The sequence below is a fragment of the Vitis vinifera genome, chromosome 4, assembly GCF_030704535.1.
Source record: "Vitis vinifera cultivar Pinot Noir 40024 chromosome 4, ASM3070453v1".
Classification (NCBI taxonomy): Eukaryota; Viridiplantae; Streptophyta; class Magnoliopsida; order Vitales; family Vitaceae; genus Vitis; species Vitis vinifera.
Window position 1 is genome coordinate 19,666,264 of NC_081808.1, and position 72,089 is coordinate 19,738,352.

A 72,089-nucleotide genomic window follows, 5' to 3' on the forward strand; every position below is an offset into this window, starting at 1 on the left:
AGAACCAAGGAGACCCCCATTGGGACTCTAGTGAAATGCAAATTCACTCAGGCTAGCGAACGAACACAAAGGCTCTGATCCTAAAAGAAGAAAGATGTCTCAAAATGCCTCTAAAGCCACACTAAGGATCCAGGCTCCCTCTAAGATGTCTCCAAAAGTGATTCAAAGATCGATATCAAAGATGAGTAACAGTCGAACCACCCTGGAGTACAAGAAAGAATGTGCCCGAAGGAGACTGCCCTATGTGAACTATACGAGAATGCCAAGTGTAAGGTGCCCAACAACATGATCGAAATATGCGTCACGGACTCAAAGAACTATGTCATGCGCAGTGGAAGGGGAAGTCTAGAAGAGCAATGATGAATAGGCGATAAGCACCAAGTAACCAGGTGAGGAGAACGACTCTGAACTCCTAAAATGAAAGGAAACAAGGTGACTCAAAAAAATGTCTGGATGAGTATGCACAATGGCTCTAAATGCCAAATCTGGAAAATGTGACTCTGAATGTCATACTGAAACAAAGGCCCGGACGTCAAACTGACCTGATAGGAAGAATGAATGACCGATCTATATGGGTGCGGTCTTGACTCAAACTAAACACAAACTGATAGGGAAATGGCCGATCGATATGGGTGCGGCCCCGACTCAAACTGACAAGACAATGACCGATCGATATAGGTGCAGTCCCGACTCGAACTGAACTGATAGGAAGATGGCCGATCGATATAGGTGCGGCCCCGACTCAAACTGACACGATAATGACCGATCGTATAGGTGCGGTCCCGACTCAAACTGATAAGATGATGACCGATCGTATAGGTGCGGTCCCAGAAACTGAACTGACATGACAGGAAGATGACCGATCGTATAGGTGCGGCCCCGACTCAAACTGATAAGATAATGACCGATCGTATAGGTGCGGTCCCGACTCAAACTGATAAGATGATGATCGATCGTATAGGTGCGGTCCCAGAAACTGAACTGACATGACAGGAAGATGACCGATCGTATAGGTGCGGCCCTGACTCAAACTGACACGATAATGACCGATCGTATAGGTGCGGTCTCGACTCAAACTGATAAGATGATGACCGATCGTATAGGTGCGGTCCCGACTCAAACTGACACGATAATGACCGATCGTATAGGTGCGGTCCCGACTCAAACTGATAAGATGATGACCGATCGTATAGGTGCGGTCCCAGAAACTGAACTGACATGACAGGAAGATGGCCGATCGTATAGGTGCGGCCCTGACTCAAACTGACACGATAATGACTGATCGTATAGGTGCGGTCCCAGAAACTGAACTGACAGGAAGATGGCCGATCGGTATAGGTGCGGTCCCGACTCAAACTGACACGATAATGACCGATCGTATAGGTGCGGTCCCAGAAACTGAACTGACTTGACAAAGAGATGACCGATCGTATAGGTGCGGTCCCGACTCAAACTGACACGATAATGACCGATCGTATAGGTGCGGCCCCGACTCAAACTGACACGATAATGACCGATCATATAGGTGCGGCCCCGACTCAAACTGATAAGATGATGACCGATCGTATAGGTGCGGTCCTAGAAACTGAACTGACATGACAGGAAGATGGCCGATCGTATAGGTGCGGCCCCGACTCAAACTGACACGATAATGACCGATCGTATAGGTGCGGTCCCAGAAACTGAACTGACATGACGAAGAGATGACCGATCGTATAGGTGCGGTCCCGACTCAAACTGACACGATAATGACCGATCGTATAAGTGCGGTCCCAGAAACTGAACTGACGGGAAGATGGCCGATCGATATAGGTGCGGTCCCAGAAACTGAACTGACATGACAAGCCTGATCAAGTGACCCAAAACCAAAGGATGACCCAGATAATGATGCAAGTAAACTCGGGAGGGGATATGCCCCAGTATGACAACTCATAAGGATCGACAACTAGGTCGAAAGATAATGAAGCCTGTGAAAGGTCCGATGATCTCGGAGAAGGAGGGTATGCCCCAGTATGCAACTCTCGGGGTCGACAACTAGATCAAAAGTGAATGAAACCTGTCGAAGGTCCCATGCTCTCAGAAATGGGGTATGCCCCAGTATGTAATGATGAACAGACAGAGAAGCAAAATGCCTCAAAACTACTGTACTCTGAGATATGCTCATCTATCATGTAATGAAAATGTCCAACCTCAAATAAGTAATGCCAAATAGGACTATGTATCGTGATACCAAGCTGACTAAACAGAAATGACTGACGAATAAAAACAATGATGACCAATGTCCGAAATGCGAAAAACAAGCAAATCAACACTCAACATGCCAACTGTCAAAATGAAAGCATCAACACTAATAAGTCAGCAATCTGTTAGGCCCTGCCATCATGGAAGATGTTGAACCTAAAGTCCAAAAGATATATGAAAGCACAACCAAGGTGATCGAGGACTGATCTACATCTCCTCATAATCGAGAAAGGGGTGAGGTCATGTGCCATGGTAAGATGTGAAGGATAAAAGGAGGTGATGGTCAGGCTCCGGTATGATAGAAGGTATGAAAGTATCCATGGTGAAACGTCTGAGTATGAAATGAAAGGTAGGGAGATATCCGAGATCATCCAAGTATGCCGAGAAGACTAAACCCGAGGTGTCGATAACTCCATAACCCATCGTAAGCAGCAATCACAAACAGGAAGTCAAGCCTCAACGTCAAAACCTCCAACAAGGTGGCTATGCCCCAGTATGCAATGAGGACAACATGAAATAGTCTGATGATCACCATATCACTCGGTAGGTGCTCCAATGTAAAGAAACAATCTGATCTCCCTCCGAAAGATGGATATGCCCCAGTGTAAGGGAATGCGTCCGAGTCAACAAATCAATCAATCTCTACTCTGGTACTAAAGATGGAAACATCTCAACATAATCCATATGAATCAGAATCCCCGAGCTCCATGAATGTGAATGTGGTGGCTATGCCCCAGCATAAACCAACTGAAGTGACTATGCTCCAAGATAAACCAAAGTCCATCACCACATGAGAGGGCTACGCCTCAAAATAAAACGTCATCTCAAAAATCAACCATCAATGAGTAGGGTGTGTCCCAATGCAAAGTATCGAGTAGAGTGACTGTATCTCCAATAAAAAAACGCTCTCTGAAGTGGCTATGCCCTAGTGTAAGGTCATCCCGCAACTCCTAATCCATCATAACCCAAGTGAAGAAGCAAACTGACTATGCCTCAGTGCAAAGCATCATCCCGAAAGAAAACGTCATCGATGAGCGGGGTATGCCCCAGTGTAGATAACGGTGCCTCTAAAAATCCATCACTAATAATAGGGGTATGCCCCAGTGTAAATCATCATCTCAACTCCCCATCCATCATGCTCTGAGAAATAATCTCCGACCAAGCTCAAGTATTGCCCACGTGTGAGCTGTCAAACACAATGTGAAGTAATGGCCTCAGGGTGGTCTTCAGACTCGGGACGTAACGTAGGCCAAGGTAATAGGGTGAGAGAAACGAAAGGAAATTAGGCTCAAATATCCCAATGATATAATCCCCATACCCCTCATGCATGAGATGCAATGCGTAGAAAACGTCATGAGTCCCGGACCTAGGGGTCCCCACACGAAAAGTGATGATAAATGAATGGTCGCATCGAATAAGCAAGAATAAAGTGTGGATGCTGAACCCATGTCAAACATCAAACAGAATGAGAAAAGAATGAGATAAGATGAAGTGGAGTGAAACGGAGGGATAAAATAAAGATGGAAGAAGGCGAAGAGATAGAAAAGTGAGTGATGGTCACCCTGCATCAAAGCATGGAAAGTAGTCACATCCGAAATAGACGGAATGATGGATAGAGCAAGGATCCAGAGATACTAAAAGAAAGGTCGCTCGTCTCTCTCATAAAAACGAATGGACAAATCATACTCCCACCCAAAATATACCAAGATAGAATCTCAGAAAGAAGCTCTCATATGAACTCTCTCTAACACATAAACTCAATAAAGCAAACTAGCACATTCATACATGTGCTCAATGGAAAACGATATAATGAACAATACATTTTTTTTTTTTGTTTTGTTTTTTTGTTTTTTGTTTTTTTTTTTTTTGCTTTTTTGCTTCTTTTTTTTTTCTTTTTTTTTTCTTTTTTTTTTTTGCGCATACTCTAATCAATAATGAATGAACTCCTATGAAAATACATACACAAATGATCAAACCCTCTCCACATACGAATGTAACATGAATCCTCACCAACAAGACAACCTCTCAAAATAACATCTCTGAACCACTGCCCATGGGGTGAATGATAGGAAAGAATGTGACAATCCTCCATGCAGTGACGTATGAAAAACCACCACTCAAGGTGAAACAAGGATAATGTCGAGTAAGTAATGATGTGAGAAAAGACAAAGAACGAATATCGCAAGTGGTGATATGTGATATCGGAAAATAGTGATGAAATGATGACCAAGTGGAAGATATCACAATGAAGAGTGAGGAATGAGACCCGAATATGTGTGCCAAGTCTAGAACTCATGACGTATCCAAACATAGCATGCAAGCACTACAGGGTTCCCAACCCGGTGTAATAGGTAAATGAGGTGATGAAAGAAAAGGCTATGATGCTCGTGCGAGGCTCAAAGGGCTAGCAATGGATAACTCTATATGTGAGGGTGATAAAGTAAATAGGCTCTTGAAATGATGGCCACCCATCCTTTGACCAAAACCTCGAACATCGTGCTTTCAAGATCTCACATGGCCAATACTAAAGACTGGCATCCGTCCAACAAAATCATGTCAACTCCTCCGAAATCGTGTAAAAGCTCCCACTGATGCTCTGTGATAATCATCAATGTCCTCGGATAATCACCTCACTCTATCATCTAATCCACTCACCATCGTCTCATAAAAAAAAACATCATCTCTAATCATCCTGACTCTCTGAAGTCATGTGCAATGGCTCAACAACATCGTCAAGTAGTCAAACCACTCTCTCATCATGATCCATATATCATCGTCTAGAGCTCATCTCAGGTCTAGCCATCTCGGACTCTGCCTGGTCAAATCAAGGAAATGATGGAAATAGGCAAGGGTACTGTAATATACGAAGGCGAATAGGAATGGTAAGGTCGTGTAACGGTACCAAGGGATGGTGTCATGTCAAGCTCAAAATGGGTAAGTCATCAAGTCCACAGAGTCAGGGTATGGATATGGATATGATACTGCTTTAAACGGAAGGTGAAATGGGTCACAATCTTGAACTCTCTAGGTCGATCTCCTAATCCTAGGTCAATAGGCTCAATATCCTCCATGATAGGTCAGGCCAAAGTGATCATGATATATAAGTGAAAAGACGTCTCATATCGAAAGCATAACACACATCAACACAAAACATGTAAAACACACTCACGAGAAAAAAAAAATAACACATACTCAAAATAAAAAGATCATATCACTAAATGAACCAAATGAGTACATCATGTGTGAAGCGATAGAGGACTACAAAAGACTAGACTCTCAACATGAACTACAAACAACGACTCTGAACCAAACGGGACTCGACAAAGCGACTCTGATGATCTAAACACTGGACCCAACAGAACGGGAACGACTCTGATGACGACCATAAATCAAAATGGAAGGCGCTCTGAGCTAAATCGCTGCAAAATAATGTACCCATGTCAACTGAAACAAAGTCCCCAACCCGAGGTGTCCCAAAATACCATGCGACCATCAATACCATCAACATCCAAATCAATATACTGAAGACCAGGAGGAGGAGGAACTGCGTGTGTAGAATGTGCAGGCAGGGGATTGGTGGTCACACTTGGCCTAGCCAAGTCAACCATCCATGAATCGATCAAATCCTGTATCGCATGATGGAGTGCTGAACAATGCTCAGTATCGTGCCCCGAAATCTGATGATACAAGCAGTGCTCATGTGAACGAAAATGAGGAGGAATAGGATGGGGCAAAGGCCTCGGTGCCAAAGGAACAATCACTCCAGTGTCTCTGAGCTTCTCAAAAGCTCTAGTCATAGTCATGCCCAAGGGAGTGAACTGTCTCAGGGGCCTCTGTGTATATGGTTTAGGCGGTGGGTGAGTAGCGGCTCTCGGATGTGGTGGTCGTGGCTGCATGCTAGTCTGAGCAATGTAAGGCTCCTGAGCATAATCCAACTGATACTGACACTGTGGAAGAGAGAAAGGAGCTCTGACTGTAGGAGACCTATAAGCTGAGTGATGCGCGGGCCTCTGGTGCCGATAGCTAATAGCACCAACCTCTCCAGATCTGGTAGATGATCCAATCGGCCTCTTCCCCTTACTGTCAGGGAAAGTAGCAATATCTGTCCATAATCCTCGAGCCATAGCCTCCTCTACACTGAAAGCAGCATGAACCAAACTCCTAAGATCCTGAAATGGGATGCCTACCAGACGTCTAGCGAACCTCGGCTGTAGGTTCCGAAGAACCATATCAATCTGATCCTGCTCCTTAGGCCGGTCTACCATACCAGCCACCTTTGCCCTCCAACGAGTGACAAAGGAAGAAATAGACTCCTCTGGCCTCTGTCTAGTGGCCTCCAACTCTCGTCTGGATACATCAATATCGGCACTGAAAGCGAACTGAGTCAGGAACTCACGAGCCACATCCTCCCAAGTGCGGAGTCTCGAAGGCTCAACTGAAGCAAACCATCTCTGAGCTGCCCCACTAAGTGACATGGGAAAGAGGGCCACCAGCTGTGCATCATTTATCCCGTGCGCCCTCATGACAGTGCTGTATAATCTCAAGTGGATCTTGGGACAACCAATCCCATTGTAGCGCTCAATGTCTGGCATGCGGAACTTAGCGGGCAAGCTAGCTGCCGGTATGCCATCCCTGTCATCCCAGGTCAAACCTCCGTCCTACAATCTGATCTGTCTCATCATGGACTCAAGCCTCTCAACCTTGGCCTCCTGCTCGGCCAATCGAGTATCCTCAATAGTAGGAACCATGGGAGGTGGCACTGTGACAGTAGGTGGTGGAATGGTCTCATAAGGATCTACCAGATGGAATGGAGTACCAAGTGAAACCCCAGGTGGACGAGTCTGTGCTGTCTGAGATGCATGAGGAATCGCCTCGTCAGTGACCATGACAGCCGGATGAGGATCTTGGCGAGAACTCTCTATCTGATCCAAACGTCTATTGACTCCGGCCATGAACTCCTGGATGGAAGCAAGTGTGGAAGCTAGCTCGTCTGACATCTCAACTGAACTGTCTGAACTTGGGTATGAATCTGCTCTGATCAATCAACCTCCTACTCTCCTCCAAGAATGTGACTCCAGACTCAACTGACTCCTAAACTGACTCCCTACAATGCAAACAAAATGGATGAAGGACACGAGATAAAACTCTAAAAGGTGACAATACAATCATGCAAGCACATGGTCCTGAGGTGGCAATCTGAAATCTGGATGTATGACGAAAACTCTAGAGTCATAAAGGTATCCACTGCGAGATGGCTACAAATGTGACCAGAGAATCTCCATCAATAATCTGAGATAAAGAGAGGTGTGAAAAACACGCTATCACGAGATTAGTACTCCATCTATAAACATATATCCTTAAATCAACCTTCAACTCGAGCTCCATAAGAGAAAAATAATAAGGTGACCAAGGCGAATCTCTCGAAGACAGTGTGGATGTGAAAAATGCGCCTTTCACCTTTCCGTAATGAAAATATGAGCATCGAGTCGAAATTTGAACCAAGGATCAAACAAATGATGAGATACTGAGCCCGTGATAAGCATACAGTGTAAAAAGATGATCAATGAACATATCCCAAAGCATCATGTGAGTGATAACCAAGTGAAGGGGTGTGTCAAGCCAAAAAATGAGAACGAAAACCCTAGGGAGAAAACATGCTAAACTCATCAAGTGAAAAACATAATACAAGGCGACAAGACGAAAGGTGATCCAACCGATACTCAGACTCATACTAATCTCCGAGCACTCTCAACTGGAGACTAAAAAGAGGGAGTGTCAAATCCAAACTATGACTACAGAGGCTCTGAAGGCTCTTAGATGCACCCACGTGTGAGGAAGGAGTCCTAATCGAAGGATCTACGGCTCAACCTACGAGGTAAAGGTGGCTCTAAATGAATATGGGTGGATTTTAAAGATCCCTAGCAGAAGCGATCATACCCTCCGACGGTACGCAACCCTCTGCACGCCTCCAAAGAGACGGGGCGCTTCCATGCAAGGTGGTCATCACCTCCACACATGCACTACCTCGACATCCCAGGGGGTTTCCTATGGTGAAACCTCTCAAACTCTCAACGCTCAATAGTCAACTAGAGTGCACAGTGATAGTGTGGGTGCATCCGAAAAACCTAGGAAGCTAAAACGGGAAAGGAAACACACTGACCACACAAATATCCATGAAACCTAGCTCCGGGCTATACAGGTCTTCAATGATCGGACTCCAATTGACATCAAAGTGTCGCTCTCCTCCAGAATGCTCCCGTACATCGATATAGCCCGTCGCTAGACCCTACTCCTAATCTCTGGCTCGGTTAGAGAGCAAGCACACAGAAGGTCTCACACTTGCAATAATGAGAACCGAGATGAAAGGAATGACCGAGACCATGAGATTTGGAAGTAAGGGGATAAAAGTGAGACCCACATAGACAAGCAGCATGCAATCATGCAGAGGGAGAGTAGTCATGCAACACACAATCAAACAAATCTCAGATATATCATCATTGTACACACACAATATAAGCAAGAATACGACAATCAGATGGATAGTGATACAAAGACAACACGCTCAAAGATGATCAAAATAATATACCAACAAGTGGATCAACATGTCGAGTCGAATGATGTACAGTAGTGAGTGTATGCATGTGAAGTGATCAGAACAATCATGACAAAATCAGGGTCACCATGCTAAACAATGCAAGATAATCGATCAATGCAACTAGCATATCAGTGTCCCTAATAGATATAGCAGTGATGCACAAAAAGAATCGCAGCATCGGAAGCCCAAATCAAGGCAATCGATCATCATAATCAACATATCAATGTCCTAAATGAGTACAATATCCAACCATGCATCCAATGATATCGGGAACTCTCAATGTGCAATCAAGAGACAGGTATCCACTGACCGACTCATCAAACGCCACATTTGCTTCATCCTAAGTTCAAGCTTGACACTCTAAAAGTATCCCCAGCGGAGTCGCCATTTTGTGGACCCCGCATTTCGGCTTAATGCGTTTTCCACTCGAATGACGAGCTCAATTTTTATTTGAAAAATTGATTTATATTGATTATGAAAATGACTTGGAGTCGCCACTTATTTTTGTTTTATTTTTAAAGGGTAAACAAAATAAGAAAGAAAAACCCTAAGTGTGACTCCTTATTTTGGAAAAGGTGGTCTGTGAAAAACCGGATCGGGTTCGGGGGTCAGATTACTTATCAGGAAGGTACGGTAAAAACCGTAGCACCCTTCTAAGTCCCTAAAAACGGGTCTCTACTAATAAAATGAAGCAATCATGGCAATTGATGAGGAAATCAATGAATACTCAGAGTGATCATGCACACGTGAGAATTTAAACATGCATATCGAAAATGACCAGAGCGGATGTAGATGCATACCTGGGTAGTGATCCATGAAGCGCTATCAAGAAGTGACGTTAGTGCACAATTAAGAAATAATAGCATGCACGTCGTAGAGCAGGATAAATAAATAGCGTGTGACAAACAAATCAATCAATCATAAAATCACGTATGTGGGGCCCCCACCAAAGCCCGATTTATATTGCATGAATTAATCCCATAAATTCCATTATTCGGAATTACAGAAAATTCGTTCATGCCTATTAAAATCAAGAGGAGCAAAAGATTGTTTGAAAACCAGAGTGGAATTAAAACTATTTGAGAGAAAATTGGATTTTTGAAATTTATTTGAAATTTGGAGCCTTAGGGATTATTTGAAAATTGGAGTTTTGGAAATTAAATTTAATAATTGGAATTTTAGGGATTAAATTCGAATGAAAACATAATTTTGAAAATTATTTGGGAAGTAGAAACTATGAAAGTTAAATTATGAAAATTGAGACTTTAGAAATTAAATTTTGAAAGAAATTAGAATTGGAAATTATTTAAGAATTAGAAATCATGAAAATTAAATTACATAAATTGGAATTTTGGAAATTATTTGAAGGTGAAATTTTTCTAAAGATAAATAACTAAAATGATGATGATAATAATATTAATAACAATAATAATAATAATAATAATAATAATAATAAATAAATAAATAAATAGATAAATAAATAAATAAATAATATTGGAGTTCTGAAAAATTGAATTTAAGATTAAAATTTAAAAATGAAATTTTTGACATATAGTTGAAGAAAACTAAAATAATAATAATGATAATAATAATAAAAGAAATGGCTTAGGATCAAGACGTGTACAGGAAGTCCTTTAAGGAATAAACAAATAAAAAGAAATACACCACAAACCCATTTTTTTAACTATCATAATGATGCCATACTGACGCAAAAGCCCATTCTCCAATGCACCTCTCTGCTATACCCATACCACCAGCATGAACCCAGATAATCACTTAGGGCTTTAAGCTTTGGCGTCGGCGTCAGTGTTGGTGGAGCGCAGCCGCGCGAGCAGGTCCTCCAGCCGGTGAGTCGACGCTGGCGTAGGCATGGTCGTCGGCGGTGTGACATGCGAACTCCACGCGTGTGTCGGAAGACAAAGAGGAATGGGTTCGGTGGGCATAGAAGGGTGGTGGCATGCATGAAGGCATGGGATGGTGTGGGTACTAGTGAGAAAGGTGAGCTATCAGCAATGGGCATGAAGAGAGGGAAGTGGGTATGCATGACGGGATGAATAAAGAAATGTCATGAGGGGAGTATGCACGGGCTGTGTGGATGTGAGAGGGTGGAGAATAAGCAAACGGGAAGTTAATGGTGTAGGATGAGTACATGAGGTGATATGTTTGCATGGGAACTTAGGTTGGTGAGCAATGAAGGGTGTGATGGAATGGGCTAGTAGTGAAACCAAGAGAAACCGCGGGTATGATTATGGTGTAGAGAGAGATTGGTAGGCTGGGTGGGGGTGTGTGAAGGAGAATATATCCCGTGGAAATGAAGACAAAACAAAACCCTCACATGATGCATTAGCAAGCTAAAACAGGGTTGTATTATCCTCAAATCATCCCAAAAAAAATAAACGAGATAGCAACAATGAACCCATAGATCAAACAATAAACTCAAAACTGAACATAAAATCATGCAATCCACAGGAACTACTGGGAAAAATAAAAGAACGAGGCTTTATGCCAATAAAGTGAAACCCAAAAAATCCACAGTAGTCATACCTTTCTCTTCTTCTTCCTCAAGCTCTCTTTCTCGTTCTCCCCTGGATTCCTACCTATTCTCACACCAGCTTCACTCTCTAAGATCACCCCCCCGGAACCCGCAAGCCTCTCCCTCAGCTTTCTTTCTCTCCCAGTTCCAAGCCCCCCTCCCTGAAATGCCTCTTCTCTCCTGCTTTTCTCTCTAAAAATCCAGCTCAAACTGTCCCCCTGGAACCCGCCAGCCACACCTCTCTTTTTTTCTTCTATCTCTTTTTCTCCAGCCGATTCCTACCTTCTCGGGCAAGCCATTACCTGCTTCCCTGTTCATCTCTCAGCAGGTATGGGCTCCTCAAACTCCAACATGGCATCCCTTGCAGCTGGTCCCACGCATGGAGAGGGGTCCTCCACACACTTCTCGGATGCTGCCAGCTCCTCTAATATGTATAAAAAAAACTAAATACCCATTGGCTCTTCAATGGGGGTCTACAGTTGTCTTATAAGAAATATCAAAGAAAATAAAATATAATTAAAACTAATTAAAAACTTATGTATTTTTAAATTATTTAATCTTTATATTGATGAATTAAAATAAATAAAATGAGTTTGAAGTAACAAAAAAAATAATTTATCAACTTTTAATCTATTTTTTTATTTTCCTTCACTTTTTCTTTCATTCTACTTTTCTTTTGTATTTTCTTTCCCTCGCATTTTCCGGGAACCAAACATAGCCTTAGTGGAAAATTTGAAGGAAATTGTAAGGAAAATAAAATAGAAAGGAAAAGTGAAAGGAAAATAAAATATAAATTTAAAATTAATAAATTATTTTTATAGATTTTTTCAAATTCATTTTTGATTAAATATATTTAAAATATATAAAATTTTAACTAATTTTAATTATATTTAATTTTAAAAAATTATAATGAAATTAAACATGATAAAATTATTTTTCTTTGTATTTTTTTTTCTTGATATTTTTCACGAACCAAACATAACTTTAATAAAAGCTTTTAAGTTTTTAAAATAATTTGATTAACTTTATGTGCATTTTTATTTAGGATAATAAATATTTGAATCAGTGAAACATTTTTAATTAGGATAGTAACTATTTGAATCACTTAATAGCTTGTTTAGGACAAATAATTGATTGTTAAAACTTTTGAAATGATTAGTAAAAAAATTAGAAAGAAAATATTTTTTATTTCTTAATTTGATTTCTACTATAATTTCAATTTTTAAAAATATTTTTAATTATGTTTAAAAATAATTTTTAAAATGGATTGGTTATAAAATAAAATTTTAAAATATTTTTAAGTAAGTTTTAAAATTACCTCGATCTTTTAATTGGTATTTAATTTTAAAAAATATCTTTAAAATATTTCCAAATATTCTAAATATGTTTAATTCCAAAAATTATTTTATATTTATCCAAAATTTGTTTTATGTTTGTCCAATTTTTTTTTTTAATTTCTTAATTTGATTTCTACTATATTTTTAATTCAAAAACTGTTTTTATTTATCTCTATTTGTCTTTGATTCTAAAAACAATTTTTGAAATGTTTTTAAGTAAGCTTTTAAACAACCATTATCTTTAAATTAGTATTTGACTTTAAAAAGATCTTTAAAATATTTTACAATTAGAAAACTCTTCATAATTTTTAAAAGGGTTTTATATATATATATTGTTTAATAGTTTGGGATGTGGACTTTTATTAATCTTAAGAGACCATAGTCATTTATCAAAAGTTTGAGAATTTTTAAGATTTTCTTTCAAAATAACTTCTGGCTACAACAATGGTCAGATCTCGTTATGAAATTTCAATAATAAAGGTTTCTAGGTATCATTGAGGAGTTTATAGAGTATGTGCATCCGATCAAGTAAAATTGCATACATTTTTTATGATTTTTTAACCTGCTAGGTTCTTATATTAATGGTATTTTACATCTAGTAGGTTGTTAAGTTATTTAACTAAGTTATATCCTATGTTTTTATATTTGTATTGATATTATTGTTATCAGTAAAGAGTTAATACAAAGAAACAAGCCTAAAATAAGTAATAAAATATTAATTTGGATATCAATTTAAAAACCATATTAAGTCTAAAAAAAAAACTTTATTTCACAAGTTTTTAAGAATGAATTGTCTTGAAATGTTTTAGGCTGATTTCATTAATTAATTAGTTAGCTTGAAATTAGTTTAGAGTTAGCGTTTAATCAATTTAAGATTATTATAAGTTGAGATTGGATGGATGCCCACTCCTTGGGTATCCTTTCCAAAGGACTGTTTTTATAGTTTAATGTCAAAGTAGTGTTTATGAATAAAAAAAATAATGAAAATGGGCCATCTTTAGGAATATTTATTAATCTAGTCTTTCTCATTACATGCCCATTCACGTGAATTGTGAATTTTTTTTATGTTTTGAGTGTACAAAATCACAATTGGTTATAGTTAAACCTACAGTTAGTAATTGTTGTTTTAAATTTTAAACTAATATCATAGTTATTATTTATGGTTTTAAAAGGAAAAAAATAAAAAAATAAAATTGAATTTTATGTTGTATGGACATATTATTTTGATAAATATTTTCAACATGAGATTAGATTGATAATTTTTTTTTTTATTTTAAAAAAAGAGACGGGAAACTCCTATTTTATGCGTGCTGGTGTACTGTGTTCTCTTGTTTTTCTGTTGTCGTGGGGGAAGGCGGGAATGGCGATTTGAAAGCTGTTTTTCCAAACAAGCCCTTAATCTCTCTCACTCATGATTGACATCCATATGATGTGTTATAGGCCCAAAATTAGAGACTACGATTCGAAACCATCTGTGGCCCAACCCGCAGAAGTTGAACTTTTGGAGTTTAAGAATAAAATGGCCCAAAGTCACTTAATTTGATCTTAATTATTACTAATCCACTTGAAGACATTCAGCCGAAAGATCCAGCGACAGGAGCCAATCCTCGAATGGTCAAAAAACCTACGTGGCAGCAGATCCCCTACCACAAAGAGATCCTCAACCACAGAGAGGTTGAATTGTAGCCAGCTTACAACCGTCAATTTTTATTTCGTACGAACCTTCCTGCGAAAAGCGAAGGACGTATTGGCCGTCGATCTGTCCTAGAATCCTAAATCGGAACTGCTTACTGTCCAAGGCACCTGTATTATTAGGGTTCCTTCTTCCATCTTAACTGTGCCCATTTTTGCTTTTGCTAATCTTTGTGGATTTCTGTTAGCAAGAGGTAAACGATCTCTATCCGTATACGATTTTTATTTTTCGCGTTGGATTTCTGCTGCCAAGTTTTAACTGAACCCGAATATTGCAGAATCGCGATGGCTTGCTTTTCTTTTGGAATCATTCGGCGGAACACCGACATATGCTTCAGAGAATCTCAACTATGGCGGATCGAAGCGAGATTTCAATGCAGAGAGAATTTGATGTAGCATGGAGATCTGAATCAAAGGTCTTGTTTTTGTGGTCTGTGTTTCGAATGTTTCTTGGTTATCAGACCTTTGCCATGACAGGTGCCCTTGCTTGGCAGGTCACAAACAGTAATAAAAAAATATCATTTGTTTGAGGGGAGATCGCACGGGGATTTTGCCCGGGTTCTCCCCTCTGGTGTGCCGTGTCCTGCTTTTCTTTCTATTGATATCTTCCTACTCGCTCCTGCGCACTCAAATGGGAATCCGAATTATCAACTCGGTCTCAAAAGGTAGACATTACCAAACACATTTCGTTCAGTTAACGTGAAAATACGCCAACAGTTCATCTCATTCAATATCCAGTAGCTTTTATAATATACACTATCTCTTATATTTAAATTTTTATATAGTTTCATTTAGCTAAAACGATCCAAATATGATGGGCAGTTTGCTATGAGGGATTTTATCTGCATTACTAGTTGATAATCACACTTTGGAAGATGAAAAGACCTTCATTTCATCGAGGTTCGTATTTTTGATCGGATACTGAATTTTGTTTACCACTTTGTCAGGCTATGCACTTCAATTTGGCATTGGGTTATCATTTCTAATTCAAATTCCATTCCGATTGTTACCCTTTCTGAATAATGCACAGCAATGACACACAGCGTTTGGAAATTTCAAAATCACAGCATTTGGAAATTTCAAAATCACAGCATTTGGAAATTTCAAAATCTTTTGTACAGGATGCCATGAATTTAAACAATGTACTAATATCTATTATGTATTACCTATCTCTCCGCCCTTGGATTCATGTTGTGGTTATTCAAAAATACCCCATTTTCATACTGCGCAACATGAAAGGAGAATGAAACTTGAAGCTTCTGCCAAGGCAGGACATGGATCCTTTCTACTCTTGATAGCCAGTTATAATATTTGAATCTATATTCTGTTATGTATGGTCATTGGCATTGGTGTTTAGTCCCTTGACTTCTATAGCAGTCCATGGTGACATGATGAAAAAGGAAATGGAGGCATCAGGCAAGTGCTCTGCTGGGGTCCATGGCTTTGCAGTGAAGCTTAATATGGTAATGCCATTCAGATCAAGATTTTGTTTTCTGGTTTTCTTTCATACTTCATTTTACTGGGGTTATGTGTTCACATCCATTATTGCCAATTTGGAGAAATTTATGAGGTTATGCAATTTGGACTACATTTGAACATATGAATTTCAATATTTTCATCTGGGAAGTTATTTTCCTTAGTCTCCAGTCTCCACTGTAGTTTCCAATAAGATGTTTTCTATTTTGTGATGTATAGATTATTGCACTTGCAATACTGTTTTCTTCTTGGAAGGTATCCACGCTGTAGTAGTTTTGGGTAAATCCATACTTTTCATATAAAAATTATTATATTTCCTGTGAAAGTTGCTACTATTTTTTATTTATTCTTAAAGACAGAAGCTTACATGTTATCCTTGTAACATTGTTACTATTTTTCAGTCTTAATCTCTAGTAGTGTTTTTCTTGCTATTTTGTAGTCTTACTGTTTGATATTTTTTGCTCAAAATCTCTCCAAATTTCTTCTTGGTTGACTGGAAACATGATGAGCCTATGTTTTGCAACGAATTTCCATCTATGGTCACTATTTTCCTCACCTCCCCTGAATCCATTTCGGAAGTCTGTGCATGTCCATGGAAGATTCCACAAAGACCCTTGAAATTAAATGTGAATTTTTTTAATTTAAAAAAAATAAATAAAAGGTACAAAAAAAAGTTCCTTATTGACCAAACAAGAAGAAAATTAGCATAACACACTTAAAAATCATCTTTGTCATCCATATGTAGGAATGTAAGAGAAATTCAAATGTTATAACATCATTATTGGAAGCGATTACATCAGTTAAGAAAAGAAAGGATGGAAGCAGCAGCATTGGGTCAAAGGCTTCAATAAGAAGAAAGCCTGAGCCTATCTGTTAAGCATTGGTCAGATTTGGGTTGGGCCACTTGAAAGCTAATGTTTGAGATAAAAAAACCTGTAGGTATACAGCCGATTGGAAGGGATTCAAGGTTTGTCTTAGTGCAGTGGGGCCTTTCTAATAGAGGGGTAAATGGATATGAAGTAGTTTATCAATTGCAAAGTAAATCCTTGATGTACTTGGTTTGAGAGATACGGTCCTTTGATTGTATGCCTTACTTGAATGCCTAAGAAATAGTCTACTTCACTAAGATCCTTTAAGGCAAAGTTCTTATTGAGAGTTTAAACTTCTTCATTGTTGTATCTGGTAACTAATATGTCATCAACATAGACTAAGACAAATATCTTATGAATAGTAGTAAACTGAATAAAAAGTGATTGATTTGATCTAGCTGAGATGAATCCAAATGTAAGAAGAACATTACGTAGTTTCTCAAACCAAACTCTAGGGGCTTGCTTTAATCCATATAAGGATTTGTGTAATTTGCATACCAAATTAGAGGTTGTTCCATAAACACCTCTTCCTATATGTCTCCATTAAAAAATGCATTGTTAAAATCCAATTTTGCCTAATAGCCCAATTCCTTGCTAGTTAACACCACTTTGATAGTTGTTGGCTTAACTATGGAGTTAAAAGTTCCATTAAAGTTAGAAGTCAACCCCTTGATGAAAGCCTTTAGCTACTAACCTAGTTTTTTGCTTGTTAATTATCCCGTTAGAATTCTCTTTAACCTTGAGCACCCTCGTATAATTAATTGCTTTTTCTCCTATGTGGTAGAGACACTAAGGACCATGTTTTGTTTTTCATTAGTGCTAAGAATTCATCTGTCATAGCTATTTTCCATTGTTCTTGTTGTAAAGCATCAACAACTAAACTAGGCTCTAGTGTTGCAACATAAACCTTTCGGTTGAAAATCCCATCTTTTTTGACATGGTTAGCATCTTATGACAATTTCCATGACAATTTCCAAACGCTAGCATAGAATAGTTTGGAGAAGAGTGAAACAAGACTTCCAAAGGAGTTCTCCAATGTAAAACTAAAGGAGGTAGCCTATCATATAGGAAAACGATAGCTCTAAAGGCCTTATCTCATTGCTTTAAAGGCATAGAAGAATTAGCTAATAGAGTTTTCTACTATATGATGATGCTTTCTCTCTACAATCCCATTTTGTTCATGAGTATGGGGGCAATAATTTCTATGAATTATATTATGAGACACTAAGAGATATATAAAAAAAGCTCTATATTCTCCTTTTCAATCAATTTGAATAGTCTTTAGTTTATAACCATGCTTCAACTCAACTTGTGTTTTGAAATTTGAGAAACTTTGAAGAGCATCTAACTCATGCCTTAGCAAAAAGATCTAAGTGAAATGAGAGAATGCATCTATAAAGCTACTGTAATGTCTATAACCATTGGATTTGAGAGGGTCTTCTTTAGTCGGAGTAAACCAATTGTGAAGGTTTTATGTAGTGTGTAAGATAATAAAAAAACTTATGAATTTTACCAAGACAACAAACTAAATAGAAAGAATGAGAGTTTGAATTAGGAAAATGTATTTTGTAATTTGTGAACATTAGAGAAGTTTCCTCCTGTAAGATCAATTATAGAAGTTGGTACCAAGACAACAAACTAAATAGAAAGAAATGAGAGTTTGAATTAGGAAAAGCTATTTTGCAATTTATGAACATTAGAGAAGCTTCCTCATGTAAGATCAATTCTAGAAGTTGGTACCAAATGGAACTAAAATCATTTTGACCATGTTCGATTCGCCTGATATAATATTAGATAGAATAAGAAAGGGGATCACATATCTTATTAGTGATTGAATAAGTTATCTTATGAATAATCCTATCTTATGTTGAATTAAACATGAGATAAATAAGTGTTGAGATATATTATCTATCTTTCTTTTTATATTTATTTTACATGTGATATCTTAATCTTAAATTATGATATAGGATATAAATATCTTATATATATCATAAATTTATTTTTTATTATGTTTTTAAATTTTTTGTACTATTTTTTTTTAATCAAAATAACAACTTTTGATTTAAAAAATTAAATTTGTAATTAAAAAAGAAAAATTATAAAAGTAAACTACATGTATTATTTAATATTTTTTTTATATATTAAACAACATAATATAAAAATATTATTTATAAATTTAAAATATTTTAATTAATAATAAATATTGTTAAGCTTAAAAGAAATTTCACATTTTTGTAATAACAAATTTTAGAATGCAATATAATTTTTATTTTAAATAAATATTAAATATTGAAAGATAATATATGTTTTATTTTATTTTTGTTCTCGTTTTTTCATACTAAATATAATCATAACATTCAAATCTTATTGTATATATTACCATAGGATACCATATCCATTGAATATAATATTCAAGAATATCATATCTTATTGAAAATGATACTTTATGATATGCATTTTGTCGATATAATTGGTTAAAAGTGATGTAATAATCCTCAAATTTATGAATTTAATCATTCCCATATTTATTTTTACAAGTTAACTCATTTTTTATTTTATTTTTTACTTAAATACTTTTTATCATTTCAAGTATTTATATATATGTTTTAAAATAAATTATTATTTTTATAAGAAAATAAACTAGGGTAATTTTGTTAAAACAAATTTTTTTTTATAATTGGGTTTTTAACAATCCTTTTAATAAAACAACCACATTTTTTATCCTACAATATCCTAAAATAGACATATTATATTCTATTCCAATAAACAAACGACCATACAACCATATATATATATATATATATATATATATTAATATATATGTGTGTGGGTTAATTTCATTTAGACAAACGACCATACAACCATATATATATATATATATTAATATATATGTGTGTGGGTTAATTTCATTTAGAAGTTTGGTATATATATATATATATATATATATGTATATATGTGTGTGTGTGTGTGTGTTAATTTCATTTAGAAGTTTGGTGCAAATGCATTCCATCACTATGGTTATGTTTGGTGCGTGAGACGTACCAAGAAAAGAAAAAAAATGATAAGAAAAATGATTTTATCATGTTTGGTTGTACTATAAATTTTTTTTAAGGAAAATTAAATCAAATTAAAATTAGTTAGAAATTTATACATGTTGAATTAAATCAAATTAAAATTAGTTAGAAATTTATACATGTTGAAATTATTTAATTTTTATATTGATAAATTAAAATAAATAAAATGAATTTGAAATAGCAAATAAAAATAATTTATTAATTTTTATTTTCCTTCATTTTTTTTCTTTTACTTTTTCTCTCTATTTTCTTTTTCACATTTTTCCTCAAATTTTTTGGACCTTATTAATTTCAATTTTTGTCAATTAACATTCTTATAAATTTATTTTATTTATTTTTTTAGTGAGGTTTCATCTAAAAATAATTTAAATAAGAATGTTTAACAATTTTTTAAAAATTAAATTTTATTTTTAAAATATTAAAATTTATATAAATAATATATTTATAGGGATGATAACAAATGAAATTTGTGGTGGTTTAGTGTGTCAACGAAATTAATCCCATATATATATTACATATATATTTTGATACATATGATATGGCCTTTGTTTATCCTTTATTTATAGCCAACCAAAAAATAGAATTAATTTTATTGTTTTTTTATGCTATGAGTTAACCGACTTGTCAGTCGAACCAAAGGACTTATGGGTCAAAATGGCCTTCCGTTAAAACAAAATGCTCAGAATGGCCTGCTTTTCAAACAAATGTTCAAAATAACCCTTTTCAGCCCACGTCAACATACAAGTAATTTTTTATTCTTTTTATTTTTTACTTTCCCAAACACCCGAGCTGCTCTCTTCCCCTGTTCTCTTTTTATTTTTTACTTTCCCAAACATCCGAGCTGCTCTCTTCCCCTGTTCTCTGCGTGTGGTTTTTTTTGTTAAAAACCCTAGGCCCACCAGTGGGCCACTGAGGGAGACATTGGAGCTACAACTCCATCCGATCTGCTCTCTATTCCCAGCTCATGCTCATTTTTCCTTAAAAATCCAAGCCCCACCAGTGGGCCACTGACGTTGGAGGTTGAGGTTAGTGTTAATTTTTTTTAGATCTGAGTTTTTTTTTATCATGTGTTGTTAGCATTTTTATTTTTCCCGTTGGATGCTGAGAAAAGTGGGAAACGAGAATGAAAATAGAAAGAAAAAAATTCTTGATTTTTCCTGTTTCTCAGTTTTGATTTAGGGTTCTTGAAATTTAAATCCAATGGCACAACAGCAAAGAGACCCCTAAAATGGATCCAGAAAACACAAAGAGCAAAAGAAAAGCAATTTTTTTGGTTTTCCTTGGGGGTTTTGCATGGATTTTCTCGGAAATCAAACGAGGATGAATTTTCGCAAAAATCGAATGGGGCATGGATTTTCTCGGAAATCAAACGAGGATGAATTTTCCCGGAAATCGAATGGGGCATGGATTTTATTGGGAATCAAAGGGGGGTTGCAAAAAAAAATAATAATAACATGATTAGATTAGTACCTGCGAGGATTGAGAGTGGCAGAGTGAGAGAAGGGCTTTTTTAGGGATTCTCCGGCTGGAAGGCAACTTCAGAAAAGGGGTTCTTCATGCCCGAGTGAAAGAAGTGGGTAGTATTTTGATTTTTAGATTTAATAGAGTTAAAAAAAAAAAAAACAAATCATGAGAACAATTTTATCTCATCTTAATAGAATATATTATAAGCTTATCACTTTTCCTATGGAATTCACTGAATTTACTAAATTTATATTAATATTACTAAATTTTCCTATTGATATTAAGTAAATGACTAAATTTATAAAATATTTATATATTTGAATATTTAAATGAATAAATGAATATAAGAATTAAAGTTTGAAGGTGTAGTAGAGTCATTTTTATAAATATATCATATTTAAATATTTCACTTTTAAATAAATTTTATAAAATATAGTGTTATTTATTTTTATTTTCATATTTTCAATTGCTAATTTACTTAATATCTTGTTTTTGTTAAAAAATATTATTTAATTTCATAACAAGTCAACATAATACCACAGTTATGCGTGATGTTCATTAATCAATTATCAAATTTCAATTAGAAAAATTTCTCTTTATTTATCAAAAAAAAAATTCAATTAGATAATTGCTGGCTTTTGAATAACACAAGGGGACCCACCCTAGTAATTGTTAATTATTCAAATCAAAAGGGTAGTTGGTTGGTTTGAAATTTGAAACTTTGGAATTGGAATAGTTGTTTTATTGTTTGTTTTTTATATTGATTGGAAAAGTCAAAGTAAATACTTAATAATGGATGATAATAATATAACTATTGAAACCTTGGAACATCTTGATTCACTTGAGGTAAGATTCACTTGAGGTAAGCTAAGTTGCTAACTAGTCATGGTTTCACTTTTTATTTATTTTTCATCCTGCTTAGAACTCTTTGACAGTGTTAAGTTCATCAAGAAACTTATTGTATCATCATGATCATTATGAGTCATTTAAAAGATGAAAATACGTACTTTCATTGACATTAAATTTCATTTGTGATTTGGTTGGTGATCTTTTGAATGATGTGATTACATTTTGTGTGTAATTGATTGCTTGATATTTGACAACACTAGGATGGTTTTCTATAATCAAATAGGCGGACTAGGACTTCAGTCTTTTGAGATTTAAGGAGAAGAAAGATAAAATTATAATAGTAGGGAAAAAATAAAATAAAAAATAGGAAAAAAAAAAAGATAAAGAAGCAATCTTACAAACTTACATAGGCCCTAGGAGTCTCACTTAGAAGTAAAATAATTAAGTCCTACCATGAAAATTGCAAAATTTGCACCCATAAAAAAATAAAAATAAAAATCTTTGGATCATCAATCATCATCCCCTTTTACATCCATTAGCTTTATTTATAAAGTTTTAGAACCCTTAAAACTAAAAAAAATTATGGAAAGCAAACCTAACCTATGTAGCAACTTGTTAGGACTATTGTTCATTTTTGAGAACTCCTAAATCTTTGAAAAATAAAATCAAAAAAAAAAAAAAAACTCCACTTTTAGAATTAACATCCTACTTTATAGAAACACCTTCGGATAAAATTTCTAATAACAAAGACTTCAAAATTCTGAAGACTCAAACTAGAAACTTAAGAGAAAAGAGATTAATTTATAAAATAGAAAGTTTAGAAATATTGACACTTCTTTTAAGAAGAAAGTTTAAATAAAAAAACTTTTCAAATTATGAATACAATTCAAGTACCAATTTTTTACTAATAACATTAAAAAACGCTAAATCTGCAAAATTACCTAAATGCACTTTATAGAGTAATTTAGGATTTCATTTAATTCCTTTCTTTAGCAGGTATTGTCAATTCATCTACGTCACTGTTTCACTTTATTTGTATTATTTCTTATCCACCATTAGTGCAGATTGACATATCTACTCAGCTAGATTTACCGCCAGTCATTCCGAGGGGTAGGCGGGGCTTACGTCGACCTAGATTGCTACCTCCTCCACCACCTCTATTTCCAGCTCTAGCCCCATCACAGACAGATGTTCTTCATGTGTCACATGCAGTACCTGCTACAGTTAGAGAGGGGCGTCCAAAAAGGAAGAGAGTATCAGTTACACATAGGTTTTCTCCTTGTGGAGGCATGTGAGATTATATATGTTTTTTATTTTCCACTATATTAATGTTTAGTGGATATTTTTTGTGACTTTAATTAAACTATTAAAAATTACATTTTGTAGTAGACTTTTTGTAATTAATTTCATTAACTAATTTTGTAAAAAAATCTATATATGACAACTACAGCTTAAGAGTATGTTATTATTTTGTTAAAGATAAATTTGTCATAATATAAATAAATTAATATCTTAAAAATTAACAAATTAAATATCTTAAATTAATAAATTATACAATTTTATATATTATTTATATGTTATATAAATTTATTATTTTAAGATTATTAATTTATTAATAAATCAAATATTCATTTATAATATCTTCTATTTATCAATTTATGTTTGTTGAAATAATACTAGATTTTTAAGTTTAAATATAAATAATTTATTATTTAAGTATATTTTTTAAATTTCAATCATAAATTGTGATTTAATAGTTTTTAATTAAATTGGAAAGTAAAAAAAAAAATTATAATTGAAATCTCAGTTATTAACTACTGTACTATTATTTCGATAAAGATAAATTTATCATAATATAAATAAATTAATATCTTAAAAATTAACAAATTAAATATATTAAATTAATAAATTATACAATTTTATATATTATTTATATATTATATAAGTTTATTATTTTAAGATTATTAATTTATTAATAAATCAAATATTCATTTATAATATCTTTTATTTATCAATTTATGTTTATTGAAATAATACTAGATTTTTAAGTTTAAATATAAATAATTTATTATTTAAGTATATTTTTAAAATTTCAATCATAAATTGTGATTAATAGTTTTTAATTAAATTGGAAAGTAAAAAAAAAATATTATAATTGAAATCTCAGTTATTAACTACTATACTATTATTTCGATAAAGATAAATTTATCATAATATAAATAAATTAATATCTTAAAAATTAACAAATTAAATATCTTAAATTAATAAATTATACAATTTTATATATTATTTATATGTTATATAAGTTTATTATTTTAAGATTATTAATTTATTAATAAATCAAATATTCATTTATAATATCTTCTATTTATCAATTTATGTTTGTTGAAATAATACTAGATTTTAAGTTTAAATATAAATAATTTATTATTTAAATATATTTTTAAAATTTCAATCATAAATTGTGATTTAATAGTTTTTAATTAAATTGGAAAGTAAAAAAAAAATATTATAATTGAAATCTCGGTTATTAACTACTACACTATTATTTCGATAAAGATAAATTTATCATAATATAAATAAATTAATATCTTAAAAATTAACAAATTAAATATATTAAATTAATAAATTATACAATTTTATATATTATTTATATGTTATATAAGTTTATTATTTTAAGATTATTAATTTATTAATAAATCAAATATTCATTTATAATATCTTCTATTTATCCATTTATGTTTGTTGAAATAATACTAGATTTTTAAGTTTAAATATAAATAATTTATTATTTAAGTATATTTTTAAATATAAATAATTTATTATTTTTAAGTATATTAAGTAATTTAATAATTTTTTAATTAAATTTTAAATTTAAATAAAAATTAACTAAAGCCGCATTTGCCAAATGCGGCTTTAGTGCAAAAATGAAGCCGCGTTTCCCAACTGCAGCTTTCACTATAATAACGAAAAAAAATATTTTTTAATGATGTGGCGTCTACGTGGCATCATAGAGGCCATTTTTAACAATAGTTTCAAAATGTGCCCATTTTGAACATTAAGTTTAAAAAATGGGCCATTTTGACCCAAAACTCGAACCAAAGCCTAAACCGTCCAACCAAGGAAGTGGCGTGTATTACAATTTACAAGTCACGATCTTATCATGAAGAGAAGTCCAACCCCTTCTCATCAATGGGATACACGTGTCAGCAGATCCCTGACCACACAAAGAGGCTGAACTGTGGCCAGCTAATGACATCCGTCGATATCTAGCGTTCCAGCAAAAAGCAAGGCACCGACTCTCCTTCCCTTGGTTGCATATTAGCCGTCGATCTTTCCAGGAATCCTAAATCTCAACCGCTTATTGCCTAGGGCTCCTTTATATAATTCTGGTTCCTTCTTATCTGCAACCCAGGACTTCCCGTTATCGCCTCCTCTGTCAAGTCTTTCAATTTTCGTTTTGCAGATCTGTAGTCCTTCGGTTGTCTTTATCAGTTTCTGCTTACATGATCGAATAGATCGCATAACGATCTATGTTTTGATGGGTGATTCTTGGTGTTTCTTTCTTCTTTGATATCGGGTAGTACCGGCGCCAAGATTTGAATCCTCTTGTATTAACCGGCATGTGCTCTTTATCTTTCTGGTTTAAATCGGCAATCTTCTTGTCTTTCTCGTTTAATCTTTTGTTTTATTTATCGTTGATTGAATTAAAACCGATTTTTGCGGGGATTGCGTTCCTTGTGCGGGTGCATGGCTTGTTCTAGGGTTCATATCACTACCACGACCTGCTTTATTTCGGGTTGGTTTCGTTGGACGCCGATGTGTCGGTATGAAAAGGTCAACTGTTGCAGAGGATCTGATCGGAGCTAGATCTCATCGCTGATAAAGGCCTTGATGTAATCTAGAGATGTGAGGTTCTGATCTTTGTTTCTGATGTTCTTGGTCATCAGACCTTTGCCATGACAGGTGCGCTTGCATGGCAGGTCGCTAACAATAATAAAAAATGAACTATTTTTTGTTTGAGGGGGGATCGCACGGGGGTTTGCCCGGGTTCTCCCCTCTGGTGTGCTGCGTGTCCTTCCCTTTCTCTCTCTCTCTCTCTCTCCCCCTCTCTCCCTACTCGTCCGTGCCCATTCGAAAGGAAATTCGAATCATCCATCCCTGAAGATCGTCAAAGGTACACATGTTACATTCAGTTTACTATAGATAAGCCATATCCAACAATATATCTATCTCATTCAACATGCAGTAGATCAAATAATTTACAACACGATGCCTCGATGCTTTTTCTGTGTCCCACCCGTTATGGCTAACGGAAACTGAGGTTTTTAGTTTGGCTAAAATAATTTAGTATTTGGTATGGACAGTTTGCTTCGGGGATTTTATCTGCGTTACGGTTTCCGAATCACCCTTTCCAAGGTAAACATTCTAAGAGGGTTTCAATTCATGTAATAAGCAAATTTTCTTAGTAGTTAAATTTTATTTATCATTTGAATTCATGATATTGCGTCGACACTGAGGTTCTTCGTTTTACGGGATCTTTTTCTATTTGAAACCTGAAACATGGGCATTGTGCCATTTTGCGATTCCATTGTTTTGTTTTTTAATTCATTTCATAAGACCGTAAGTCAGTGCACCAGTATATTTAAATGTTACAGTATTGGCTCACAGGAGGATGCGGTTCTTTCTTTGTACTTGTTAAATCTATGGACATTTCCATTGATTTGATACCTTGTACAGCATTTTGTAAAGCTTTCCTGTATCTCCAACCACTTTGTTTGCAGATTCATGTTATGAGTTGAGGTTTGACATGGATCTGTTTTCATTCCTGAAATTTCTTCTGTTGTAGTACTTTATTCTTTATGTTACTTCCATTATACTGTTTTATATCGAGAAAGTAGTCCCAAGGTAACTTAAACATGGTTTGGTGATGAAGAGAAGGAAAATCCAAGGCGGGTTTCTGATGGAGTTTGATGGTGTTGCAGTCAAAGCTTTAATATGTGGTAACAGTTTCTGCCATAATGTTTAATGTAGTAATGCTCTTTGCTCTTTATTGGTCAAGATTTCAATCTGTGTTTCCTTTTCAAGTTACGAGCTGAAAATAATTATATCAATTGAGGTGAGGTGCATATAAGACGTCATTTGTGCTCAACAACCTCATCTTTAATTGCTTTCTTTCTGGCAGTTTTCTGCCCTGTTTTACAATATTCTCAATTATAGAACCTATGCATTAACGCCGACCCATCTGGAAACGTTTCTTTGACCAATAAATCGACTCTGGATCCATTTATGAAATATATGAAGGGAATTTTGGTTTAAAGCTGCAATTGGTAATGCAATTGGTAACGTTGGTTTAATGCTACTAGTTTTATAGCTTTTGAGTTTGGCTCAATGCTAAAGGATGGATGCTGTTGAAGTTACACTTTGGCTTTTAAGGTAATTTGAAGCTGGTTTAAAATCAGTGGATTAAAATTGCAGCGAATTGTGTTTTCCATTTCTAATTTTGGCAATTGCGAGGAGATTGTTTACAAAACTTTAGTAAGCTTTTTCGCTTGGGGTTTTATCTGTTTTTACTCGATTCTTGTGCTGAAAATGTCTTACAAAAAAATCAGTTATCTAATTTTTTCAGAGGGTGGTTTTAATTTTTCAAGAAATTATCGTTTGTAATTTTAATTCGTTTAAATTAGTCTTTTAGCAAAATTGATAAAACTATCATTAAAGCCAACATTAGTAAATTTGGGCAATTGCTGAATTAAGTTTGTTTAAAAAGTGAAGTCAATTCTTAAAAAAATACCTTAATAGTATAAAAAATACCTTATATTATATGTATAGTATAAAAAATTGTTTGATAAGTTTTATTATATTTTTGTATCTAGATAAAACTATTGTTATTTTCCGTTTTAGAAAAAGTGCAAAATAACCCTTAAAGCATTCAGTTGTTATTTGGAATTTTTCTCAAATGCTGTCCGGTGTGGAATAATTTTTTTGGTTGGAATTGTTTTAATCCTATGATAAATGCAACCTATATTACCATGCCTTACATTTTTTTTTCGTTTTTTATTGCAAAATTGGTTAAATTTCAAGTAAGAAAAGGATGTTTTATATTAGGTATGTTATAAGAAACATGGTCTCTTTAGATATAATTTGAGTTTTGGTGTCTAGTGCTTCTTCAATCTATAGATCTATAAGAAACATGGTCTCTTTAGATATAATTTGAGTTTTGGTGTCTAGTGCTTCTTCAATCTATAGATCTGTAAGCTCAAATTGGCGTGAGCGCTCAATTCCGGATTTGGGGTTGAGAGGATGGTGGTTCAAATCCGCTCAGATCTTATAATGCGTGTACCCTGTCCCTGTGTATAAACTTGCGCTCAATTCTGGCTTTTTTGGGGTTTGAGAGGATGGTGGTTTAAATCTCTGCTTAGATCTTATAACACTTGTACCCTGTACCTGTATATAAATCTGCTCTCAATTCCGGGTTTGGGGTTGAGAGGATGGTGGTTCAAGTCCGCTCGGATCTCATATATAGTATCCCTGTCCCTGTGTATGAACTTGCGCTCAATTCCGGGATTGGGGTTGAGAGGATGGTGGTTCGTTCAAATACGCTTAGATCTTAGTACCCGGTCCCTGTGCATAAACTTGCGCTCAGTTCCGGATTTGGGGTTGAGAGGATGGTGGTTCGAATCCGCTCAAATCTTATGATACCCTGTATAGGTATATAAACTTGTGTTTTAAGCGTAATGTTCTTATTATTTTGGGCTGATTGTTCCTTTTCAGGAATCCTAGAGTTGTGTTTGGCACATGCCGGACGGTTTCTCCCAAAATGCTCTTTGTTTTTTTTACAGCAAAATTAGAATAATATATATTAAATCTACCATCTGTACAAGGTTAGGATGACCTTATCCAGCGCTGTCTATGGTGGAGCATACCAAACCAGCTAATGGAGGTGGTTAACGCCATAAAGGTCTACGTCTGCATTTAGCATTTTAACTTCACCTTCCAATGGATTGGCTGCAGTCGGTTCCTTAAGAAGTTGGATCCAGGGTCTTTTGCCTCGTAATAGTAGCATTATCCTCGGTGGGTAGTGTTGTATTGCTCACACTGTAGGCCGATTCATGTGGGGCTGCTGTGATCCAACATTATGTTTGCATTGATGCGTAAATAACGTGGCGCTCTATCGTTCTCGCTTGAGCCTAGGATACGCACGCATAAGGTTATAACCAAGACTTTTTCCCATACTAGCCCAACAAGGATTTGGATTAACATTTTCTGAAGTTTATGATTAGTGGATTGGTATGGAATTTTGATGAATGTACAGCCTTGTGATTTTTCTACAAGTGGTTGTCGGCATCACAAAATCCTACATGCTTCTTGGAATCCAAATATCTTGGGAGGAATATCTTGCTATATGTGCCCTTTGTGGGATTTCTGGTGGTTGTTGAAATGCTTGTTTTATGGTTGTCATTGTGGGTCACTTCCATGTAGCGGTCTGTGCAGGTGGCCTGATGGTGTCTTACCGTGGCAATGGGTAGCGCCGTCTCAAACTTTTGAATCCTGGCCTGATCTGGTATCTACCTCTCTCAAACGTCCAGGTAAAAATTTCTTTGAAGATAGAGATTTATTTTTAGAATGAGAAGAGGCGTAATAAAGTTTTTTGATGTCTACGAAGCGCTCTTTCAGAAGTAACTTTTCTATGGTAGTTGCTTTGTTTCCACATAGAAAAAGGGCATAGGGTTGAAATGCGTAAAATTAGCTGTTTAATTATCCAGTCGTCTAATTTTTATTTTATTTTTTTTATATACAGTATAAACTTACGCTTGAATTCATTTGAAAGCTATAACTTCAACATTTAGTCAGTAGGGTTCTCATATGTACGAACCGAAATTACCTGTAGTCGTTGACATGCAAGTAGTTGTCATCTTCTGAATTTTTTGGATTCGTTCTGTCTTATATGATAACCAGTTATAAGAAATCCCAATCCACAGTGCACAAGCACCTTAACATAAACCGGAAAGGATAAGAAAAAATATGTATATCTTAGAATATCATCTCATTAGATAAGATATGAATATCTTAAAATATGATTTCTAATGGGATATGATATTTAAGATAGGATATGTATATATTAGAATATCATATCTTATTAAATAAGATATAAATATCCTAAAATATGATTTCTAATGGGATATGATATTCTTAGATATATATCATATGAATATGATATTTTAAAGTAAAATACTTAATGAGATACGCAATATTATATTATATTATATTATATTTATATTTAATTTATAACGTGAATAAAAAATGATATGAAATATATATATTTATTTTTAATATTTAAAATAAAAATTATATGATATTCAAATATTTTCTATTTAAAAGAAAAAAAAATTTGTTATGTTTAATAATATTCATGATTAAGATATTTGAACTTTACAAATAAATTTTTTATATCATGTTATTTAATATATAAAATAATTTATATATCACATTAATATTATTTTATAAATATTCTTTTAGTTTTTCTTTTTTAATCATAAACTTAATTTATAATATAAAAATTTATTTTGTAAAATGAGTATATTAAAAAATAAAAAATTAATAAAAAATAAAATTGTGATATATGGGATATGCATATCTTATATATTATTATGAAATTAATATATTTCATGTGAAAGCTTTAAAACAAAAAAAAAAAACAAAACACAAGGATGAGATAAATGATAAGATAATTTATCCTATCTCATCATTAACTAAACATGATATATGATATAATAATATCATTTCTTTTATCTTATTCCATGTTATATCTAGTCAACCAAACATAGCCTAAGAGTACTTTACTTCAAGATGGAGATTAAGAGTGCGTTTAATAGTGTTTTATTTAAAGTGTTTTCAATAAGTGTTTTTTTGAAAGTGTTTTCAAGAGAATCGCATATCAAGTGATCAAAAATTTTCAAAACTACAAGTGATTTTTTAAGATTTTTAATAGTATTTTTAAAATTTTGTTAAACGCTTATTTAAAAAAAAAAACACTTTTATCCTGAAAATTGTTTCTTAAAATCACTATCAAACAAGTTTTAAATATTTATAATGTTAATAAATATTTGATAATTAACTGAGAGGATGATTATGCAAAATTGAGCACAAGTTGGGTTGGTTACAATTTTGAAGAGATGCCTACTAAAAATTGCAATCAATCATATTGCATGTGCAATTTAGGTCTTTTTATTTTGCGTTAGTTGTTTTGTCTCTTTATCTCATTATTTGTATATCGGTCTCATTATTAATATCTTCATTATTAAAATATTTTGAAATATTCTAAATACTTTTAATTCCAAAAATTATTTTATGTTTTGTCTCTTTATCTCATTATTTGTATATCGGTCTCATTATTAATATCTTCATTATTAAAATATTTTGAAATATTCTAAATACTTTTAATTCCAAAAATTATTTTATGTTTATCCAAAAATTGTTTTATGTTTGTCCAATTTTATTTTTTTAATTTCTTAATTTGATTTCTACTATATTTTTAATTCAAAAATTGTTTTTGATTATATTTATCTCTATTTGTGTTTGATTCTAAAAACAATTTTTGAAATGTTTTTAAGTAAACTTTTAAACAACTATTATCTTTAAATTAGTATCAGACCATAGTCATTTATCAAAAGTTTGAGAATTTTTAAGATTTTCTTTCAAAATAACTTTTGGCTACAACAATGGTGAAAGATTTTGTCATGAAATTTCAATAATAAAGGTTTTTAGGTATTATTGAGGAGTTTATAGAGTATGTGCATCCGATTAAGTAAAATTGCATATATTTTTTTTATGATTTTTTAACCTGCTAGGTTCTTATATTAATGGTATTTTACATCTAGTAGGTTGTTAAGTTATTTAACTAAGTTATATCCTATGTTCTTATATTTGTATTGATATTATTGTTATCCGTAAATAGTTAATACAAAGAAACAATCCTAAAATAAGTAATAAAATATTAATTTGAATATCAATTCAAAAACTATATTAAGTCTAAAAATAATAATTTATTTCACAAGTTTTTAAGAATGAGTTGTTTTGAAATGTTTTAGGCTGATTTCATTAATTAAATGAGTTGTTTTGAAATGTTTTAGGCTGATTTCATTAATTAATTAGTTAGCTTGAAATTAGTTTAGAGTTAGCGTTTAATCAATTTAAGATTATTATAAGTTGAGATTGGATGGATGCCCGCTCCTTGGGTATCCTTTCCAAAGGACTGTTTTTATAGTTTAATGTCAAAGTAGTGTTTATGAAGAAAAAAATAATGAAAATGGATCATCTTTAAGAATATTTGTTAATCTAGTCTTTCTCATTACATGTTTTATGTTTTGTACAAAATCACAATTGGTGACAGTTAAAACTAGAGTCAGTAATTGTTGTTTTAATTTTTAAACTAATACCATAGTTATTATTTATGGTTTTAAAAGGAAAAAAATAAAATTGAATTTGATGGTGTATGGACATACTATTTTGACAAATATTTTCAGCATGAGATTAGATTGATAATTTTTTTTTTTTTTAAAAAAAAAGAGACGGGAAACTCCTATTTTATGCGTGCTGGTGTACTGTGGTCTCTTGTTTTTCTGTTCTCGTGGGGGAAGGCGGGAATGGCGGTTTGAAAGCTGTTTTTCCAAACAAGCCCTTAATCTCTTTCACTCATGATTCACATCCATATGATGTGTTATAGGCCCAAGATTAGAGACTACGATTCGAAACCATCTGTGACCCAACCCAAGCTGGATGGGCAGAAGTTGAACTTTTGGAGTTTAAGAATAAAATGGCCCAAAGTCACTTAATTTGATCTTAATTATTACTAATCAACTTGAAGACATTCAGCCGAAAGATCCAGCGACAGGAGCCAATCCTCCAATGGTTAAAGAACCTACGTGGCAGCAGATCCCCTACCACAAAGAGATCCTCAACCACAGAGAGGTTGAATTGTAGCCAGCTAATTACAACCGTCAATTTTTACTTCGTACGAACCTTCCCGCGAAAAGCGAAGGACGTATTGGCCGTCGATCTGTCCTAGAATCCTAAATCGGAACTGCTTACTGTCCAAGGCACCTGTATTATTAGGGTTCCTTCTTCCATCCCAACTGTGCCCATTTTTGGTTTTGCTAATCTTTGTGGATTTCTGTTAGCAAGACAGGTAAACGATCTCTATCCGTATACGATTTTTATTTTTCGCGTTGGATTTCTGTTGCCAAGTTTTAACTGAACCCGAATATTGCAGAATCGCGATGGCTTGCTTTTCTTTTGGAATCATTCGGCGGAACACCGACATATGCTTCAGAGAATCTCAACTATGGCGGATCGAAGCGAGATTTCAATGCAGAGAGAATTTGATGTAGCATAGAGATCTGAATCAAAGGTCTTGTTTTTGTGGTCTGTGTTTCGAATGTTTCTTGGTTATCAGACCTTTGCCATGACAGGTGCCCTTGCTTGGCAGGTCACAGACAGTAATAAAAAAAATATCATTTGTTTGAGGGGAGATCGCACGGGGATTTTGCCCGGGTTCTCCCCTCTGGTGTGCCGTGTCCTGCTTTTCTTTCTATTGATATCTTCCTACTCGCTCCTGCGCACTCAAATGGGAATCCGAATTATCAACTCGGTCTCAAAAGGTAGACATTACCAAACAACATTTCGTTCAGTTAACGTGAAAATACGCCAACAGTTCATCTCATTCAATATCCAGTAGCTTTTATAATATACACTATCTCTTATATTTAAATTTTTATATAGTTTCATTTAGCTAAAACGATCCTAATATGATGGGCAGTTTGCTATGAGGGATTTTATCTGCATTACTAGTTGATAATCACACTTTGGAAGATGAAAAGACCTTCATTTCATCGAGGTTCGTATTTTTGATCGGATACTGAATTTTGTTTACCACTTTGTCAGGCTATGCACTTCAATTTGGCATTGGGTTGTCATTTCTAATTCAAATTCCATTCCGATTGTTACCCTTTCTGAATAATGCACAGCAATGACACACAGCGTTTGGAAATTTCAAAATCACAGCATTTGGAAATTTCAAAATCTTTTGTACAGGATGCCATGAATTTAAACAATGTACTAATATCTATTATGTATTACCTATCTCTCCGCCCTTGGATTCATGTTGTGGTTATTCAAAAATACCCCATTTTCATACTGCGCAACATGAAAGGAGAATGAAACTTGAAGCTTCTGCCAAGGCAGGACATGGATCCTTTCTACTCTTGATAGCCAGTTATAATATTTGAATCTATATTCTGTTATGTATGGTCATTGGCATTGGTGTTTAGTCCCTTGACTTCTATAGCAGTCCATGGTGACATGATGAAAAAGGAAATGGAGGCATCAGGCAAGTGCTCTGCTGGGGTCCATGGCTTTGCAGTGAAGCTTAATATGGTAATGCCATTCAGATCAAGATTTTGTTTTCTGGTTTTCTTTCATACTTCATTTTACTGGGGTTATGTGTTCACATCCATTGTTGCCAATTTGGAGAAATTTATGAGGTTATGCAATTTGGACTACATTTGAACATATGAATTTCAATATTTTCATCTGGGAAGTTATTTTCCTTAGTCTCCAGTCTCCACTGTAGTTTCCAATAAGATGTTTTATATTTTGTGGTTTATAGATTATTGCACTTGCAATATTGTTTTCTTCTTGGAACCCATCCACGCTGTAGTAGTTTTGGGTAAATCCATACTTTTCATATAAAAATTATTATATTTCATGTGAAAGTTACTACTATTTTTTATTTATTCTTAAAGATAGAAGCTTACATGTTATCCTTGTAATGTTGTTACTATTTTTCAGTCTTAATCTCTAGTAGTGTTTTTCTTGCTATTTTGTAGTCTTACTGTTTGATATTTTTTGCTCAAAATCTCTCCAAATTTCTTTTTGGTTGACTGGAAACATGATGAGCCTATGTTTTGCAACGAATCACCATCTATGGTCACTATTTTCCTCACCTCCCCTGAATCCATTTCGGAAGTCTGTGCATGTCCATGGAAGATTCCACAAAGACCCTTGAAATTAAATGTGAATTTTTTTAATTTTTTTTTAAAAATAAAAGGTATAAAAAAAAATTCCTTATTGACTAAACAAGAAGAAAATTAGCATAACACACTTAAAAATCTTCTTTGTCATCCATATGTAGGAATGTAAGAGAAATTCAAATGTTATAACATCATTATTGAAAGCGATTACATCAGTTAAGAAAAGAAAGGATGGAAGGAGCAGCATTGGGTCAAAGGCTTCAATAAGAAGAAAGCCTGAGCCTATCTGTTAAGCATTGGTCAGATTTGGGTTGGGCCACTTGAAATCTAATGTTTGAGATAAAAAAACCTGTAGGTATAAGCCGATTGGAAGGGATTCAAGGTTTGTCTTAGTGCAGTGGGGCCTTTCTAATAGAGGGGTAAATGGATATGAAGTAGTTTATCAATTGCAAAGTAAATCCTTGATGTACTTGGTTTGAGAGATACGGTCCTTTGATTGTATGCCTTACTTGAATGCCTAAGAAATAGTCTACTTCACTAAGATCCTTTAAGGCAAAGTTCTTATTGAGAGTTTAAACTTCTTCATTGTTGTATCTGGTAACTAATATGTCATCAACATAGACTAAGACAAATATCTTATGAATAAAAAGTGATTGATTTGATCTAGTTGAGATGAATCCAAGGGTAAGAAGAACATTACGTAGTTTCTCAAACCAAACTCTAGGGGCTTGCTTTAATCCATATAAGGATTTGTGTAATTTGCATACCAAATTAGGTTGCTTAGGATCCACAAATCCAAGAGGTTGTTCCATAAACACCTCTTCCTATATGTCTCCATTAAAAAATGCATTGTTAAAATCCAATTTTGCCTAATAGCCCAATTCCTTGCTAGTTAACACCACTTTGATAGTTGTTGGCTTAACTATGGAGTTAAAAGTTCCATTAAAGTTAGAAGTCAACCCCCTGATGAAAGCCTTTAGCTACTAACCTAGTTTTTTGCTTGTTAATTATCCCGTCAGAATTCTCTTTAACCTTGAGCACCCTCGTATAATTAATTGCTTTTTCTCCTATGTGGTAGAGACACTAAGGACCATGTTTTGTTTTTCATTAGTGCTAAGAATTCATCTATCATAGCTATTTTCCATTGTTCTTGTTGTAAAGCATCAACAACTAAACTAGGCTCTAGTGTTGCAACATAAACCTTTCGGTTGAAAATCCCATCTTTTTTGACATGGTTAGCATCTTGTGACAATTTCCATGACAATTTCCAAACGCTAGCATAGAATAGTTTGGAGAGGAGTGAAACAAGACTTCCAAAGGAGTTCTCCAATGTAAATCTAAAGGAGGTAGCCTATTGTATAGGAAAACGATAGCTCTAAAGGCCTTATCTCATTGCTTTAAAGGCATAGAAGATTTAGCTAATAGAGTTTTCTACTATATGATGATGCTTTCTCTCTGCAATCCCATTTTGTTCATGAGTATGGAGACAATAATTTCTATGAATTATATTATGAGATACTAAGAGATACATAAAAAAAGCTCTATATTCTCCTTTTCAATCAATTTGAATAGTCTTTAGTTTATAACCATGCTTCAACTCAACTTGTGTTTTGAAATTTGAGAAACTTTGAAGAGCATCTAACTCATGCCTTAGCAAAAAGATATAAGTGAAATGAGAGAATGCATCTATAAAGCTAATGTAATATCCATAACCATTGGATTTGAGAGGGTCTTCTTTAGTCAGAGTAAACCAATTGTGAAGGTTTTATGTAGGTTGTGTAATATAATCAAAAAACTTATGAATTTTACCAAGACAACAAACTAAATAGAAAGAATGAGAGTTTGAATTAGGAAAATGTATTTTGCAATTTGTGAACATTAGAGAAGTTTCCTCATGTAAGATCAATTCTAGAAGTTGGTACCAAGACAACAAACTAAATAGAAAGAAATGAGAGTTTGAATTAGGAAAAGCTATTTTGCAATTTATGAACATTAGAGAAGCTTCCTCATGTAAGATCAATTCTAGAAGTTGGTACCAAATGGAACTTAAATCATTTAGACCATGTTCGATTGGCCTGGTATAATGTTAGATAGAATAAGAAAGTGTTGAGATATATTATCTATATTTCTTTTTATATTCATTTTACATGTGATGTCTTAATCTTAAATTATGATATAGGATATAAATATCTTATATATATCATAAATTTATTTTTTATTATGTTTTTTTAATTTTTTGTACTACTTTTTTTTAATCAAAATAACAACTTTTGATTAAAAATAAATAAATTTGTGATTAAAAAAGAAAAATTATAAAATAAACTACATGTATTATTTAATATTTTCTTATATATTAAACAACATAATATAAAAATATTATTTATAAATTTAAAATATTTTAATTAATAATAAATATTGTTAAACTTAAAAGAAATTTCACATTTTTGTAATAACAAATATTAGAATGCAATATAATTTTTATTTTAAATAAATATTAAATATTGAAAGATAATATATATTTCATTTTATTTTTGTTCTCATTTTCATACTAAATATAATCATAACATTCAAATCTTATTATATATAGGATATCAAATAAATAAACCAATAATAAGATATCCAACATCCAGTAACTTATATGAAAACCAAGATGGAAGTGCAAGTATAACCTTTGGAAATTATAAAACTGTAAATGTAGAGGTAGAGTCAGATAGTGAGATAGAAAATGTAAATGTTATACAAGAAGATATTTTACTAAACATTGAGACAGTAGAAAACCTATACAAAAACTCAGAGTTAGTAAATATAATGTTAGAAGAATTTAGTAATCCAACATTACTAGACGAACAAATGGATCAAGAAAACTTTGCTAATATAATGTGTAACAACTATACAGATGACCAAATAATAGAGCAACTCTATAAAACCAATTTAATCAAAAAACTTATAGATATATAAATGATAAATCAATTTACTATTCAACCAAAAGTTAACGAAAACATAGAAATAATCTCAAACGAATCAATAAATACAATAAATGAAGAAAAAGAAACTGTAAATGTAAAAAGTGAAATAGTAAAATATAATAAGTCGTATAGCAAGCCAAAAGGACCTCAATGGAAAACTAAAATAGAACCTTCTAGTTCTTTGCAACCAATATACGAATATGGAACAATATTAGATATAGATAGTGCACAAGATCTTAGAAAAACCATAGAAAATTGGGAGCAATCTTTAAATTTAGCAGGTGTGGTAGTATCCTTTGAAAATCAACAAGAAATTAATGAATTTTGTAAAAGCACCCTTAGAGGAACTGTACTACAATTTTTTAGAAACATGGAACAAGAAAACAACAGTTATTTTCAAGAAGTCAGAAATAATTTTAGCATATCTGTATTTATAAATCTAATAAAACTTTATTTTTTAGGAACAACACAAGAAGATGTAAGGGAACCTGCAATATACCTTCATAAGTTAGAACAATTGAAATTATGTAACCTTTCATATATAAGAGAATATGAACAAAAATTTAGGAAATATGCAATCCTTGCTAGAGTAGACAGAACCCCTGAATATTTAAATAAATATATATTAAAAATACAAGGACTCGTAGGACTTAGACTATGGAATGAATTTACAACCTCTGAGTATAAAAACTCTCCTTATATAGGTGCTAGAATAGAATTTGTAAAAAATTGGTTAGAAAGAGAATGTGTAAGCATAGGAGAAAGAAGTCAGATAAAGAAACAAGACATAAATCAACAACTTTGTAGAAAATTACATATAGGAGAAAATCTAGATATAGGATGTAGAGAATATAAGTTTAGAAAACCTAAGAGATATAATAAATTTTTAAGAAGAAAGTCAAGAACCTTTTATAAAAAACGACCATATCAGACAAGGTATAAAAAACCTGGAAAGTTTTGGATAAAAAGAAAAAGAACCTCAGAAAGAAAAAGACAGTGTAAATGTTATTTGTGTGGTCAGGAAGGCCATATAAGACCTGAATGTCCTGAACTTAAAAAACCATTAAATGAACGAAATAGAAAAACCCAAGTAAAAATAAACCTAATAAATGAGTATCAGCTAGATAGTGAAGAAGAAGAACTTATCAGTGAATTAGACTTTGAATGTGAAAATTCAAGTGTATATAGTGTAGAAGATAGTGAAAATGAAAAAGAAGAAATTTGTATGATTATTGAAAAAGAGGAAAATCAAGCTAAGAAGACCCCTTTAAATTTAGAAAACTTTGTACAACCTTTAGAAAGTAAAATAAAACCTTATAATATATGGAAAGATTTACAAATAATAATCAAAGGAAAATTTTCAAAAGAAGAAGAAGATAGTAGTTCAAAACCTAAGGACACAGAAGAACCAAAAAGTCCTATAAAAGAACCAATGAATCCTGAAAAAATAACCATACAAACAATAGAACAAGTAAATATGGCAAATAAAGTTAAATCTATTATTTTTCTAACAACAATTAAATTAAAAACCATAGAATTAAAGGTAGACGCAATGTTAGATACTGGAGATACTAAATCTAAATATACAATATTTCCTATTGAACTTATAGTATGTTGATTTAAAAATCTAGTTATTTTATAATTTTGAACTAATTGTTTTTTGTAAGGTGTTACTTCCTTTACTGCCTTTTTTAATTTTTCTTCAATAAATTCTTTTACATTATCTCGAGGGTTTATTGCTTCTATTATTTCCATGGTTTTATTGCTAGATTTTTTGGTTCAAAAGGATTTATTTTTCTTTCTATTTTAATTATTGGTTTTTCTCCTAAATTAAAGTTTTCAAATTGTTTTAAAAGGTTATTTAATTTTTGTTCCTCTTATATTGCTATTTTTCTTTGTTCTAAAAGTTTATCTACTTTTTGGTTAATTTTTTCTAAAGTTTCTTTTAAATTTTGTTGTTCTAATTTTATTTGTTCTATTTCTTTTCTAACAAATTTTTCTTCTCTAGCTAATTGTTCTTTAATATAATCTAGGTTATTTCTTAGCAAGTTATGGTTCTTAAAGTCTTCCAGCTTCTTTTCTAATTCCTAAGACCGTGTTTAGTTTTTCTACAGATTTTATTTGTCTTTTCTGGATTTCTTTTAAAATATCTATATTATTTTGGTTTTCTTTCTGAATTTGTTCTTGTAATACTTCGTTTGTTATTTTTAATTGTGTCTCTACTAAAAATTTTAACTGCTTTACTTCTTGGGTTTGTAGATGAGGGTTCATTATCTCTAATATGTTTTAATTAGATGAGCTAGCATATAAATTATCAATATAATATTTTATAATTTCTCTTCTAATTATGGTTTCTGTAGCAAAAAGTTTTCAAAAGCTTCTTGTATAGCTACTTCGTATTCATTCAAATATTTAAGAGAAGTTAAGTTTTTAATATCTGTGGTTAAATCTTTTACAGTAGTTCTTAAATTATGTAATTTATCACAAGTTTCTCTAAATTCTTTACGTTGAGCATACAACCTATTATTAAGTTCTTTTACACGATTATAATCTATATTATATATACCAGGAGGATAAGGAATAAAAGACATTACTTCTTATGACACTAATTCATGTTAAGTAAGCAGAGCAAATAAAGATTCAGAATAAATTAAGCAAAATTAATCAGACTTTATATGGGGTAAGATAAAGTTCGGTACTCTGAAAATTAATTTGAATCTTTAGTCTCCTTTCCTAATTAATATACTGCAATATACAGAGAGAAACTCTAATACCAACTTTTCCCATCACCAGTTTCAACAACAGTTTGTTAGTAAAGTTTCTTGAAATCTCCGTTAGCAATGAAAGTTTAATAAAATTTAAAGTATGAACAAAGTGTGAAAAGTGTGAACACATTTATTGCTAGCATTAAAATAATACAAACATTTCTCCCATACTTAATATTTTAATATAAAATTTACAAAGACTTATTAAAATAACATAAAAATTTCAAACACTTAATAAAATAATTTTTCTTCAATAAATTCTTTTACATTATCTTGAGGGTTAATTGCTTCTACTATTTCCATGGTTTATATATGTTAAAATTATTTAATTTTTCTATTGATAAATTAAAATAAATAAAATAAGTTCGAAGTAACAAATAAAAATGATTTATTGATTTTAATTTTAATTTTAATTTTTCTTAACTTTTTTTTCTTATGCTTTTTTTTTTTTTTTTTTTTTTTCACATTTTTCTTCAAATTTTTTGGGACCTTATTAATTTCAATTTTTGTCAATTAACATTCTTGTAAATTTGTTTTATTTATTTTTTAGTGAGATTTCCTCTAAAAATAATTTAAATAAGAATGTTTAACAATTTTTTAAAAATTAAAATTTATTTTTAAAATATTAAAATTTATATATATAATATATTTATGGGGATGATAACAAATGAAATTTGAAATTTGTGGTGGTTTAGTGTGTCAACGAAATTAATCCCATGTATATATATTTTGATACATATGATATGGCCTTTGTTTATCCTTTGTTTATAGCCAACCAAAAAATAGAATTAATTTTGGTGTTTTTTTTATGCTATGAGGTAACCGACTTGTCAGCCGAACCAAAGCCTAAACCGTCCAACCAAGGACGCGGCGTGTATTACAAGTCACGATCTTATCAAGAAGAGAAGTCCAACACCTTCTCATCAATGGGATACACGTGTCAGCAGATCCCTGACCACACAAAGAGGCTGAACTGTAGCCAGCTAATAACATCCGTCGATATCTAACGTTCCAGCAAAAAGCAAGGCACCGACTCTCCTTCCCTTGGTTGTATATTAACCGTCGATCTTTCCAGGAATCCTAAATCTCAACCGCTGATTGCCTAGGGCTCCTTTATATAATTCTGGTTCCTTCTTATCTGCAACCCAGGGCTTCCCGTTATCGCCTCCTTTGTCAAGTCTTTTAATTTTCGTTTTGCAGATCTATAGTCCTTCGGTTGTCTAATCGGTTTCTGCTTACATGATCGATTAGATCGCATAACGATCTATGTTTTGATGGGTGATTCTTGGTGTTTCTTTCTTCTTTGATATCGGGTAGTACCGGCGTCAAGATTTGAATCCTCTTGTATTAACCGGTATGTGCTCTTTATCTTCTGGTTTAAATCGGCAATCTTCTTGTCTTTTTCGTTTAATCTTTTGTTTTATTTATCATTGATTGAATTAAAACCGATTTTTGCAGGGATTGCGTTCCTTGTGCGGGTGCATGGCTTGTTCTAGGGTTCATATCACTACCACGACTTGCTTTATTTCGTGTTGGTTTCGTTGGACGCCGATGTGTCGGTATGAAAAGGTCAACTGTTGCAGAGGATCTGATCGGAGCTAGATCTCATCGCTGATAAAGGCTTTGATGTAATCTAGGGATGTGAGGTTCTGATCTTTGTTTCTGATGTTCTTGGTCATCAGACCTTTGCCATGACAGGTGCGCTTGCATGGCAGGTCGCTATCAGTAATAAAAAAATGAACTATTTTTTGTTTGAGGGGGGATCGCACGGGGGTTTGCCCGGGTTCTCCCCTCTGGTGTGCTCCGTGTCCTTCCCTTTCTCTCTCTCTCTCTCTCTTCCTACTCGTCCGTGCCCATTCGAAAGGAAATTCGAATCATCCATCCCTGAAGATCGTTAAAGGTACACATGTTACATTCAGTTTACTATAGATAAGCCATATCCAACAATATATCTCATTCAACATGCAGTAGATCAAATAATTTACACGATGCCTCGATGCTTTTTCTGTGGTCCCACCCGTTATGGCTAACGGAAACTGAGGTTTTTAGTTTGGCTAAAATAATTTAGTATTTGGTATGGACAGTTTGCTTCGGGGATTTTATCTGCGTTACGGTTTCCGAATCACCCTTTCCAAGGTAAACATTCTAAGAGGGTTTCAATTCACGTAATAAGCAAATTTTCTTAGTATTAAAATTTTATTTATCATTTGAACTCATGATATTGCGTCGACACTGAGGTTCTTCGTTTTACGGGATCTTTTTCTATTTGAAACCTGAAACATGGGCATTTTGCGATTTCATTGTTTTGTTTTTAATTCATTTCATAAGACCGTAAGTGAATGCACCAGTATATTTAAATGTTACAGTATTGGCTCACAGGATGATGTGGTTCTTTCTTTGTACTTGTTAAATCTATGGACATTTCCATTGATTTGATACCTTGTACAGCATTTTGTAAAGCTTTCCTGTATCTCCAACCACTTTGTTTGCAGATTCATGTTACGAGTTGAGGTTTGATATGGATCTGTTTTCATTCCTGAAATTTCTTCTGTTGTAATACTTTATTCTTTATGTTACTTCTATTATACTGTTTTATATCGAGAAAGTAGTCCCAAGGTAACTTAAACATGGTTTGGTGATGAAGAGATGGAAAATCCAAGGCAGGTTTCTGATGGAGTTTGATGGTGTTGCAGTCAAAGCTTTAATGTGTGGTAACAGTTTCTGTCATAATGTTTAATGTAGTAATGCTCTTTGCTCTTTATTGGTCAAGATTTCAATCTGTGTTTCCTTTTCAAGTTACGGGCCGAAAATAATTATATCAATTGAGGTGAGAGATTGCATATAAGACGTCATTTGTGCTCAACAACCTCATCTTCAATTGCTTTCTTTCTGGTAGTTTTCTGCCCTGTTTTACAATATTCTCAATTATAGAACCTATGCAGGATAAGACGACCCATCTGGAAACGTTTCTTTGACCAATAAATCGACTCTGGATCCATTTATGAAATATGTCAAGGGAATTTTGGTTTAAAGCTGCAATTGGTAATGCAATTGGTAACGTTGGTTTAATGCTAGTTTTATAGCTTTTGAGTTTGGCTCAATGCTAAAGGATGGATGCCGTTGAAGTTGAACTTTGGCTTTTAAGGTAATTTGAAGCTGGTTTAAAATCAGTGGATTAAAATTGCAGCGAATTGTGTTTTCCATTTCTAATTTCGGCAGTTGCGAGGAGACTGTTTACAAAACTTTAGTAAGCTTTTTCGCGAGGGGTTCTATCTGTTTTTACTCGATTCTTGTGGTTTTAATTTTTCAAGAAATTATCGTTTGTAATTTTAATTGGTTTAAATTAGTCTTTTAGCAAAATTGATAAAACTATCATTAAAGCCAACATTAGCAAATTTTGGCAATTGCTGAGGTAAATTTGTTTAAAAAGTGAAGTCAATTCTTAAAAAAATACCTTATATAAATATGTTTAGTATAAAAAATTGTTTGATAAGTTTTATTATATTTTTGTATCTAAATAAAACTATTGTTATTATCCGTTTTAGAAAAAGTGCAAAATAACCCTTAAAGCATTCAGTTGTTATTAGGAATTTTTTTCAAATGCTGTCCGGTGTGGAATAATTTTTTTGGTTGGAATTGTTTTTTAATCCTATGATAAATGCATCCTATATTACCATATTTTTTTTCGTTTTTTAATGCAAAATTGGTTAAAATTTAAGTAAGAAAAGGATGTTTTATATTAGGTATGTTATAAGAAACATGGTCTCTTTAGATATAATTTGAGTTTTGGTGTCTAGTGCTTCTTCAATGTATAGATCTGTAAGCTCAAATTGGCATGAGCGCTCAATTCCGAATTTGGGGTTGAGATGATGGTGGTTCAAATCCGCTCAGATCTTATAATATTTGTACCCTGTTCCTGCATATAAATCTGCTCTCAATTCCAGGTTTGGGGTTGAGAGGATGGAGTTTCAAATCCGCTCGGATCTTATAATGCGTGTACCCTGTCCCTGTGTATAAACTTGCGCTCAATTCTGGCTTTGGGGTTTGAGAGGATGGTGGTTTAAATCTCTGCTTAGATCTTATAACACTTGTACCCTGTACCTGTATATAAATCTGCTCTCAATTCCGGGTTTGGGGTTGAGAGGATGGTGGTTCAAGTCCGCTCGGATCTCATATATAGTATCCCTGTCCCTGTGTATGAACTTGCGCTCAATTCCGGGATTGGGGTTGAGAGGATGGTGGTTCGTTCAAATACGCTTAGATCTTAGTACCCGGTCCCTGTGCATAAACTTGCGCTCAGTTCCGGATTTGGGGTTGAGAGGATGGTGGTTCGAATCCGCTCAAATCTTATGATACCCTGTATAGGTATATAAACTTGTGTTTTAAGCGTAATGTTCTTATTATTTTGGGCTGATTGTTCCTTTTCAGGAATCCTAGAGTTGTGTTTGGCACATGCCGGACGGTTTCTCCCAAAATGCTCTTTGTTTTTTTTACAGCAAAATTAGAATAATATATATTAAATCTACCATCTGTACAAGGTTAGGATGACCTTATCCAGCGCTGTCTATGGTGGAGCATACCAAACCAGCTAATGGAGGTGGTTAACGCCATAAAGGTCTACGTCTGCATTTAGCATTTTAACTTCACCTTCCAATGGATTGGCTGCAGTCGGTTCCTTAAGAAGTTGGATCCAGGGTCTTTTGCCTCGTAATAGTAGCATTATCCTCGGTGGGTAGTGTTGTATTGCTCACACTGTAGGCCGATTCATGTGGGGCTGCTGTGATCCAACATTATGTTTGCATTGATGCGTAAATAACGTGGCGCTCTATCGTTCTCGCTTGAGCCTAGGATACGCACGCATAAGGTTATAACCAAGACTTTTTCCCATACTAGCCCAACAAGGATTTGGATTAACATTTTCTGAAGTTTATGATTAGTGGATTGGTATGGAATTTTGATGAATGTACAGCCTTGTGATTTTTCTACAAGTGGTTGTCGGCATCACAAAATCCTACATGCTTCTTGGAATCCAAATATCTTGGGAGGAATATCTTGCTATATGTGCCCTTTGTGGGATTTCTGGTGGTTGTTGAAATGCTTGTTTTATGGTTGTCATTGTGGGTCACTTCCATGTAGCGGTCTGTGCAGGTGGCCTGATGGTGTCTTACCGTGGCAATGGGTAGCGCCGTCTCAAACTTTTGAATCCTGGCCTGATCTGGTATCTACCTCTCTCAAACGTCCAGGTAAAAATTTCTTTGAAGATAGAGATTTATTTTTAGAATGAGAAGAGGCGTAATAAAGTTTTTTGATGTCTACGAAGCGCTCTTTCAGAAGTAACTTTTCTATGGTAGTTGCTTTGTTTCCACATAGAAAAAGGGCATAGGGTTGAAATGCGTAAAATTAGCTGTTTAATTATCCAGTCGTCTAATTTTTATTTTATTTTTTTTATATACAGTATAAACTTACGCTTGAATTCATTTGAAAGCTATAACTTCAACATTTAGTCAGTAGGGTTCTCATATGTACGAACCGAAATTACCTGTAGTCGTTGACATGCAAGTAGTTGTCATCTTCTGAATTTTTTGGATTCGTTCTGTCTTATATGATAACCAGTTATAAGAAATCCTAATCCACAGTGCACAAGCCCCTTAAGGTTATGTTTGGTTTACGGGAAAGGATAAGATAAAATATATATATTTTATAATATCATATCTTATTAGATAAGATATGAATATCCTAAAATATTATTTCTAATGGGGTATGATATTTTTATATATATATATATCATGATATTTTAAAGTAAAATAATTAATGAGATACGTAATATTATATTATATTATATTTATATATTTAATTTATAACGTGAATAAAAAATGATGTGAAATATATATATTATTTTTAGTATTTAAAATAAAAATTATATGATATTCAAATATTTTCTATTTAAAAGAAAAATAAATTTTTGATATATGGGATATGCATATCTCATATATTATCATGAAATTAATATATTTCATGTGAAAGCTTTAAAACAAAAAAAAAATAAAACACGAGGATGAGATAAGTGATAAGATAATTTAGTCTATCTCATCATTAACTAAACATGAGATATGATATAATAATATCCTTTCTTTTATCTTATTCCATGCTATATCTAGTCAACCAAATATAGCCTAAGAGTACTTTACTTCAAGATGGGGAAGAGTGTGTTTAATAGTGTTTTATTTAAAGTGTTTTCAATAAGTGTTTTTTTGAAAGTGTTTTCAAGAAAATCGCATATGAAGTGTTCAAAAATTTTCAAAACTACAAGTGATTTTTTTAGATTTTTAATAGTATTTTTAAAATTTTGTTAAACGCTTATTTAAAAAAAAACACTTTTATCCTAAAAAATGTTTCTTAAAATCACTATCAAACAAACTTTAAATATTTATAATGTTAATAAATATTTGATAATTAACTGAGAGGATGATTATGCAAAATTGAGCACAAGTTGGGTTGGTTACAATTTTGAAGAGATGCCTACTAAAAATTGCAATTAATCATATTGCATGTGCAATTTAGGTCTTTTTATTTTGCGTTAGTTGCTTTGTCTCTTTATCTCATTATTTGTATATCGTTCTCATTATTAATATCTTCATTGAACAATCTCGATTGTTTTATACACTTTCAACGATAAAGCTTAGGAGTATTGTAGGTATCTCTTTGATACCTTAGATTTTTCAAACCTTAATGTCTTGCTCACAACCTATAAGAGGGGCAATAAATGATCTTTAGTTGAATGGCTATCATAGAAGCAAGTCATAGCCAATTTGAATTTTCATTTTTGTCAATTGAAGTTTCAGTTTGGCTTAAAGTCAAATTATAAGAATTTAGAAATATTAGAAATTATTATTTATTTAGGTTTCTTATATTAATTATGTGTTTGTAATTTAATTAAGAATTAGAGTTATGAACTATAATTAAGATTAATTTATTAAAAATATAAGTTTGTTATTATGTTTAATGAAACAAAAGTTTATTTTAGTAAAATTATTGTTAATATTTTAGGACTTTTGCATTCGTCTAGTATGAACTCATTTCCCATCTTAGTCTTAGACAGTGAAAATACCACTCGGACAGCAATAAATAGGAACCTTTATATCAGGAACATTTATGGACGAAAATGTCAAACTTTAAAAGAGACCGTTATTTACAAAGCCAATTATTAACATTTAAAACATTAAAGAAGCATGAGAAACATTACAACTTAGCCAGAATAAAAGTCACCAAACATTGAGATTCAAGTATGAAAAAAGTCCCTAGAAAAAGTATTGTCCATTTCTTTTAAAAACTGACTTAAGTTTGAAGAGGTATGCCCAAAAAAACCATCTAGACACACCTTGTTATAGGTGCACTTGTCGTTCACTCGGAGGAAGCTAGTAAAAAAGGACATTGTTTGTCATGCACCAACAATCAGCACCGTTTGTGGGAACCAAACTAAAAGCTTTGAGTGTAGATGACTAACATACCCCTTGGAACACATCCCCATTTGGCAAATGTGGATGATCGATTCCATCATGGTATGAGATCTTGCATCCATCCAAACATAAATCCATCTCCTGTCTAGGTATTAAATAGACAAAGGGTTATTCAAACAACGTCCATATTCATTACGCAAGTGATAAGTATACTAAATCGTGTATGTTAGGAGTAATCATGAACATAACACTTGACTTCAAACCCAAAAGTCATTATTTGCAAGACTAATTATTGACCCATGTAAAGCATTAGAGAGACAAAATGTTTCAATTCTATTAGAATGGAAGGCCACCAGACATCATACAGTATGAAATAAGCTCCCTAAAAAGCTATTGCATGTCTCTTCTAGATCTTAACTTAAGCTTCGAAGGAGCGTGTCTGAAAAAACCATCCGGACACATTTTGTTATAGGTACATTTGTCATTCGCTTGGAGGAAGCTAGCCAACAAAGATATTGTTAGCCATGCACCAACACATGGTAAACCAAAATGAAGAGAAAACAGAAAAAGTACGAGTAACGCATGCAATCCTTGTTTTAACATACAACACAACTAAAAAAAAAACAGAGTTTTAGGCACAAATAGCTTCGAGACATAGTGTGAGCCGAATAAGCCACTATATGCCTAGTTGAATGACTTTGAAGCCAATACGAAGCTGAACATCAAAAGCTCTCTTGGCCAATAGAGAATCATCACTATAAGCAAATGATGAATTGTTTGTTAGTAGTTCACCAACCTTACTGGAACTAAGGAGTTCTAGAATGAGACATGTGACTAGGAGAAATCGAGTAGATGAAGTTACAAGTTCAGTTAGGGATAAATGCAAGTGAGGCTCAGAGTGGGGGCCACGAGTATCGGATGCCCCGAAAGCCCAATTTGGGCATCACCAAGTTGTTTGCCTTAACGCACAAATCTTTGACCTCCTTGGGTATAGTAAGTAGGTAGTTGGATGACATGTTATCCACATCATTTGACCCTTGTATCATCAATTACGATCTGCCTAAAGGGTTTGTGGTACCAAAGTTTACCATGTATGATGGCTTGAGCAATATTTTTTTACCATTTGATGTACTTTCGACAAATGATGACACTGGATAGAGGTACCACAAATACACAATGCTTGAAAATGATGTTCGAGCAACCTCCTAAAAAATCCTTTTCACAAACCAGGCGTCGAAAAATAGTGGCAAAAAAGGAGGCCCCAAATCGTCCAATAACAGGTCTAGGCAAGGTGGCCAGAGGTCTTCCCTTTAAGGGTAATAGAGACGGGAGTCGCTCCGATTTATCCTATTGATCGTTTCATATGTTTTGTCACTTATCCGAAAACTACTAGAGTTCAAATGGCTAGAGCCCATTAATACAGATCTAGCTAGGAGGGATTAGAGACGACGTTGCCCCTATCATAAGAAGCATGGGCATACCATAGAAAAATGTCGACATTTGGACTACATGGTCGAAAAACTAGTGAAGGTCGAACACTTAAAGTAGTATGTTCGAACACCTAGAGGGCATAGAGCTAGAAATACTAAATAGAACTCCGGTTTTACTTATTGCCCAACATGTAGTGATTAATTATATTGATGGGGGATCGAAAAATGATAAGTATCAGTTCAAGCAACAGAGGATAAGGATGATCAAAATAGCCATGATAAGAGAACAAGTAAACATGGTCCAATGCACATTCATTTTAGAAAGCGCCCAACCAATTGATGAACCCATTTCCTTCCCGTCAGTTAGCCTTAACTGGGATATAGTCTCACGAAGATGCATTGGTGTTAACTCTTGGAGTCAGTGGATTTAGTGTACGAAGAATTTTAGTTGATCTAGGAAGTTTTACTAACCTTCTACGGATGTTAGCCTACGAACAAATGGGACATTCATTGGTTGCCCTAAAATGTCCAGGTCATGTGTTATTTGGATTTAACGGGACCACTATAATATCCATAGGAGGTGTCTTGCTCCATGTTGAAGTTAGACCGGTCACTCTCTATGTGAGGTTTTCCATCGTGGAGATTTGATACCATATAATGTCATACTAAGTCAAGTGTGGTTGCACAAAATGAAATCCATTCCATCCACTTACCATCATATGATCAGTTTCTTGACAGAAAAAAGTTAATTGGACCTACACGGGAGCCACTAGCTTCCCGACGATGCTATCAAGTAACAGTGGAAGTAGGCTTAAGAACCTTACCTACAGACAAGCCTGAGTCATCTGAGGGATGGGGCAAATAGCAATTATAGAGTTAGGTACAAGAGATGGTGGAAGATAGAGACCTTTTGGCAATAAACCCGCTCGATGTCTTCTCCGGGTAGCATCATATACCAATATATCCGCAAGGTCCATATTGTTATAATGTCATGTCGTTTAGACTAAAGAACGCAAAGACCCAATATCAGTGTCTAATGACCAAACTTTTCAAGCCATTATTGGGCAAAACGACGAAAGTTTACATCGATGACATGTTGATCAAGAGTAAAGCCCGAACATACCATTTTCAATATATAAGACTTTGAGTTACTACGAAAGTATGAGATGAAGTTGAACATTTTCAAATTTGCATTCGAGGTAAGCACATGGAAGTTTCTCAGATTTGTGATGACTTAAAAAGGAATAGAAACAAGTTCCTACAAGTCAAAACAATACTGGAATCTCTTGCTCCGGCTACCAAAAAAGAGGTACAATGACTCATTGGTTGACTAGCTACCCTAGGCTGATTTATATAGCGATTCACTAATCGTTTTCGGCCATTCTTCAACCTTTTTCATGGGGCAAAATCATCAAGCTAGACGCTTGAGTATGAACAAGTTTTTACCGCTATAAAGCAGTGTCTTTCAAAGCCACCAATCCTTAACAGCCCCATATATATATAGATGTATTGAATTTTGTTGTTAATGTCGCCCTATTCCAACAAGGTCAACATAATGAACAAAGGTCTGTTTACTATGTACTCAAGGCCCTGGTTGACACTGAAACTAGATATTCACTAGTGGAGTAGACGACTAGCCTTGTCGATGATAAAAATGGAAATCAAAAGTGATTCACAATTGGTGGTCAAGCATATCCAAATGAAATATGACACAAGGGATGATCATGGCTCGATATCTCGCCCTAGTAACTACTTGGATGAAGAAGATAGAAGAATGGAAAATTAGTTGAGTGTCTCAAAATGAAAACGGACAAGCAAACACCTTTGCTAGAATCTCAACTACCATTTCCATTAGAGAGACCACATTGCTACCTATCTGCTATCAAGTCATTCCATTAATCTCACATGAAACAGTAAATGACATCAATCAAGCAAATTTAGGCGAGATGGCTACATTTGTGAGGTACCTCCAAATGGATGAATTTCCAAATGATGCAAATGAAGCCCACAAAATCTGGATGCAAGTCGCCAGGTATTCCTTAATTAATGGGCAACTATACAGATGGTCATTCAGAGGACCATATCTTAGGTGTTTGAACGAGCAAGAGACACAATATGTTTTGGCAAAATTACACGAAGAAATATGTGGCAATCACACAGAAGGGCGCATTGTGGCACATTGGGCACATTCACAAGGATATTATTGGCTCATTATGAAGACTGATGATGAAAATTATGTGAAAATGTGTGATCGTTGCTAAAAGTACTCATCTATTCCTTAATTGAGCCCGTGGTCGTTTACCCCATGGGTGATGGTAATAGTCAGGCTCATTCCAACTGGAGTAACACAGGCTTGTAGCAACATATTATTTCAGTAAGTGGGTTGAGGTAGAAACATGCAAACATCAAGGATAGAGATGCAGTGAAGTTCATTTGGAAAAATATCGTATGTCGATCCGGGATCCCTTAAGCAATTATCACTAACAATAGACCGCAATTTGACAACCAGGTTTTTCACACATTTTGTTTGGAGTTAAAAATCAAGAATTTTTTACTCTACTCCCAAATTTCCCTAAAGCAATGGACAAATAGAAGCAACAAATAAGACTTTGCTAGTATCGCTCAAGAAAATGCTAGAAAAAGCAAAAGAAAAACTAGTGGATGAACTATCAAGCGTATCATGAGCCTATCAGACAACCAGTCGAAGACCCATTGGAACCATATTATTTGCTCTGGCATACAAAATAAAAGTAATCATCTCAACAAAGATAGGAATGTTCACTATAAAGACAACCGTAAGGGAAACGAGAAATAGTAATAAAGATCTGGAAATACACTTGGATTGGGTAGATGAAGAAAAAAAGGCATGTGCGATCCAAGTAGCATCTTACCAACAAAAAAATTGTAGCTTAGTATAATAAAAGAACAAGAGAATGAGTATTTCATCCAAGAAACCTTCTGTTGAGACGGGTCTTCAAGAACATAATGAAAATAGGAGTCAACAAACTTCAAGCTAATTGGGAAGGCTCGTATGCTGTCATAAAAGTAAGGGATTCCAGATCCTACCAGTTAGAAACTATGTATGGAATACCCCCACCACGATTGTGGAATATTGCAAATTTGAAAAAACACTATCAATAAAAAACAAACATTTACAATAATGCATCGTATCCAAATTGATCGAGTAAACTAAAAACACACGACCAAGTCGTTAACAAGCGGATAAGTAAAGCCAAAATTTGGCTACATACTTATAAGCACCAAACTATTTAAAGGCAAAGGGTAGAGGCAAACAACACAAGGCCATAAATAAGAACATATAACAAACAAATGAGGCAAAGCCAAACGACACAAGTCCTTATAAGCAAAAGCTAAAAGTCAAACAACACGGTAATACAAAGCCTTCAAAAAGGCTCAAACAAATAAAAGCAAAATGCATAGATTGCATAAAATCCATATAGCATTGGAAAAACAAAATTAAACAAAAAAATATTGTCTAAGTATGACAAGTAGTTACAAAAATATCCCAACCCTATTCGGTCAAAAATTGTCTAAATGCAAATGGTTAAAAATAAATAAATAAATAACTATTCGGCCACATTGCTCGATTGAACTTCAACAACACTCTTATATGGAGTACCCTATTTATCCTAAATGAGGCCCTCATTACCCGGTTCTGTCTCATCATCAGAAGGAATTTTGAGAATATCACTAATAATCCCATGTTTCCTCATATAGCATTTGTACCCATAGAAAAACATCTCGCCTACTTACTTCTAGTACTCTACTTCAAGTTCCTTCTTCTCCTTGGCAAAGTCAGCTTGGGCTTGCTCAAGATCAATCTTTAGTTGGGTGCTCTCTTCTCTTAGCTTTTGCCTTGGCAGGTCCCATAGAAACATTATTCAGCTTTAAGTTGTGGATCTTTGCTTAGAGTCTTTCGTTTGCTAGCTCTGTCTTCCATAACATATTGGCACCATCTTCAGTCTCTTTCTAGGCCTTAACAGTAGTAGCAGTTTGGGCAGTCTCAAGCTCTACATGCAATTCTTGTTGTTTGTATGCTGATTGAGCCACGTAGGCCCTAACATTTTTTAGTGCTTTCAATTTCTAGAAAATATGGTCACGCTACCTCATCAAATTATGCATTCCAGCTACAATTCGAACAAACAACCAGATTAGTAAAACCATTAAGGCTAAGAATGAAAGTAACAAGTTTGGAAAATAAAACTTACCACTTCTATTGTTTGGAAGACAATATTCACACATGGTCATAACTGCTTCAATGACACTATTCGGAGTGCCATGTGGAATTCGAGTAGTAAAACTCTATTCTAGATTGCTATCGACCTCAACCAAGATCTTATGTGTGGTAGGGAAAAAGTCATTTATATCAATCACGAGAGGCTTCATACCTGTGAAAGAAGAGAAACATTTTAAAATGTCGTCTAGCTCTTATTGACTAGGTACCTCGTTAGTGGAAGTTGGGCACAGTTGTTGACTCAAAATGGAACCACCCGAAACCACCATTGGATATCCCATGGAGTGGAACATGATGAAGTCAACATCAGATAGCTTGACCACAAGGGTAATCGGATGAAAATCATCCATAGGGATAGGGACGATATCAAGGGATTTGGAAGGAGTACATCTATCAAAGTTTGACTTTCCTTTCTTAAATGGGGGGTCGATTATAAGTTGAAGAGTCTCTAACAGTTTCTTTTGTTGTCTCTCATGGAAGTTGATACGAAGATTCACTACAATGTTTTCTTTCTCATTTTATTTTTTGATTAGTATATGAGTTGGAAGGTTAATGACCTCGCTCGCTTGTACTAGAGGATTCCTCATAAATCACTACTTGAGCTCAAACACGTTTTCTCTGAGCTGGATAAGATTCAAAATTCAAGGCATGACAGAGAGTGCCTTTTTGGCACCGCCTCTCATGAGCGTTCAAATGGGCTTGTCGCCCCTTAGTATCTGTAAGTTAAGCAACCTCATAAAACTGTAAGTGTTTCAATAGGAAATGTTAGCTAAACATAAGTGAAGGTGGAGTGAGCTGGGGAAAAACTAGTTTGACAAATGGACATGGATGATCTAAGTATACTGTTAAAGTTTTTCTTCGTCACCAATACAGAAAACTTCCTCTTAGTCGGGTCAATCTCGAACAACTTATTGAACGTGGACTAGCAAAATAAGACTTCTCTACCCATTCTACCGCATGGTCACGTTTTTCCTTACATGGAGAATTCAAAATTGTTACATTGGTAAATACACATATAAAAAAAAGTGAGTGGTGAAGAATCAATACTTAGTAAATCAAGTGAATAGTTGGGACTACAGAAGCAGTCTGGACCCTTTGTTAAACTAGCCCAAGATCTGGACACCAAGACATGCCATTTTGCCCACCCTTTGTTAAAGTCAGGCAAACCAATGACTAACTATAAAAAAAATGGTGTGAATCATCAAGTTGAACCATTCTCGAGGAGGTGTAAATTAACAAGATCTCTATAAGGAAGAGATCCAACTGGTACAACATGTCTAGAACACTACAACCTTTAAGGATCTAGATAACATTCAGATGAATATAAGTTGGCGGACTTCTCGAGAAGAGCAAGAACTATTTAAGCATAGACGGAATAGAAACGTGGAGTACCACTACAAAGTGTTCCTTGGAGAAGTAAATTAAGTTGTGAGAAAACTTGTCTATTGATCAGGCCTTGCCGTTTGAGAATTGAATATCAATGAAGTTGGGAATTTGAAAGTGAACTTGAAACTCTTGTTTGGACAGTTCATTTACAAGGCGATTTGTTTTGGAATGCTCCAATCTAGAAGTCCTCGTTTCGCCTCATTAGCCTATCGCTCTTGGAAACAACACCCCTTCTATCTATGAAGACGGAGGAATGAATGTCGACTAGACACCTGCATGGGAGAAGCGCAAATAGATTAACTAAACACTTTCTAGACCGAGAGCACTAATCAGACATCTTATTGTTGCTAAAGAAGTTTGACTCTATAAATGACATAAAACTATCTTGCAATTTCTAACAAGTTATTGGTTAAATAATCCTTGCCTTGGTTGTGAAAAATCCTCATAAATCAAACCAAAACCACTCATAAAAAAAAAAGAAAAAAAAAGAAAAAAAAAAGCATAGTTAAAACCTAGGAATTGAAATATAGAAGCCTTAGAATGTTCAAGCAACCAAACACATCAGTTTATAGTAACAGTACGAAGCATAGACCTAAGAACGGAAAAAAAGAACAAAGAAAAAAAGAAGAATTCAACTTGATTGAATGGAACAATGGTATTCCATGGCGATGGAGTTGCAACGGTATCAACAAAACTCCCAGCTACATTGATGGTGAGATAAGCAATAACTCTACTCTCAAAAGCAAACACACCAAATTGAGAAAGTGACAACCAAAAGCTAAGTAAGCCTTTAAATAGGTTGAAAATGGTTGCGTTGATCGAGGCGTTTTAAAAGGCATGTCGTCTGTCAATCATTGTAATGATGCATCTTCTTAAGCCTTATGCGACAAACACGTCGCTTTGGCGCCAAAACTTGAAAACCTTTCCACAAGTTAGTTGTGAATTCCCTTCAATCACCCGTTTGGTATTTAGTTAGATCTAGCTAAGAGAATTAGGGGCCATTATGGTACCCTAGCATTCATCTGGTATGAATTCCTTTCTCATTCTAGTCTTAGATGGCCAAAGTACTACCCAAGCATTGTTTGGGCAGTAAATACGACCATTATATCAAGAACATTAATGAATGAAAACACCAAACTTTAAAAGACCATTATTCATAAGGCCAATTATTAGCATTTAAAGCAACAAAGATGCATGAGAAACATTGCAACTTGGTTAAAATAAAAAACCACCAAACATCGAAATTCAGGTATGAAAAAATTCTCTAGAAAAACTATTCCATTTCTTTCAAAAATCGACTTAAGCTTCAGAGTGGCATGCTTGAAAAAATCACTTGGACATACGTTGTTGCAGGTGCTCTCATTGTTCACTCGTCAAAATAAAAAACCATCAGACATCGAAATTTTGGTATGATAAAGCTCTATAGAAAAACTATTGTCTATCTCTTTGAAAAACTAACTTAAACTTTGGAAAGGTTTGCCTGGAGAAAACCATTTGAACACACCTTGTTGCAAGTGTGTTTGTCGTTCACTCGAAGGAAGCTAGCTGAAAAAGACATTGTTAGTCATGCACCAACAAAATACCCAATTGAGTAAGTTTCACCATGCGATATCAAGGTCAAAAGATTAAGGAAGATGTAAGGTTAAAAATTCAAAACTTGAATACTAGAGTATGAGGAATCCTAGATCACTTTATTCACTGGCTATAGGTCTCATCAGGTGCGTACAAAAACTTTATAAGGCTACTAAATCCTAGCAATGGAAGCAAAATAGCATTTAAAACAAAAATTTGTTCTAAATCTATAGATTAAAAGTACTTACCAATATTTGAATATTCTCATATCAAATCCTTTTAGTGAATGTGGTTGTTATATACGTGGTAGTCACCGAAGATCTCATAAACCATTTATTTTTTGCTCGATGACTCCTCCTTAAAGTTAGGCACTTTGATGATGAAGATCTAGAGGGTGAATGGTGGGATTATATTTTTAGACGTGTGAGAGAGAATAAAAGAGAAAAAAAAAGTCTAAGATCTTGAAACCCTAACCCTTAAAGGGATATTTATAGGCTTCCTATTGAGCTTAAGTGACTTAAGCCGACCTTAGGCTTGAGTCACTTAATCTTACTTAAAAAGGGTGTTAATTGATTAATTAACCCAATAAATTGAAATAAATCAATTAGCTTAGTTTATAGACACCATTATACACATAAGTGAACTAAGAACTAAACCAATATTCATAATCTTTATCATCAAGGTATATGAGCTTAAGTAGGGACCATTGGGACCTATAGGACAATACTAACTCTTTCACAGTCCAATTTTGAAGTTGACTCAACATCTCACTATTGAGAGCCAACAATATTTCGATATCCTATGTATATTGCAAGGAGACACAAAGTGCTTGGGTCCGTAACTTGTTATTCACCATATACACTCTTTTTATGAATTGATGTCTATAATCTAGCAAGATGAAAACTATTAACCTTTCAAGATTATCTATATTATCCTTGAATTTTAGATCCTTCTATTCTATGATCAAATAATATACTTTAACTCATAAAAATATATGTCAAATTCCATTTAAGGAATTACTACGACTATAGGTTTTGTTATTACATGTCCCTAGGATCACCCAGGGACACATTGTCTCAAAGTTCATAAAATATCATGGTGACTATATTGTGAGTTACTACCGACTTCTATTAACAGTAACTCAATTCATAGTAAATATATGATGACCTTAAAATCTCATCTGTAGACTAAAACCATTACTAACTTTAACACAAATTCATTATTTTCTCAAGGTTAAAAGATAATATAGTACAACAACTTAGTGAAATCATGACTACCTAATAACATTACATCATAACTCATCGTAGGTTCTATCTAATATATATCTGTACACGTTACTGCATTCACCATGAGAATCTCATTGAATTAGGAGGTAATGCACTACAACCTAAAATGAATTATATAAGTTCATGAATCAGTTGCAAACAAATCATCTACTTGTAAGAAACCAATGAATTGGATCTTTGGTATAACTTTTAATGCACTCAAGTTATGCACAATATAAAATATATCAAACTAAAATGCTTATAAGGTATATTGCGTGGAAAAAAGATAGATAAAAATGAAATTGAAATATTATTAAATAATAAATTCATATTTGTTATATCTTGTCATACTATGATGGTCTCTATACTAACACAAAGAATATATGGATATCAAGAAAGTTACAATTTTGTTGTTGAAATTGTGATTGCAAATAATAACTTAATTCAATAGCAATTTCCAAAATTCATAGGTAAGAATTTCAATAATTGATATATTCAAATCTTTGTCTTGTTTAGATTTCAAGATTTGTGGGATATAGTAAGTGGTTCATCTAAAAGACTTCAAAGTACTATCAAAGGTGTAAAAATATTAATTGAAATAATTTTGAAAAAAAAAAACAAAACAAAAATACTCTATTCAATATCCCAATCAATAAATTGAATCCATATTTGAGAAAATCTTAAAGACAAAAATTGTAAAAGAAACATAAAATACTCTACAAAAAAGGTATTAATCATGTTAAGTGAATGAAATTATAGATATTAAGAGGTGAATTTGAGTATGAATCAATCTTAAATTATTAATAAGTCTCAAGCCTCACCAATTTGAGAAATTCAAAATTTTACTCTTTACGAGATTTCCTTTCAAGAGTTTATATTCATTTTTCTCAATTTTCTCTCATCTATACTTAATCCTTTAAATGGGAGACATCTCATCATTCACACGGTCAACCTTTTCCCTCAAAGAATGAAGACATCTCACCAATCACTGTCGATATGACTAACCTTTTCTTATAAAAGAATCCGAGTATAAACATTGGTAATTTGAAACTACACATGAACTTACCGTTGCTTCTTTTAATTTGTTACAATTGATCTCTTCTACTCTTATGTGCTTATTACTCTTCTCTCACTAATTTTAAGAACTTCTTTTTCTTCTACCTTCACTTTGTCTTCTTTCTCTAGGTCTAAGCAAGGTTTAAAAAATTGGGAAATATTGAAGGTATTTTTAAGAAATTTCATGTTTCATCATAAATGATATAATGCATAGAGAAGAAAAATCGACCCATAGAGGAGAAAGATAGATCAATCGTCTTTCCATTATTTTTTGACATTTATTGTTGGCATAACATAATAAGTCATTATTTTTTGGCATTTTCCATCAATTTTTCAACCAATAATTTTGAAGTCAGTATGATCAACGTGTCTCATCTCCTCTCGCTTGCTTTTTACTCCTCTCCATTAATTTTAAGAAATTTGTTTTCTTCAACCTCCACTTTGTCTTCTTCCTTCTCTAGGCTAGAGCAAGGTTTAAAAGGTTGAAGAATATCATAAATATTTTCAAGAAATTTCATGCTTACATTGGGGGAGAAAGACTGATCAACCAACTTTCCATTATTTCTAACATTTATTGCTAATACAATATATAAAGTCATTATTTTTTTGCATTTATTGTCAAATTTTCATCCGATATTTTTTAATTCAATATGGTAAACACATCTCCTCTCCCCCATCAAATTTAAAAATTGTATGGGTTAGGTTTTGAAACAAGACCACAAGTTGAGATGAGTCTATCTAACAACGGGCCATCTCTACCTTTTATTATTAAAAAAGCACAACACATATACATATAGATATTGTGGGAAAAACAAAATATTAAAATAAATTTTGAATAATTAATTAATTTTATTTATTATTAAAAATATAAAACTATCATGATCATTTTCTTAACACTGCTTTCTTTATATCTTTTATATATTAATTAAATAAAAGAGAAATATAAATATATTTTGAATTTTGCCATATTATTGTAAAATATTACAAATTTTATCATATATTATTTTCTTTATTTAATTTTAATATGCCCGCTATTATTTATTTTATTCTTTCTTTTAACATTTTTATGCCTTTTGATCTATTTCTGTGATATTAGTGGATATATTCCATATATCCATGAAATCTAAATGTTAATATAACCACAAATAAAAAATAAAAAATAAAAAATATCGTCCTTGTGCTCAGACAAATGAAACTTCAAACACTGGTGATGACAAAGGCTGAGGTGAGATCGTATGGGAAAGCACTGGCGAAGGCAACGCCTTTGAAAGGCAGGCCATGTCGGTTGGCCACCATTGACTTGTTAGTTCTAGAAACGAGATTTTTCGTCGATCTTAGCTTTGAATGACTGTAGCTTATGGAAGTTGTGTGGTTTTGCTTCTTGCCTCTTCCAATTTAGGAGTGGTGACTGACTGTAATGGTAGTTTGAGGTGTAACTTTCTTAACTTTTACCTTAAATTTTCTTTCTTTCCTTATAACCTTATATTTTACTTTAAATTTTTATCGTTGGGTAATAATTTGAATGAGAATAAAATTTGCTTTTTGGAGAACATGATGATTTTTTTTCTCCATCCTTTCATTTGTCATCCAAAAACCGAAAAGCGTAAGATTTGACCAAAAATAACACGTTAAAAAAAAAAAAAAAAAGTACTAACTAAACTTTAATTCCAAAATAATATATAATTTAATATTTTTTTTATCACATAAACACCCACATCATACAATCATAGTTAGTGACTATGATTTTAAATTTTTTTTTAAAATGGTCAAAATCATAATCGATAATTGTGACTTTAATTTTAAACTTAAAACCATAATTGGTAACTATAATTTTGACTATTTAAATTAAAAAAAATATAATTATTAATTATGATTTTAACTTAAATGTAAAATGAGATATCTTTCTTAATTGTTCATTTGTATTACATTGTATACTTTTTTTTTATTATAAGCAAATTATCATATGTTGAAATGAGAATATGATAAATATTAAATTTAACTTGAACTTGTATTTTTCTAATGACTTACATTATAGTATATAAAAAATAATTAATATATATATATATATATATATATATATATTTGCAAATATGAGTTATTTTTTAAAAATAAATATAATCCATTATATTTAATTTATATTAAATATAATGCCAATTATTTTTATAAAATGAAACAAAAATATTTTTTTATCAAATTAAAAAACCAATTATTTATTTCACATATTATTATTTTTAATTAATCATATAAGTTTATTAACCAATTACATACCTTTAGTAAAAATAATATAATAAATTTATTTTAAAAAATAAAATTAAACATTTCAAATGAAACAATGTAATTTTATATATATGAAAAGTTTTAAGTAAAGATAAATTTATTTATTTTAAATAAAGTTAAATATTTAAAATAAAACAATATAACTTTTTGTATAAATAAAATTAAAATAAAATTTCAAAATTCAAATGCAAATTCAACTCTTTAAGTTTAGAATCAAATTCAAAATTGACTTTTAACTTTTTATGTTTGAAATCGTAATTAAGCCTAAAAATTTATGATTATGGTTTTGATTACTTTAAAAAAATTTCACTATGACGTGGATGCCTATGCAATAGATTTGGCATTATTTTGGAATCGGGTTTAGTTGGTGGATATTCTTTTTAAGATGCCGTGTTTCACGAAGCCATTGTTGACAGTAAAAGTCCAGGATGCGTGATAACAACGCAATCCGCGTGTCAGCAGATCCAACACATACACTTACGTGGAAAAGTAGCCGGCTCATAGGATCCGTCGATTTCTAGCTAACCGCCTCACGAAAAGTAAGGTATCAAATGATGCACGTAGTTTTAGTTTAGCCGTCGATCTTTCGTCAACTCCTTAATCTCAACCGTTCATTGTCTAGGGTTTGTTTATATAAGTGGCTTCATCTCCACCTTGAGATACTCATCTCTTTCGGTCGAGCCTCTCTGCAGCCTCGAAGTTTTGCTTTGCAGATCTATCGTTCTTGCGCGATAGATCTGTTTCTCTGCTTGTCTAATCATATAGATCGCTTCTCGATCTACAATTTGATATCGGTTTTGGTGAATTCGAGGTCATCGAGATTATCTTCTGTACATACTGGTATCTGATTTGTGTTTTTGCCATAGATCGATGCTTCTTACATGTTTTTCTTGCATTTTTATTACATATGTTTTATTGTTTTCCGTTTTCGTGTAAGATTTGTCAACATAGTAGATTCAAATTTACCTGTTATCTGAGTTTATTTCAGGGATTGCGATCTGAGATATTTGTCCTTAGAGATGGCGTATTCTCTATCAGATCTTTGTTCTGACTTGGAGTCGTTTCCCGATTGGCGCGGGGATATTACTCGGGGTGTGATAGCGGATGATACAGCTGCTGAGCATCTGAGGGGACGGAGTCTTCAACATATTGATGGATTTATGTAATCTGGGGATGCGAATCGAATCAAAGGAAAGGTGCCTCTTCATTGTTAGAAAAAAGATGTATAAGACATCGGGACCAAGGCCTAACTTATTTGGTCTGTGTTTCGGTTGTTCTTTGTCATCAGGCCTTTGCCATGACAGGTGCGCTTGCATGGCAGGTCACAAACAATAATAAAAAAAATATATTTTTTGTTCGAGGGGGGGTTCGCACGGGGATTTGCCCGGGTTCTCCCCTCCGGTGTGCCGTGTCCTGCTTTCTCTCTCTCTGTGTTTATTCTTCTTGATCTCTCCTACACAAGGAAATCTGAGCAGCAGCAACGGCAGATCCTGTGAGATCTAGGCGCTAAAGGTACATATTACCAAGCATACAAAGTTGAGTTTTATTATAAATTAGCCTTGTGCAATCCCATTCCTTTTCTTTTTAGTTATGGGATGCAGCACAAAAGGCGCCTTAATTCAGCCTTTCTTTTTAAATACCAATTAACTACATATATATCCTGTGATCGTATCATCATCCCTAATGCCTTTATTCCCGAAATTATAAATTGAGTCAAAAAAAGGGCATTGATTTTGCCGGCCCCGGCTCCTACATGGTTTTCGATATTTAAAAATATTGTTATTAATGATTAAAGTACCTGAAATGATTAAGCATGGTATTTGGTATTTGGTATTTGACAGTTCGCTTTGAGGAATTTTGCCAACATTCGTCACAATTTTTCGAGGTAAAGAAACCAAAAAATGGTGTTCAAGAATTTTAGATGGTTCTGTGCGTTTTACCATTTCAATATGCAATATGTTTCTCATCATCGTAGTTCAATATTTATGCTAGTGTTCACAAAAAATCTATCCAAAAAATTAGATGCATAGGCTTTAATAATTCTACCACTAATGCATGCAATAATCAAGTACTTAATTTCTCAATAGACGAGTTGGTAAACGTTGGTGTCCTCTTATCTGGTGCATTGGCTTTTTATAATTTTGCTAATATTTCAATTTGCACTAAAAACTACAGTATGCATAAGTTGTATTATGTGTTCCAGAATTGTGTAGTAGTTTGTAATCTCCCCTTGTAATAAGTTTTTGTCAGCGGTTTTCTTGGGAGAAATACTATCATTCTTGTAATTCAGCAAGTTAATGTAAAAGTATATCGTAGCGGTTAATTATGTGAAGCGCCGAATCATTTGGCTTGTAATCCTTCCGTGGAGATCCGGTTTGTATTTTCTTCTGGATGGGATGCTTTGGAGGCAGCTGACTTTCGAATGGGTGCCACGAGGCGACAGTTCCATGATCAGCCCTGCATCTGGAGGCGATTTTTTACTCCCATGCTGACTTTTCTGAAGGGCGTTACCAGCAGCAGGATTTTTGTTGAATATCACAGGTGAAAATACTTCAGATTTTGAGAATTTTATGTCTATTTGCTGATGTGTTGGCAAGTCTTCATTTATTTACGTTGTTTGCTTGCCTGAAATTACTGCTGTTGCACGAGTGAATTGTGGATTTATACTACTGTCTGTTGGCTTCATTATTATTTTATTTCTGTGGAATTAATTCTGAAAGTTGCAAATCCTTGTATTTATTCCGGCTGTAAATTTGTTCGTTTAATATTTCTCTTGATTTTTATTTGCAGCCGTTGAAATTGTTGGTTTTATTCTTTTGTCTTCAAACGCCGCACCCTTTGTTCATTTAAAGTGTGAACCGTAATTGTTATCATCTTTATCTTCTGTCCGCTTTTTCATAGCGTGCTATTTTTGTAACTGTGAATGTGAAGCTTCCGATCCTCGCATGTAGAAAGCTTTTCTTTATTTTATGTATGTACTCTTCTCTTCTCGGCCGGTTCAAGTTTTAGGCTCCTCCTTTGAATCCTCGGGGAGTCCTTTTCAGTCATGTAGAAGAGAGGCATTGCTAGCAACAAGTTTACGTGGCCCATTTTGCTTAAGCCAGTTATCAATATTTTTTTTTTATTAGCTATTGCTTTACGAGGTTTGCCTTTATAATCACATATTTATCCTTAAAATTTTGTAGTAAGAATATTATTTTTATTTTTTTATTTTTTTATTTTTCCCGGTCGAGCAAAATGTTTCCCTAATGGTAGTGATCTAATGTATTCGTTAGATAATTAACAAGTTCACCACATTTTCTTTCTTTTTCATCATACAAAGTGACGGTAATATTCTTGGGTGGGGGGAACAGTGTAGGTGATGAAAATTAAATGGGAGATTTAGTGTCTGATTTGGAGAGCCACGTGCGTCTGTGTCAGGAGGGTACCTAAGCTCAAAATTGTTTGTTAATTGCTCAATCCATGACTAACATGTTTTTGAAAAATATATATTATTTTTAGTATTAATTTTTAAAAAAAACAACGTATTTTTCTATAAAAAAAACATTATTTTTAGTATTAAGTTAAAAATAAAACAACGGATTATTGTAAATCGGTGATTAATTTCGAGGTTCATCTAATGATCATTAATATAAGGTTTTATTTTCTTTGATGATCATCACGTTTGAGGTTTATTTAATGGATTTTTAGTTTAGTTGAGATTATTATTAAATAAAGGATTATTTCTAAGTCACCATGTGGTTTTATGCCATTGGATTTACAAACAAAGATTTCTCACCCTGTAATTATTGACTTCACGGGTTAAGAGAATGGTGATTTAATGTATGATTTGAAGTCGCCATGTGCGTCTGTATCGAGGTCCGTAAGCTCAAATGGGAGTGCTCAATACTGATTATATTGGTTTTGAGAGGAAGGTGGTTCGAATCCACTCGGATCTTATTTGTTGTGGTGTTTTTTTTTTCGTATTATTATTTTGTCCTATTTGTAAATAAATTGTGCATGCTTAAATTGTTCTTTTTTGTAGTATTAATTTTTAAAATAAGACAAGCGTATTGTAAATTGGGTGATGATTGATTATCACATTAAAGAAGTTTATTAAATGAGTTTAGATAATACATGATTATTAAGTAGCAAGTTAACTCATTTCTATATACTAAAAGGCTTTGCATACTAACTTCACAGTTAAGTAATTTTTCTTTATAAATTACTGAGTGGCCTTGTATATTTTTTATTTCTTTATTAGTCTAAATAGGTAATTTTTTATTTATTTATGTTTTCTTAAATTTGAGGTAACCTTTTGCATATTTTTGTTAGTATTAATTTCATTTGTTTAAATTATGTTATATATGGTTAGAATTTATAAAGAAATAATTTTGTTTGATCATAGTCGGAAGCTATTTGGAAATTATAATTATGATGAAGAAAAATTTGGTAGATGTTATGGTGGAACTTCTAATGAGTAGTAAGGGACTTAAAAATAGAAGTATTAATTTTAGTTTTAGACAAGTTTTAACTATTTGTAAAACAAGAATAATTTACCTAACATCCCATTGTGAAAATTAAGAATTTTTTTTTAAAATAATTTTTTTTCAAAATTATCTATAGAAAATGATAAAATTTCAAAACTCTTAAACTGGTTTTGAACCTAAATTTGAATATATTAAACAAAAGGTAAAATAACTGATTGGTTAAGTAGGTAAATATTTGTCAATGACTAAACTAATCTTTTGTTTTTTTAAAGTATAAAAACTTAAATCTAAATTTGAGATTTAACCTTTTATATTCTCTAGATCTCTTTGAAAAACATAAGGTCATAGTCTTTAAAATCATAAAGTTTTCCAAACCCAAACATAAAATATTCCTATGAAAAAATTGTTTCAATCTTAGTTCAACATCTTGAAAACCTTCAAAATCAACTTATGGGTTTAGAAAGGTTTCAAAATCCAAGAAAATCTTGAAAAAGTGATAAATGATTTGAATCAATTAGTCAAACCAGTCTAGTCTAGTTGATTAATATGAATTATTTAGTTTAATTAGTAAGTTTTTCTTTCTAAATAATATGAAAAACTTGTTAATAACTATTCTTTAGTTGATTTTCATTATGATAAAGTATTTAAAAATAAAAAATTTTAAAAATAGAATATGTAGCATATTACAATGTTGAATTTTTCACTCATAGATAAGGAAACTTAATAAAATATTTTAATGAATTATATATATATATATATATATCAAATCCTATATTTTTAGAATTGTGAATCAAGATGGTGTTTCTTTAAAACCATTAAGAGTAGGTGAATCTTTCTATGCCTTTCTTTCTATTGCATTCCATCTCATCATGTAAAAGATTTTGTCATGTGGTTTTTTAAAATCACTATCAATGCCTCCATGTTGGTCCATATAATCATTTGTTTCATAATTATGAGGTTATTAAGAACTATCCAATTAAGTATACATTGATTAAACTCAGAAAATTAAACCAAATCAATAATAAAAAATTTTCCATTTGATGTAAAACATCAAGTTAAAATGAACAAGAATTTGAAGTTGAATGTTAAGTATTGAAAATTAGTGTGAAGATATCTTTAGAAAAAATAGTCATAAGACAACCGATAAAAAAGAATAGTTATCATTTTAGGATTAATATAAGTAGATAATATCACAAGTCAATTAATTGCTCACTTGGCATTTGAGTTTTAGAAACCATCCCCAATAAAAGACCATAAATATAATTTATAGTTGCTTAACTACTCATAGAGATAACAATTTATTTGGTTACTTAGCATCTCAAATTAGAAAAGCATCCTAATAAAAGATCATAAATATAACTTATAGTTGTTAAGGGCCATGATATCTATAATGAGTCTAAATTTTATAAGTTTAATAAAGAAATTATTTTGTTATAGTTGGTTGTAGTACAAAAATAAATATAATTAAAAATAATTAAAAATTTATATGTTTTAAAAAGATTTAATATTTATATGGAAGAATTAAAATAAATGAAAAAAAGTTTAAAATAACATATATAAAATAATTTATTGGTTTCAATATTTTTTTTACTATTTTTATATGATTTTTTAAAACTTATTTTACCAATTTTCCTTCTTTTTTTTAAAATATAAAATATAAAATTACTTTTCTTAACATTTTCTCGTCGGAATAGATCAAAGAGTGTAAATAATAAAAAATCAATTAAAATTATAAATACAACCGCCATGTGCAATTAGGGTAATGATTTATCATTTTTTGATACATAATTTTTATTCAAATCATCTAAATCATCTTTACAACAATATTCACCAAACAAAACGAGTTGCCAAATAAAAGATTAAATTTTTATCTTTAAACAATCTCCAGGTCAGCCAAATGAAAAGCTGAGGACTGGCTGTGGAATTCCAATTCCATTGACCTCTCAAACCAGACGGGTTGCTTTGGAAAATTTACGTTTTTGCCCCCTTGATTTACATTATATTACCATCCCTGCACAGGCCAACGCCGGTTAGGATCAGGAAGCCACGAAGATGAAGCTTGCTTCTTCGTCTTCTCCTTCGGGGCATCGTCTTCGGAGACTTTCCTGTAGGAGAAGACCTTGCTTAGAAACCTCCAAGTTCTGTTGTTCTTCCTCCGCAATTGGCTGTTGCAGTCGTTGCTTAGCCTCATTGACTCCGACAGTCTCTCGTAAGAGGTGATTCTTGCACATTCCGCAGTGATGGACTCGGACAAGAGAAGCGAACTGTTGGATCTGCCTAGCCTCATCGAAGAATCTCTTTGGAGTCTGAAGCTTCTTCCAATCTCCATATCTATCTTGTTTCCAGGTCTAGTTTGTAATTATTCTTATAGCTCTGATTTTGACTCTTTGAGGAGCGACACGTTTTTCTCTGTCAAGTTTTCTGGCTCGGTTTTGTAACGGCTGACCATCGCCCTCATTCTACACCGTTGGTTCTGATGACAGGGGATGAGATCGCGGTAACTCAACTTTTAGATCTAACCGTGAAGTTGGATCACAGATGTATATCTGTCTGTGACGGTAGTATTTCTCTTCTCATTTTAATTATTGTAATGATAGTCTAGTTATGCTCACGTCTTCGTCACACTTTTATTTAACGCAATGGCTTGTTGTGATTTCGTATGATTTCTGATTCAACACTTTATGGATCCACGCCGACTCAGACCCGACTCAAAATAAACCAATAATTGAAGAGGACAGGTGGTTTTCACTTCTCTTTTCCGCGGGAGAATTGAGTTTTACACCTAGGCTGAAAATCGGTCCAATGTCCTCATATCCCTTGTATTTAATCCTAAAACTTAGTGGATGAGTGAAAATTGAGTTGAAGGATGTTATTTTTCAAAATTTTCTGAAATACCCTTGGTTATCAATAAGAAAAAAAAAAAAAAAAAAAACTAACTTTCCACTTTCTCATTCTCTTTTTCCCTCTCTCTCATCATTCATCTTACCTTTCTCTCATGTATTAATTGGTGAAACATGTAAATTAATTCCTTATTAGGAGGTGTTACTATTTTCATCAATTATTTTTCTTCCAAAAAACCATACTAAATAAATTGAATATTAGAAATCAATGGTTAAAAATAATTATTGCTACATTTTTAAAGTAAATATTTTTTAAACACCTCATAAATTTTTTTTTTTCAAACTTACAAAATATATAATAAATATTTTTTAAACACCTTAAAAAATATTATTATTCTTTTTTATCCAATATATATATATATCTTTAAGGTTATAGACAATTATTTGAATATTTTCTCTATTTTATGGAGAATACATAGATATTGCTTTAATATATTATTTTGTAACATGATTGTCTTTTAACTAATACTGATAATTAATTTTTAATTGAATAATGTATTATAACTTAATAATTTGAAAAATATTCAAATACCTTTTTAAATATAAAATAGATGTGGATTTGACATGGTTTAAATTATCAGAGTACGATGCCATTAAGTCAAGCAAATCTATCATATTAAGAGATGTGTATGTAATTATATCATAATTTTCTCTTTTCTTATTTTTTTTTCTTGTACATGATATCTTTTGTATAAAGTTTTGTAGATGAAAAATAACAAAATCTTTTGTTATGTAAAACATTAGAATGGAAAAGAGAATATAATGGAACACAAATTAGATGAAACTCACCTTAAATAGGGATATAATAGAAAACATGTAAATGCAAGAAAAAACAAGTTTATATGAAATTTAAAATAAAAAATCAAAGAAAATAAATTAAAAGTAATAATATAAAAATAGTAGAATCTTCAAAACTATAATTACAACAAAAAAAAAAAATAAATTAACTTGATAATTTAAATTAATGATTTTTTTTAAAAAAAATTACAAATGTTACAAAGATAAATTTTTTATCCTTTTTAATTCTATTTAAATATGATTTTTTTTAATCTCTACTGGCATTATGTTTATAAATGTAAAATAATAAAAATATATATTTCATTCGATTTACTTGTAATAAACACTTTAAATGTGATTAATTTTAATTTTATTTCTTATATTTTAATTTTGGTAGGGAAGATCTAAATGACATAGTTTGGTAAAAAATATTGATAATTTTTCCTCAACAGTTATTATATGTTGTTTATATTGTCTTAAGTCTTTTGAAACAATGACACTAATGTTATCCATTTATATTAATTTGATTTCACAAAAAAAAACGTAATACTTAAATATTATGGTTAATTTTCCTTTATATAGGATGTAAATGTAGTAAGAAAAAATATTGTTAAACTACTTAAATGAAATATGAAATTACAAATTTTAGATGACAAAATTTAAATTTTCAAATTAAAACAATTTTTAGGTGAAAGAATTTGTGGGGGAAAAGTGTTCAATCCTTATGTGACAAGAAGAAAAAAAAAGTTCAGAATTGATAGAAATCTTGTATAAAGGGTAGCCTTGTACACCCTTATATAATTAGTACATTTGGCTCATACAGTTAGTACATTTGTCTTATATAGTGAATGTAACACTTTTGTATAGTTAGTGTAACGCCCTTATATAAAGTGCAAATTTTATATACAATTTGTGGGTGACAAAGAAAATAAAGAAATGATTCAAAATCGATTAAAATATTTTACAAATGATAACCTTGTACACCCTTGTACACTTAGTACATTTTCCTTGTACAGTTAGTGTAACACCATTGTACAAATGGTGCAATATATCCCTTTTAAGTTGTGTGTCCACGTAGGTATATTAACCTTATTTCTAATGGTTTGGTTGACAAAATGGTGGATGAATTATGATTTTTTCCCCCAAACATTATTACTGAGGAAAGTATCAGAATTTCCATGTGGAAGTTAAATAAATTGCATGACATGGGTATGCAATCTGTGGGTGACAAGAAAAATGAAAAAGTGATTCAAAATCGATTAAAATCTTTCATAGATGGTAGCCTTATATACTCTTGTATATTTAGTACATTTCCCTTATACAATTAGCGTAATACCATTGTACAATGGTGCAATATATCTCTCCTAAGTAATGTGTCTACATAAGTGTGTTAACAATATTTCTAATGGTTTAACTGAGATAGTGGTGGATGAATTAGAGTTAATTTTTTTCCCAAAACATCATTATTAGGAAAGTATCGGAATTTTCATGTGGGAGTTAAATAAAATGCATGATATGAGTATACAATTTGTGGGTGACAAGGAAAATAAAGGAGTGGTTCAAAATAGATTAAAATCTTTTATAAATGGTAATCTTATACACTACTCGTACACTTAGTACATTTCCCTTGTACAATTAGTAAATACCCTTATACAATGACACAAATTTCATATCCCGTAGTGCATGTATGCCTATATGTGTATTAAATATAATTCTAGTAGTTTGATTAAAAAAATGACGGAAAACTTAAATCCAATTTTTTTATGAACATATTACATTTTTGTGAAAAGAAATATACAATTGACCAATTCATTTGATTTAATTATGAACATATTATATTTAAAAAATAAAAAAGAATAATCAATAAATGAAATTTAATTCTTTTTATTATTTTCATATAAAAAAATAGTATTAAACAAGGTCTTCAATTTTCATTTTTAAAAATAGTTTTCATTTTTTTAATTAAATTTATTTTCAAAAAGAGACAATATAAAAAATAAAAATTATTTTTAAAAATAAATAAATAAAAACTAGAAAAAATATTTTAAAACCAAACTCAAACATAATCTATATAATTTTTAACTATTTGTTTTCATTTAAAATAAGTAAATATATCATTTAACCCTTTTATATGAGAAAAATTCAATCTCTACTGTACTGTGTATTGATATAATCCATTTATAAATACAAAAACATTTTAGTTGGATATTTAAAATAAAAACTCTTTATCTATCCTCTTTCTCTATTTTTTTTTTCTTAGTTCAATAAATTTTCAATTAATTCAAATCATTAAAAAAATTCTTTAATAAACAAATTTGGAACATTCATGTAACTTATTACTAAAAGTCTATGT

At 32.7% G+C, this 72,089-nt stretch overlaps 2 protein-coding genes and 4 long non-coding RNA genes across 16 annotated transcripts; 5 read left to right on the top strand and 1 right to left on the bottom strand.

Moving 5' to 3' along the window:
• Positions 1-5,681: 5,681 nt before the first annotated feature.
• On the bottom strand, positions 5,682-7,238 carry LOC104879157 (uncharacterized). Its single transcript, XM_010650991.1, has 2 exons — positions 6,928-7,238; positions 5,682-6,873 (listed from the first exon to the last, which is right to left on the bottom strand). Exons 1-2 carry the CDS (start codon positions 7,236-7,238, stop codon positions 5,682-5,684), a joined length of 1,503 nt encoding a protein of 500 aa, XP_010649293.1.
• A 7,057-nt stretch (positions 7,239-14,295) lies between these two features.
• LOC104879138 (uncharacterized) lies at positions 14,296-23,518 on the top strand. Of its 4 annotated transcripts, XR_009465547.1 has the most exons (5): positions 14,354-14,592; positions 14,677-14,814; positions 14,893-15,063; positions 15,221-15,861; positions 23,195-23,518. It is a non-coding gene; the product is annotated as an uncharacterized LOC104879138 (long non-coding RNA). The 4 variants fall into 4 exon arrangements; XR_002029953.2 differs by having other exon boundaries at positions 14,352-14,592; positions 14,677-15,063; XR_002029952.2 differs by lacking the exon at positions 23,195-23,518 and having other exon boundaries at positions 14,364-14,592; positions 15,221-16,037.
• Positions 23,519-25,230: 1,712 nt separating this feature from the next.
• On the top strand, positions 25,231-27,191 carry LOC109122515 (uncharacterized). The gene is made up of 2 exons (XR_002029950.2): positions 25,231-26,307; positions 26,498-27,191. It is a non-coding gene; the product is annotated as an uncharacterized LOC109122515 (long non-coding RNA).
• Positions 27,192-32,256: 5,065 nt separating this feature from the next.
• Positions 32,257-40,212, top strand: LOC104878652 (uncharacterized). 7 transcript variants are annotated; one of them, XM_059736409.1, is made up of 5 exons: positions 32,257-33,318; positions 33,403-33,540; positions 33,619-33,790; positions 33,949-34,026; positions 34,480-40,212. In XM_059736409.1, the coding sequence occupies exon 5, from the start codon at positions 38,120-38,122 to the stop codon at positions 39,743-39,745; it is 1,626 nt and encodes a 541-aa protein (XP_059592392.1). In that variant the 5' UTR covers positions 32,257-33,318; positions 33,403-33,540; positions 33,619-33,790; positions 33,949-34,026; positions 34,480-38,119; the 3' UTR covers positions 39,746-40,212. The 7 variants fall into 7 exon arrangements, with proteins under 7 accessions (XP_059592392.1, XP_059592391.1, XP_059592390.1 ...); XM_059736406.1 differs by having other exon boundaries at positions 32,265-33,318; positions 34,157-40,212; XM_059736408.1 differs by having other exon boundaries at positions 32,258-33,318; positions 33,403-33,790; positions 34,477-40,212.
• Positions 40,213-41,330: 1,118 nt separating this feature from the next.
• LOC132253648 (uncharacterized) lies at positions 41,331-43,755 on the top strand. Its single transcript, XR_009465546.1, has 2 exons — positions 41,331-42,246; positions 42,351-43,755. It is a non-coding gene; the product is annotated as an uncharacterized LOC132253648 (long non-coding RNA).
• An 18,324-nt stretch (positions 43,756-62,079) lies between these two features.
• Positions 62,080-64,689, top strand: LOC100852628 (uncharacterized). 2 transcript variants are annotated; one of them, XR_785679.3, is made up of 3 exons: positions 62,142-62,430; positions 62,579-64,131; positions 64,381-64,689. It is a non-coding gene; the product is annotated as an uncharacterized LOC100852628 (long non-coding RNA). The 2 variants fall into 2 exon arrangements; XR_785678.3 differs by lacking the exon at positions 64,381-64,689 and having other exon boundaries at positions 62,080-62,430; positions 62,579-64,275.
• Positions 64,690-72,089: the final 7,400 nt, after the last annotated feature.

Coding starts and splice junctions, on each gene's coding strand:
- LOC104879157 (XM_010650991.1), bottom strand. CDS start 7,238: ATGTCAGACGAGCTAGCTTCCACACTTGCTTCCATCCAGGAGTTCATG. Junction 6,874..6,927: donor GCCAAGGTTGAGAGGCTTGA/GTCCATGATGAG, acceptor CTGGGATGACAG/GGATGGCATACCGGCAGCTA.
- LOC104878652 (XM_059736409.1), top strand. CDS start 38,120: ATGATAAATCAATTTACTATTCAACCAAAAGTTAACGAAAACATAGAA.